General features: G+C 49.4%; 5 protein-coding genes across 5 annotated transcripts; 2 read left to right on the top strand and 3 right to left on the bottom strand.

Moving 5' to 3' along the window:
* The first annotated feature begins 28,242 nt into the window (after window positions 1-28,242).
* Window positions 28,243-32,318, top strand: LOC124579780. Its single transcript, XM_047131252.1, has 4 exons — window positions 28,243-28,893; window positions 29,585-30,966; window positions 31,060-32,079; window positions 32,144-32,318. The coding sequence occupies exons 1-4, from the start codon at window positions 28,243-28,245 to the stop codon at window positions 32,316-32,318; spliced, it is 3,228 nt and encodes a 1,075-aa protein (XP_046987208.1).
* Window positions 32,319-36,502: 4,184 nt separating this feature from the next.
* Window positions 36,503-41,877, bottom strand: LOC124579779. Its single transcript, XM_047131251.1, has 6 exons — window positions 41,844-41,877; window positions 41,321-41,752; window positions 40,781-41,122; window positions 39,000-40,582; window positions 37,241-38,958; window positions 36,503-37,199 (listed from the first exon to the last, which is right to left on the bottom strand). Exons 1-6 carry the CDS (start codon window positions 41,875-41,877, stop codon window positions 36,503-36,505), a joined length of 4,806 nt encoding a protein of 1,601 aa, XP_046987207.1.
* A 6,584-nt stretch (window positions 41,878-48,461) lies between these two features.
* Window positions 48,462-52,394, bottom strand: LOC124579778. Its single transcript, XM_047131250.1, has 6 exons — window positions 52,383-52,394; window positions 51,877-52,269; window positions 51,017-51,772; window positions 49,919-50,974; window positions 49,431-49,823; window positions 48,462-49,247 (listed from the first exon to the last, which is right to left on the bottom strand). The coding sequence occupies exons 1-6, from the start codon at window positions 52,392-52,394 to the stop codon at window positions 48,462-48,464; spliced, it is 3,396 nt and encodes a 1,131-aa protein (XP_046987206.1).
* Window positions 52,395-54,144: 1,750 nt separating this feature from the next.
* Window positions 54,145-54,759, bottom strand: LOC124579777 (DBF4-type zinc finger-containing protein 2 homolog). The gene has a single exon (XM_047131249.1). The coding sequence runs from the start codon at window positions 54,757-54,759 to the stop codon at window positions 54,145-54,147; it is 615 nt and encodes a 204-aa protein (XP_046987205.1).
* A 998-nt stretch (window positions 54,760-55,757) lies between these two features.
* LOC124579782 (collagen alpha-1(IV) chain-like) lies at window positions 55,758-57,577 on the top strand. The gene is made up of 2 exons (XM_047131254.1): window positions 55,758-55,854; window positions 56,193-57,577. The coding sequence occupies exons 1-2, from the start codon at window positions 55,758-55,760 to the stop codon at window positions 57,575-57,577; spliced, it is 1,482 nt and encodes a 493-aa protein (XP_046987210.1).
* Window positions 57,578-71,090: the final 13,513 nt, after the last annotated feature.

Here is a 71,090-nt window from a genome sequence, read left to right as displayed (position 1 = left end):
AACGAAAGCCTCTGAACTAATTACGGTAGTGAGTTTACAAAACATTCAGCTTTACGAAGACAACGGCTATGGAAATTACTCTCGCTTATATAAGTTAATATCATTTTCTAGCGACCAGTATCATGGGTAGTTTCTCTTGGAACGAACGTCGACTTTTGCGATTCGGTTTCTACGTCTGCATACGAGGTTCAGCCGCTGTTTCAGAGCGATAAAACATTATCAATCCCTGTTAACAGGGAGCTCACACAACGTTTGTGAATGCCGACATGATAATTAAGCAGTAACAAGACGAAAAACCTTTTTAGCTCGTCAATTACTATTGCGAAAATATTGAAATGCTTTTATATGCGGACAGTGTTTAATATAGCAGACAATCGTTTGCTACAGGGAGGTGGAACTGTCACGCAAGCACGACGCCACAAGTGATTAGTGGAAGTGAGTAGTATTTTTCATTGAGGATGCGATGCGTAATTTCGATTGGACAGAATGATAAGTTTTGCGAGTTTGTGTGTGGAAGGCCTATCTCTAAATGTGGGTTTAAATGGACAACATACAGTTATGTGTGCCCCACCGACGATGTTTATCGTGTAAAGGTTTATCGTTTACATGTAAAGTTTGATTGGTGGTTGTGCATTTACTATAATATCTCCGTTTTCATTTTCTCCATAAAACCGCCATTGTCAGCGAGCAAGTGATAAACTGCCGACATTGTGGAGCGCCAGCAGCAACAATAGGTCGCTGGGACAGCGACAAAGCTCTGTGGGCTGCTGCAGACGCAGAATTAACGGAAAAATAAACTCAGCTTTATCTTTCTACGATGTGCAAGCGCGATTAAAAGTGCCCAACGTCAGTACCGTGTCATTATGCGAATGCGACGCCGGTTTTACGATTTTGTGTAACCCGTGCTGGCGTTCGAGTGGCGTCCCTTTTGGTAGTCGGTCAGCGACGTGTGTGAAAAAACGCAAACGTAAGCAGTGGCGGTTGGGCGGGATTTTGTCATCCTGCACTGTTACACATTATCAGACATGACCGCAGGCTCAATTCTTCGATAAAATGAAAGTGCTTAAAACCGTAAAATGATGGAATGCTGTGGTAGTGTTTTTTTTCCTTCGAAATACAGCAAGAAATCCGGCATCGGTGACCAGGTTTCGGGAGTCGATATGATAGCGTTTACATGACGAACCAGAAGCGGTTGCGGCAATTCGGTTTATGGAAAGCACATTCGTTAGCCGTGTGTGGAACTGTTAAATAACGTTTATATTTTGTTTGACAGAATGGAAGCGATTATTAACATACCCTTACTTTCTCGAAACGGAAACATAAGAGATTCAAAAATTTTATTTTTACGCTAAACATTCTCCTCCGTTCGACATTTATAATTTACTATAAAAAGGTATCAGAATTTCAGTGTCCATATTATACACAATGGAGCCCGTATACATCTTTTTCGCGCTGTGTATTCCGTTTCACCGGCATATTCCCTATATCAAAGCTCAACACTGGAAGTCGCATGCTGCCATCTGTCGGCCATCGACGACACTGCGTCCTCTGTAACTCCTTTCGCAGTTACCTTCTTCTGCAACACGGGGCGCCATCGCAGCGTATACCGCTGATTCGGGTGCCCTTCCAAGAAATAAAAACAGAACATCCGTACATCGAAATCTCTTGTAGTGGGCAACGAGGGAGGGCTGTAGCCTATATGTATGACAGAAGATAAAATGAGATAACTGTGAGCGGACAAGACCGCCACACCAGAGAAACACGCGGCTGCGGTTCCAAATTCGCCTCCACACAGCACCAGAGAATATCGTATAACGCAGTCAGGAGTCGTAGAATAAATTTCAGACTGTTTTCGTTCTCGAGCGAAACGTTGCTCAGCGCTTTCAAATAAGTAGTAGCATATTAAAACATAAAATAAGTTTATATTTCATATTTCTTTTGAAAAGAATGGAAATAAATACTGTTTTTTTCGTCACATTCCAACACTCCCCGGAAAATCTTTTCTTTTTTCCTGAGAGGAAAAAAAATTGATTTGAATGTGAGGTGCAAGTATATTGCCTACGAAGTGTACTTTTCAACTACTCAAAATAATACGTGGCATTAATTTTTCTTTAGTTGTTCAGTAAAAGGGTACAATTCCTGGCATGGAGAACAAGAGACATAAGCAGTTAGGAGCGGCGCTGGAAGATACATCATCAGAATGGAGAAAGAGCTAAAGTAACAACCGGCGGCAGTCTTCAGAGAATGCGGTCGCGGACCGCGTGTTACGAGCGATCGACTGTCTGGCGGATCTTGAAACGGAAAATCTGAACATCAACAGTAGCGGGAGGCAAAGAGCGGAAAAGTTCTGTTACGTAGGAGGACTACCCAGAAATCTGTGGGCGGCGATATGGCACCGGGTGGACAGATTAAAATCGGCGTAACTGGTCAGTGAGTGGGACACGTTACTTTAATGCATCTTACAACTGGCAGCAGACGCGAAATGACGTCTGCCTTTTGCGTAGAAGATCAAGTTTTGCACGCAAATCATACAGACGTGTTAAGCACCTAATACTACTAGAGATGTACCTTGTAAAGGCGGACCAAGTTTCAGAGGTGCACGCAACTTGTTTGACGCTGGGTTTAGAATGAGGAAATACAGTAAATAACGAACAAGTTCCCGACAAAAATTGTTAATAATCGTGCCGCTCGTACAAAAGTATTGTACAGAGCGTTTAAATTGATTGTATTGATACCGACAAAATATACTGGAGTTCAGAGGTGAGTAAATATGGAAATGCCCGATAAAGAGAAATAAGTGATAAGATATAGTAACACACGTCGTGCGTTGTGTTGGAGATGCGGGTGCCTTGTGACGTCACCCCACACTGTGGGCTGCTGCTGCATCTGTGGACGAGCCTCGGCAGCCGTGGCCGCCATTAAGATTTCACGAATGACTCAGCTGCCACTGCAGCTCGGTGACGGCAGATATCTGTAGCCGAGTCTCAGTATTTTGTGCCAGTTGTTCTTTGTTGGAAAATCGCAGCATTCATTCACACTATGCAGTACTTAACTCGGTTCGCCCTTGTACTAAATATTCAGTTTATACAGTAAAGTATGAATTACATGCAAAGGTAACTGTAAAATCATTCCTCTGTCGGAGAAAGAAATGCTCTGGATAGAGGAATTGTTTCCAGGATGATTGCGTGACAGACGCAAGACTGCTTTCTCGTCTGAGCATTTTGCTAATTCCTTACCTAAAAAAAATACGAGAGTGGTAGTAGAAATAGTCAACTTCGTCATGAATTACAGGCTAGGTTATGTGTAGGTCATAATAAATAGTGTAATTTAGTTGTGTGTAAAATGAAACTTGGCACGGACGATAACTACAGTGAGTTTGTCTGTGGAGGGCCCAACTTAAAACCTGGGTTTCTGTAATTGCAGGTAACTCAATCGCATCACGAAAGTTATCATTCAAAATTGTCATCGCATTAAACTACCAGAAACGTAGTGTTTGATTCCGAGTTGGCTCATTCGTTACTTCTTTCTGTTTTCATTCCTTTAACAGAATCCCAGTTACTCCGAAGAAACTCTGAAAGTTAACTGCCATCATTCCGTGGCGCCAACAGCAACAATCGACCGCTGATGCAGCGACAGAGCTCTGTGGTCTGCGGGAGACGGAGAATTAACGGAAAGATTTAGTCGGCTCCTACATTACTATGATCTGCAATTGCGATTAATGTCCGAATGTAGTTACCACCAGTACAGTGTCACCGTGCGAATCTGGTGCTGGTTTCGTGATTTTGTGGATCGCGTGCTGGCTTTCCAGTGACGTGGCGGAATATAGGCGGACAACCTGGCTGGGTGTCATTCAGTGACGTATGTGTAACGAACGTATGAAGCGACTTATTTAAACATTGCTGTTTGAGCGAGGTTTGCCATCCAGCACCGATATACAGGGCGTCCAGAAACAGTTTGACCAAAAATGCAGGGCGGAAGAGAGCATGAATCATAGGAATGTGTGTATGGCAACTAAGGGTCGTAAATCCATATTTTCAGCGCTACGGGAACGTAATTGAAATCTGACATACTGAGGCCCTTGTTCAAAATGATAGGTATTTTCCAGAAAATGAATACGTAAACAGAACGTTTGCACTAACCAGTCGTCACGACGAGAACAAGATAAATTTCAAGCGTCACAAACACGTGTATCGCATTCAGCTGACCAACGAGACAGTACTTCTTCAGAAATGAGGACAATCACATGCCCATGTTTCTTGTTTGAGTATATTTAAAAAAAGTGACAATGAGTGAAAAATGAGCGACCACTTAATTAACAGGAGTATGTATAGAAAACGTTTTAACTGACCACCGTTTCCATGCTGCCGTAGCGCCTTAAATATTTAACTGCGACCTGTATTCTATACTCAGATTCCTTCGTTTGACACTCTCTTTGTGCCCTACGCTTTTGGTCAAACAATGGCAAAATGTCAGAATGCGTTGGTAGCGATTTGTAACTTTAAAGCTCAGTAGACAGTAACTATGTTAAAGGAAATGTGACTCATATAACGAGGCACTACGGAATTAGACGTGTAATATGTTTTCTGATTACAAAAAGTTCTCTAGTAGAGCGGTAACGGCATAAATGTCGTGACAAGTGTGTCTGTCACGCTATTATGGAGCAACGTATGAGATCCCACAGAATCGGTATTAGTGAAAGCACGCACCGTTGGTCAGTTGCCAAAGCGTTCAAAATTAAACAAAACACCTAACTGCGTCTATGACATTGGAACTAGCATCGTGAATGAAGACGAAATAAATTTATAGTGTCTATGATGTGGAAGTGTGGATTCAGAGACTGATGAATACGGTGGATTTCATTCCTCTATTTTTTTTTTTTTTTTTTTTGTTCGATAAATATCTACGACACTATGGAACCAAGTAGCCACTATTCCTTCTCCTGACCAGAGGCAAACACTATTCTACTTATTAACTGTTTTGACAATACTGAAATGTGGTGAATATTGCTCCTAGCCCTCCATCAAGGTGGGCTAACAGAATCGGATACCTGCCGCGAGTTTCCATGTTTGTACTGAGCAGTCAAGATGAAAGGCGCGACAGAGACGGCGACCACGCGGGACACAACATTGGGATGACCAAAATTTCGGAAACCACTTTTCTGTAGTCATGTTTACATGTTAAACCTTAACCGATTCTACTAGCCGGAACGAACGTCTGCGGTACGTCCCAAGATTCTTATGTATCAGACCCATGGTCTCCGCTGAGCAAACTATCGACGATGAAACAAACTTGGCGGTGTTTCCGTATTGTGAAAGGAAGACGTCAACATGTAATATAGAGTACGAATTTCTTACGGAGGTCAGTGAAAATATAAGATGGAGAAGTGTGAGGAGCAGATCACACGTAAAGGACTGTTCAGAAGTCTTATCCAGGCCCATTAAAGCGTTCGTGGCTGCTTTATTAATAGACCGGAATTACGCTCGTTGTCGAAAGAAATACGAGGCGGGCACTGGTGGAAGCGTTTTGCACCTGAAAAGATTAGGCATTTAGATGTGGGCAGAAGACTTGAAGTAAATTCACATTCCCACCGCTGTACGCAGGGTTAGGGGATGTTTTTGTCACCAGCGACTGTTGCGAGCCGGAGGCTGTGCCACTAAGCGAGAGGCGGCTGTGGTTGTAGGGACACATCCAGCATCGACATCGCAGATGTGGAATGTAGTAGCAGTCCTACTATTTTACTGTCACAAAACGATTTGAGGGTCGCATACAGCTCCGTAAATATGTATATAACCGACAAATCAGAGATTCGGATAGTAGATAATAATTGTATCATAACGAATTTCCCGCAGATGTGCTTGTCCCATACTGGGCAATCATTTAGAAAGAGTACGTAGACATACAAATCGCACTGGCTCGTGGGACAACTTTGCGATGTCGACTATTGAAACACGAGTGATAGCACGTTTAATAAGAGACAATCAAAATACTAACTTTTGTTTTACGTGATAATAAAAAAAAATTTCAAGATTGTTTCAATATATGGCAAGAATATGAAGGACACTACGGCAGAGTTTCGAGATTGGCCGAAGGTACGGAACACGGTTTGTGTCCAAAATTTTGCACAGGCCGGCGTGCAGCGTGTAACGCATTCAGGCACCGTGAACAAAGCTCTTGCGGTATTGGTTCTCGCGACCTGCTCTGCCCAGAAACAGGACAGAAGAATATGGATGAGACAAGTTTTTTGTTTTAATTTTCTACCGCCTTGTCAGTGAATTACTGTTTGACTTGAACGTGTTCTTTGTCCTCACAGGTGCAGCGTGTAAAGGTTCTGGATAGATATATTTTAATCTGTTTCCAGTTACGAATGGAATCTGTCGATACACACCGCGTTTAAATTCCGCATCGGCGCAAAGCAGGTGACATTGTCGACAATTTTTTATACATGTTCACAATCGATGTCTGTTGACAAAATAGACGCTGACACTGCGTATATGATTAAGAATTGGCCGTGACTCAAGACGAATCTTTCTAGCCGCTACAAGTCTTTATAACCTTGAGGCGTAAATACGTAACAACTATTACCACACAAAGCGTGTAATCCGGGTGGGCATAATAAAACAGAATCTCATGCATTAACTGACCCGGATAAAAATGTTTTGACGGTGGTTTTTGACGATTTCTATACGTGTTTTCTGGAAGATTTTCTCACACAACCTCCGCCTCCTCCTCAGAAATTTAGGATACCGTCAGCTGGAGGCAGCTGGAACAGAAGGCCGCCCATGAATGTGCGGACTGCGAAACAGCACTGTCGGGATGCATTAAAAAGGTGCAACTGGCCATCGACTAGGCGTGTGATTCACATGTTGGAACGGACACGCATCTCGTGAATGGCGGGCGACGCGACGTCCTGCTGTGGGTGGATTTCAAGAAAGGTCAGATAACAGCCATCACTCGCGAGAGAGTCGAACTGCCATCAGTGGCAAAGCTCTGTAGGCCGCAGGGGATGGAGAAATATGTTCGGCTTAACTATGTGTAATAATTCGCACGTGTGTTTTGCCAACTATATTGACAGTACTGTTATCGGCGCAAAACCGAGGTAAACAGACTTTTTTATCTCATACAAAGGCTTTACGTATTCTGTCATCAGAGAGGCCGCACAGATCAGATTTCGCAACTGTAGTTTCAACCTGGACAGCGGCTGTACTCCAGAGTAATTCGTCGAATCATTGACGCCCCGACGTGGGGAAACAGCGTCGCAGACATCGACATCTTCCCTGGCAGTACGACGACAATGATACGGTCACCAAAAGAAGAGCGATGGAACTTTATAAAATAATCCCGAACCGCTACTCAAGTTTAACTCGTCAAGAGCACCGACAGCGTCTGACGCAAGAATGGCGTCGCGAGCAACTCCGTTCCCAGTTGTAACGGAATTTTCGGCCCACAGCAGGTTTCGCGGCAATTTATAAACACCACGTCATTTTAATTGTCCGTTTATCTCATACCGAACAGCTATAGAGCGGTGACCGAGAAGGAAATCCAATTACGATGATGAAGTGAAGGCTTTTCTCAACTGTAGTTTAATCGGAAGACCGTAATATTTCTTATCGTGTTTTCTATGGGTTAAGGGAGACAACACTATGCTCTTTCAGTGAATTCCCCTAGTCAATGAAAGTAAAAAACAGAAGATTTACCCAGAGTTGGGAAACCACTTCATCGCCTCACTAGTAAAGACGACCTCATTTCATGGCAGATGTGGTTTGGAAACTGAGTTTCAGCTGTGGGCAAAAGTTTGCTACCGAAACTAACTAGAGACGCTCCTTACTTCCCAAATAAAGCATCGCATACGGCGAGAACTGAATAACAGGCACAGAAGTGAAAGAGAGGAACTCATATCTAATGATTTCATCATTTTTTTCCTTTCTGGTCTCAATATACACCTGCGGCACAACCTGAGCAAAACGCGTGTGACGCTGTGGTCCACGTGTAGGAACGGTCAAGCATAGTCTGTCGGAACAAAGAGGTGCTATCAGTTTCTTAAGACCAGAAGACAAAACAGCTTCATTTGTCACCAATCCTGATTAGACTGAAAGCTGCTACACGTAGCCTCTGGAACCGTACGTGGATAAACTCCAAAGCAGTTTCGATATTTACTTCGAAGCGTCGGTCGGAACGAAAGAAAAGTAGTATGCGTCATTCACAGAAATATTCAGAGTACGTTATAGTGCTACAACGATGAAAAATAATATTACGACAATGTCAAACCTTATTTTCATAAAATAAACAATAACTGACGATATTAAAATTGTAATTATAATTTTATTATTTTAATTCTTGTGCTCAGTGAATCAAAGACTTTCTATTGCACGGAATAAACTAGCATTGTTTGTACTACGAAACTATATATGATTCTTAAGTGAGAACTAATTCTATGTAAGACATTTTGTCTGGGCGGGTTTTGTGCTCGTACTGGTCGGTAGAGAAAGAAAAGTTTCTTAGTCGATGTATGTAATGTGAATGTATAAAGGCTATAAAAGGGAGAGAGAGAGAGAGAGAGAGAGAGAGATAATTCTCGCGGACAATGACCATGTTGTATAAGAAAAGGTAAATACAAGTTATTCAAAACAAATATCTCTAAAGCGTATCGTACTGTGATTTAAAAAGACTGAAAATTGCGGTGTTTAATCTAAACCTGTCCTGCATAACAGCGAAAAACATTTATGTCATCATATATTTTCTTCGTTTGACCACGGTTGTGATTCGCATGTTACTTTTTGTTACGCGACGTGTTAGGAATATTTTCATTATACGCGCAAAAGCGCACACAGCTTTGATCGAACCTGCATCTTTCGGAAACGATAACTCTTAATCAGTACAACGACGCGAATACCGTCTGAATCGCAACCGTGATCACAAAAGTGTTTCCTGGACCTGATTTTTATAAATGTGTAGACTTGAAAGCGAACAATATTGCACCATCGCTGGCTCGCAACAATTGAAAGAAAACAAAACAGGGACTGAACAACTTTAAATTTTAAGGCCGTCATCGTTACGAAATCTGAACGACGTAAGTTAATTAATTAAATATTAACAGGAAGAGAATTATTAAATTTTAAATATTAAATCATAGCAACAATTTAAAGCATTTTAGCATCAGTACGTTTCTTTGCATTAGTAGCTGAGTATCAGATACCATCATATCTATTTAAAAGATAGTGTGTAAATAACATTGCCACCTTTTATAATTATTGTTCTAGCAATTCAACGTGAGACGCTTTCCTATGTAAAGTCAGTGTATTGGAGACATATTAAACATTTTATTAGTACACATTAGTTTTAGCTTAGCAACTGTGCTTGCCGTAATTGGGACACGGTTTTCAAAGATTATCAACATACACAATGCGTGCCATTTTGTAGTGCGGTTTCCTGGTATGGACTTTTCGGACACGTCGGAGAGCGGACACCACACTTCGTACGAGCACCTAGTAATGTTAAATTTCTTCTCTATTCTCATTAGGGCAACTTTCATGCTGATTTGATATGTGGATGGAATGTGTAAGAAATCACAGCACTACTTCGCAGAGGAGGAAGCAAACCACAACGAAAACTCTTTGGCAACAAAGGCTGTGCAATTCGAATGTCGATGCAGAAAATAAAGCGATGGAAATTTGTGCGTTTGGAACATGTAATCCCCGTTTTCCTAACGATCGATTAGATGTACGCCATTTATATGTTTAGATAACATATTAAAGCAGTAGCAGAACAAACAGTACACCATTTAAAAGCTAAAAATTATAGGACAAATCTTTCGCAGTACTTAACGCATCGTCTTAGTGGGAATACTGTAAGGCCGAGTTCTGTCGAAGGCAGGGGCTGCACGTGTGGCGCTGCAGAGTCGGCCGTAATAAACAGGGCGAGTGTGTCCTTCCATGGGTTGAAAGCAGGGATGCGTGTCGGTCGTCAGGTGTAAAACGCTACGAATGGCAAAGATTTTGAGACGACGGGATGTTAATCTCTAACTCGGTATACGGGCGTCCTCCATCAGTAACGTATTCGGTTCTTCACGCTTCATATCTCGATACTGTGTCGCTATCTGTACTGGAGTATGCAGGGACCATAGCCTCTTATTCTGTGTAAATTCGGACATCACAAATGTTAGTTCTTAAGCCATAATGACACACACCACACGTACTCCTGAGGAAACGGCCAGAAAACTGTGTGCTTCCCGCCAGGCCGATATTTGCTCTCCTGTAGAAGCGGCCAGCTAAATGAGCCACAGTCTAACAAGAACAGGAATTCTGTCGTTCGTGAAAATAAAGAATTGTCAGGACAGTGTGTGAAACGTTTGCTGTCGTCCCACCTGACCAAACGCAACAAGGATAGATACCGGATTAGCACTGCGAGTCTTGGGGAAATTAGCTTAACTGAATTGCTACACTCGTGACGCTAATAGGACACGGAGATCCGTCGTTGAAATGAGTGCTTAATACTGCAGCTGTCTTATCCACCTGGTTTCGAACCTCGGCACGGCAAGGATAGATGCATTTGCCGTCTACATGTGTGTGACTATGGCCTAAGGTATGAAACGCTGTGTGTGTGTCCAAAGTTTCACGTGCGCCAACGAGCGCCGTACAACGCAAAAAGGCGCCGTAAATTAAAATAAAGCTTTGGTGGCGTTCGTTCTCGCGTTCGGCGCTGCCCAGACACGACAGAATAATATCGCTGACGCAAGATTTTTTTTTTCCATTTTTATCACCTTTCCAGTAAATTACTTGTTAGTTTCCATACGGTGCTCCTCTTCACATGCGCAGTGTGTTAGGGCCGATGATAGATCTTTTTCCTTATCCGTTACCAGATACGAATGCAGTCTGTAGAAACACAGAAGGACAATAGCTGGACACATTGCCACGAAGTAAGACAGGTTCTCACACTGCGATTATATTCCGCCTCGATGCGAAACAGACGACGCTGTCAACTTGTTTATTAAACCTTCACAATCGATGGGTGGTGACAACATATCTGCTAATCCAGTGTACTTGTTTAAGGTTCCGCCTCCACTCGACAGGAATTTTTCTAGCCATCATACGTCTTCAAAGCCATGGAGTGTAAATAAGTTCCATCCCTTACCGCTACGCATATTCTGCGCCACGTGTGTCATTAAAGTGAGCATAATATAAGTCGCACAAGCGTTAACTGGCTTGGATAGAAAGGTTCTGAAGGTATTTTTTGACGATTTCTATGCGTGTTTTCCGGAAGATTTTCTCACAGAATGGTCTCCTTCTTAGTAGTCTACGATACCATCAGCTGGAGGCAGCTGAGACACAAGACCATCCATGTAGGTGCGGTGTGCGAAAGAGCACACTTCGAATGCATTACAATGTTACAACTGGCAGCGACTAGGGGTGCGATTCACGTGTCGGAATGGACACGCATCTCGCAACTGGACGGCTACGCCAGGCTCTGCTGCTCGTAAATATTAAAAATTAAGTCGCTGTGCCAATTAGGGATTCACTCTCGATCAGATGATGCATATACATTTTTCTCCCGCTTTCGTTTGCTTCAGAAAACCGCCATTACTCGCGGCAGACTTTAAAATTGACATCGTTCTGCGTAGTAGCAGCAACAATCAGTCGCTGAGGCAGCGACAAAGCTCTGTCGGTTGCAGGACGCGGAAGACTAACGGAAAAAGAAATTCATCTTACACATTACTGCTATCTACATTTGTGATTAACGTTTAAATATGCACATAATCGGTACAGTGTAATGACGCGAATCTGATACTGGTTTCGTGATTTTATGTGTCGCGTGCTAGCGTTCCAGTGACGTGGCAGAATATGGGTGGCAGTCACCCAGCGTTCGTAAGAAAAGAAAAATTTAAGATGTTGTGATTCAGCGAAGTTTGCCATCCGGCGTCGTCATACAGGGTGCATAGAAACAATGTGACCAAAAGTGTATCGTGGAAACGCAGCACGAAACACAAAAATTTGAGCAAGTAGGCTTCGCGACTGAATATTTTCGGCGGCACCGGAACGTAATTAAAATTAAAATCCCACACACGACCGTCTTGGCTCCAAATGACTGGTAGTTCACAGAAAATGTATACGTAAACACAGGCTATGTGAACTAACCAACCGCCACCATGAGAACAAGATAAATTTAAAGCGCCACTTACACGTGTATCGCACTTAGCTGACTTAGTAGGGATGAAGAGAATCAGATGTGCATGTCTCATGTTTCAATATGTCTTAAAAAGGTGAAAATGAGTAAGAAGGGAGCCGCCACTTATTGCTATAAGTATGTCATAGCAAATCTTCAAAGTGACCACAGTTGCCATGTTGGTATAGCGCCCGAAATATTCAACTGACACTCGCAATACCGAAATTCCTTCATTTGTTGCTGCCTTCCTGGTCTGCACTTTCGGTCAAATTGTTTTCCCCCACCCTGTTTCTTCTAGACGTGACGCGACAGTAATGGTCGAATTCTCAGCCATCCAATACACTTCGTATATGGTAGAAAGTGCTAAATACAGCAAAATGACGGAATGCGTGACGAGCGATTTATAACTTTGAAGTTCAGTACACAGTGACTACGTAAAAGCACATGTGATACATTTAACCAAATCGTTACGAAGCAAGATTTAAATACGTTTCCTGATTAGAATGGGCAATGATTTCTGAAGAGTATGTAGATACACAAATCGTGCCAATCTGTGGTACAACTGTGCAATGTCGGTCATTTAAACGCGACGGATAGCACACTTCACAAGAAGAAATAAAAATGATAATCTCGTTTTTCGTAGTAAAAAAAAAAATGCGGTATTTTTTAACGTACAGCAAAAATGTGAAACAGACTACTGTAGAATTTCGAGGAGGAAGACGTGACGGAAACAATGTCAGAATGTTGTCAACAGAGAGGAGATTCGTTTGTCGAGGCGAAGACAATGCCTTAAAAAAGTATTTTTGCGCTTATCGCCCAGAGAGTAAAACACAGTCGAACAGATATCCGCCATTTCCACGTTTTCAAACTGTTTTACACTTACAGTAGAACAAAATTGAGACGCTTTGAAATAGCGAAGAATTTAATTTTTTCAAAAAACCATAATGTGTCAGAGCACTCACTGTATTATTTTAGTGAGGAGAATGTGAGGCCAGCCACACTCCATTACAGAGCTAGCATATGTGGCAGTGCAGAGCCATTCGTAATGAATGAGTCGCGAGTGTGGATGTTATGACGTCACCATAGTGTATCAGCAAGAGACGCCTGCCCTGATCTTTAGATAATAAAGTACTGTCGCAAAGAAACTGCATAGATACTCACTAAGCTCTTGATAGTACGAGACACAATATGAACAACTTTCTCTTTTCCATCATCATTGTCATCAGGACAATCATAACACTCTCTTAATATGTGGCCGGAATATGTAAAGGGCCACAGCCCCACTTCGCAATGGAAAATGCTGTAATAAGGAAAACATGTCACCAGTCAGCTAGTAGAAACACGGGTAAGGCGAGAAAAATAATTTGTAAGGTGCAGAGTTGCAAAAGGTTACATATACACGACTAAATGTTTTTATGGCGTTTTAAAGCTAGAGCCAAACAAAGAGTGCGCCCTTGACATTCCCTAAGTTCCTAAACAGACGGAATTTTTCGAGTGCTAATTTTATTTTCTTAGTGTGGCCAATAACAGAGTAAGCTGTGTAGGTTCCAGAATACATGTAAACTCTCGTAAGTAGCTACCTTTCCAGGTACGCAAATTCGTCTCCGATGCCGGTTTGACGGCGATGAGTTTTCTGCACTGGTAATGATGCATTTGCTTGCCGACGACCACAAGCACATACGAAAACAGTTAAGATATTACGAAAAGTGAATACATTTAAGATGAGTAATGCGAAAAAGCAGTTACTAGTAACTGTAAATATTGGCTGTGGTGTTGTACGCAATAATAGTTACGTTACTTATATTCACGTAAAACCGAGCCCCATCACTTGTGTGGAAAGACAGGCCGCAGAGAGGAGAATGTACAGCAGCAACTTGTAGCCGCACGGCGGCTGTTGCCGTAGCATCGACAGATGACAGAGGAGTCTCAAGACTCGTTTACGTTTTAAGCACGGGGGAAGCAGCGTCGCAGACGTCGACACCTCGTTTGGCAGCACGGCTGGTGTCAGCTGGTCCAGGAAGAGGCGGTGGAGACATTCATCCGAACCTCGATTTGTTACTCACGTCTAAGCCGGCCAAGAACGCCGGAAGTGTGTGTCAGAAGAATGTCGTTGCGACACACTCCGTCCACAGTCGTAACGGAATTTTCGGCGCAGTGCTGTTTTACTGGCATTTCATAAATATCTCGTCTTTGAAACTGTTACTTTATGTATTGCTGAAGAACTGAAAACCCTTGAACTAAGAAGAATGCAATTAACAGTTGACGAAACATTTAGCTATGGAAAGAGAACGGTTACGGAAATTACTGTCGCTTTTATCAATAAGTACAGTTTTCTAGAGGCGAATACGATAGTTAACTCATGTTCGGATGAACGACGAGTTTTGTGATTCGGTTTACACATGTGCTGTTTGATGACAATAAATCATCATCTCTCCGTGTGAACAAACCGGTGGTCGACGCTCACGTAACATATGTGAATACTGACGTGATAATTAAGAGGACCAAAGGTGACAGCTTTGAGTATCTCCTAAATTACTATTGCGGAAATATTGAAGTGCTTCTACATCGGACAGAATGTGTAATAGAGCTCACAACCGGTTATTGTAGTGAGGTGGAAGTGTTATGAAGACATTACGCCACAAGTGATTAGTGGAAGTCAGTGGCATTTTTCATCTAAGAATACGATGCGTAATTTCGTTTGGACATAACGGTAACTTTTGCGACATTGTGCGTGGAAGGCCCAACTCTGAATGTGGATTTATGCAATAACGGTTATGTGTGCCCCATTGTCGTAATTTTTGGCTTAAGGCTTTGCTCGCCTATAACTTCGCTAAACGTTACGTTTGACTGGTGGTTTTGCAATTATTTTCATTTTCCTCCGTTTTCATTTACTTCATAAAATCGACATTAGTATCTAGAAAGTTCAACTGCCGACGTTGCGGAAGGCTAGCACCAACAATCAATGGCTGGGGCACTGACAAAGCTCTGTGGGCTGCAGAAGAGGGAGAATCAACAGAAAAATACATTGGGCTTCTACGTTACTAAGATCTGCAAGCATAATTAAAAAAGTTCAAAGTCAATACAATGTCAGTATTTGGCGATTTCGTGTAACCAGTGCTGGTATTCGAGTGACGTGGCGGAACATGGGGGGACGACCCGTTTGGAAGTCATCCAGAGACGTATGTGCCACGTATGTGAAAAAAGGCGTAACTTAAGCAGTGCTGTTTAAGCGAGATTTTGTCATCGTGCACCGTCATTCATGCCAGAGATGAGCCGACTTGAGCGCTGACCGCATTCCCAGGAGTTCAATACTTACTTAGTCTCTGATAAAATGATTGTGCTACAAACGGTAAAATGATGGAATGTGGTGGTAGTGTGTTTTAGCCTTAAATACAGTAAAAAATCCGTAACCGGTAACCGCATTTCGAAAACCGATATGATAGTGTTTAAATGACGAACCACAAGCGGTGGTGGAAGATCGGTTTGTGAAAAACACACTCGGTAGACATACGTAGAACTGCTAAGGAATGTTTTACTTTTTGTTTCACGCAATGAAAGTAAATATTAACATACCTTTCCTGTTACAAAACGGAAACACAGAGAAGCAAAGATTTTATTTTTACGCTTAACATTTCTCCCGCTTTCGATATTTACAATTCTCAACAAAAGGCTATCAGAATTTTCGTGTGCACTATTATATACAATGTCGGTGATCGCCGCGTGTCACAAGATGCCCAGTAGACATGTTACTCTTTTCCGCGCTGTTTCTTTCTTTTTAGCGTCTTATTGTTTATATCACTGCCGGACACTGCAAGTCGCCTACTGCCATCTGTCGACCAACGGCTGCACTGCGTCCTCCGAAACTCCTTTCGCAGTCAACGTCTTCTGCCACGCGAGGCGCCAATAGAACGTCTTTCCATATCGCTAGTTCGGCGCGAATCACGCATTTTCGTGAAATGAATAAAAAAAATAGAAATCTGTTTTTGTGTGCGTGGAGAGAAGGCTGCGGTCTTTTAGCATGAAAGGAGGTAACACGAAATATGAAATAACTGTGAGCGAACAAGACTGCCACGTCACAGAGACAGGCGGCTGCGATTTCAAATCCGTCAGCACACAGCGCCAGAGAGTATCGCATAACGCAGTCTGGCGGTGTGGAATAAACTTTTGATTGCCTTCGTACGACCGTAGCGATGGCTAGCGCTTTCAAATAAATTTGTATTACAGATATGGGATAAGTTGATTTTTTTGTACTGCCTTTGTAGAGAATGGAAATAAATAGATCCCTTTTTTCGTCACAGCTTTCAACACTAGACAGAACGTTTTTTCTCGTCCGAGGTAAACTCTGAATTGAATATCGGGTTCGAGGCTACTCGCTAAGAACTGTTACTTCCATCAGTTTAAAATAATAGTCTACGTTGCATTAATTTTTATTTAGCTCTTCGGAATGCAGATAACCATTCATGGCATGGAGTAACAAGAGGCATCAGTCATTACAACCAACGCTGGAAGAAAGGTTATGTGACTGGAAAAGGAGCTAAGTTCACAATCGGCGGCAGACTGCAAAGAAAGCGGTCGTGAAACACGGACTGGGAGCGACTGTCATTTGGCAAACCTTGAAACGGAAAGTCTAAAATACATAAACTGGGTATAAAGGCCGTGCACGTTCTGTAATAATCTGTGGACGGCGAAACAGCTCACTCTGGACAGATTACAATGGCGTAACTGATCAGAGACTACTGGGCGCGCACGTTGCAATCGGCAGTATATGCGGGGATGAGCTATGGGCGGAGTTTCGGACATACGTTCGCCGCTTCAAGTAGGGAGAGATTCCGACGCGTATCTTAAACAGAGATAAGGATTGACGTCTGTCTTTTTCGTAGAAAATTAAGTTCTGCGTGTAAATTACAAAGACATGTTATGTACCTAATACTTCTAGAGATGTACCTGGTAAAAAGGTCCAAGTTTCGAAGGTACGCGTGATTTGCTTGACGCTAATTGAGCGTAGAAAGAGGAAATGGGGTAACTAGCAAATAAGCTATTGATAAAAATTGAATGAAAAATTGTTAATAGTAATGCCCCTCGTAGGGGAGTATTATACAGCACGTTTCATTTGTTTATACCGATCACAAAAAAAAAACTTACTAACGTTTCAGGTATGAGCAAATAGTGAATTGATCAAATGTAGCGAAACACGTTGTGGGTGGTCAACCGAGACAGGGGTGCCGTGTGACGTCACACCTCAGTGCGGGCTGCTGTGCGGTTGCTACGGCTGTAGACGCGCCTCAGCCGCTGTGGTCACGGCCAAGGCTTCATGAACCACTCGGCTGCAACGGTAGCTCTGTGTTGCCACTATTCTACAGCCAAATCTCGGCACTGACTGGTTGTTTGTTGTTGTTGCCACCAAAATTGCAGCAATTATTCACACTGTGCAGTATGTAATTCGGTTGGCCCTCTTACTAAATATTGAGTTCATAAAGTTACAGATGAATTCCATACAGAAGTAATCACATAATCATTCCTATGCCGCAACAGAAAATGCTCTGACTGTAGAAATTGTATCCTGGATGATTGCATGCTAAACGCAAAACTGCTATTTTGCTCGTTCTTTACCTAAGAAAGATACGATAGTAGTAATACAAACAGACAACTTCGACATGAGTTATGGCCTCAGTTCAGCTCATAAGAAGTAGTCAGAATCAGTTGTCTGTAAAATGAGAAGTGGCAAGGACGAAAACTTTACTCAGTTTGTCCATCGAGGGTATATTGCAGATTCCTGTGATAGCTCTCAGTTCCACTGCGTAGTTTATTGTTTAAAATTGTCATAGCATTAAACCACCAGGATCGTTGAGTTTGACTACTAGTTGCCGCTTTCGTTACTTCTTTCCATTTTCATTTATATCGTAGAATCCCTTATACTTGGAGGCTATTTGAATTTAACTGCCACCATTCCGTGGCGGCAACAGCAACAATCGACCGCTGATGCAGCGATAGAGCTCTGTGGGTCGCACAGTACGGGAAACGGTCGGAGAAACGAGACGAGACATATTCATTGCTGCTTTCTGCAATTGTGATTAATATCGAAAGTAGCACACGTTTAATACAATAGCTTTACAAGAATGTGATGCATGTATCGTAATCAAAGTCTTAACTGTATTGTTCGCCGAAACTTTCAAAAATGGCCATTCTACGTGAATCTATTGTGAAACGAATCAAAATTATATACACCTCTTAACCGAGCCAGTCAATTTACTTCCTCGCATCGTCAGTCAGGATGACCGTGTGTAAATAGTGTCTTTGCATTAAGCATTTAGAAGATGTTCACTACAACAACAACTTGCAATGTCATTTTACTTAGGAAATTTATACTATCTCAGCGAAGAAGAAGTGAATGATGTCGATGTGTGTAGGTTACCTAGCCCCATAAACTGAGTAGCTGTGACGTAAAGTCTTTATGTTATCTCGTTATATGCATACGACAGAGTAACGAATCTGCCCCTTGGATGGGACAGTGTACTGATACGAATTGTTAAGCTCTGTCTGTGGAAGCACATAATCGCTTTTAGTTTCTCCTGACCAGAGACTACTTTCATTCTACTTACTAACAGTGACAACAATATCGGAAGGTGGTAAATGTTTCCCATTTTCCTTAATGTAGGTGAGCGACAAGAATAAAATACTTGCTGTAAGTTACACAATGGCGATATCGAGACATTAGTATGAACCATGCAACAGAATTCTTTGCGGAGGTTTCAAACACATGGTGGCATTACACTAGGCCCTGAATCACAGCTATCGAACTGATTCGGTCAATTTAAGAGTTTCACATGTGTGTCTGTGCACGATTTTCGCTGCATGCTTACTAAGATTGCAAGGGGGGACGGGAATGGTTACCTCATCCAAACCAAGCGACAGAGGTAGATACGTATGTGACACTTATCCATAGCTTTCATACTGACTGCATGCGATGAAAGAGTTGAATTTATGAAATGTGATACATTATGAATCCATAAACAGCATAGGGAGCTCCCTAAAAGCAAGTACCTTGAAAGACTTTATGTATGAGCCAAACATTGATATTATTCTAGTTACAGAAGTAAAGGATACTGCACTACACGTTGTATTGGGATATAGCGCTGTAATTAATGCTGGAACTGGAGATGAATTAGAGACCGTGATACTCGCGAAAGAGGGCATAATAGTGGATCACGTTGAAAACTCACATGTAATACAGTTGTAGCTTGTACTGTTTACAACACCTGGCTATTTAATATATATGTTCAACCTGGTAGCAGTAAACTACGTAAACGAGCAGAGTTCCTTTAATTACAAAATTGTCCCTCTCTTCAGATTTCATTAAGGTAATATCATTTTGGCAGAAGATATGAAAGGCATTCTACGTCCAAGAGGTCAATCTCCTAATAGGAACTCTTCTATTGAATTATAAAACGTAAGACAAGAGTACCATTAAATTAACACGTAGAGCATAAAACAGCGACATGGCTGGGTTTACATTAATTATTAACTGCTTGGAAGGTCGCTCGTACAGGCTACACCTGTGGAACAGAGACCAACGTGCTGCACACAGAAGTGTGGCGCAGCAGCTGCACTGAGCACGCTGCACTCGCGTGCACAGCTGATGTGGAGCGACAGGGCGCCCACCACACCAGAAGTCATGACGGAACCTCAACCCTGCACACCTACTGCCAGATGCCGAATGCTGCGACCGTTCCCGCAAAAATATGCAGGAATGGGAAGGTAACTTCACATCCTATATTTCTTTCCTCAGTTTGTGGACAATATGCACGAAAGTAAACTGTCTCCAGAAGGTGTGCTGCCTTTGGGATATGTGCTGTCCTTTGGAGGAGGGCTGTATTTAGGAAATGTGCTGTCTTTGCAAGGTGTCCTGCATTTGCAATGTGTGCAGCCTCCACAAGGTGTGCTGCCTTTGCAAGGCAGTTGTTCTTTGCAAGGTGTTCTCCTTTGCAAGATTTTGTGCCATTGCATTCTGTCCTGTCTTCGCAAGGTGTGCTACTTTCGTGAGGTGTGCTGCCTTTGCAAGCTGTTCTGCCTTGACACAGTGTGTAACCTTCGCAAGGTTTTCTGCCTCTACTATCAGAAGTTGTGCTACCTTCACAAAATGTGCTGGCTTCTCAAGGAGTGCTGCTTCACAAGAAATGCTGCATTAGCTAGGTGTGTTGCCTTCACAATATGTGCTGCCTTTGCAAGGTTACCTTGCGGAAGCTGCATATCTGGTGAAGGTAGTCAACCTCTCGAAAGTAGCAAACCTTGCGAAGGTAGCACAGCATGCAAAGGAAGAAGACCATGTGAAGAAATAAGACACTGCAAAGGCAGTACATATTGTGAAGGAGGGCCAACTTGTGAAGGCAGCACACCTTGTGAAGCCAGTACACTGTATAAATGCAGCATACCGTATGAAGGCAGCACACATTGTGAATAAGCCGGCCGCGGTGGCCGACAGGTTCTAGGCGCTTCAGTCAGGACCTGCGCAACTGCTATGGTCGCTGGTTCGAATCCTGCCTCGGGCATGGATGTGTGTGATGTCCTTAGTTTGGTTAGGTTTCAGTAGTTCGAAGTTCTAGGTGACTGATGACCTCAGATGTTAAGTCCCATAGTGCTCAGAGCCATTTGAACCACATTGCGAAGACAGAATCACTTGTGAAGGCTGCAAACATTGCAAAGGCAGCACACATTGTGAACATAGCACACTTTGCTAAGGCAGCATACCTTGTGAAAGCTGCACAGATTGCGAATGCTGCACACCTTGAAATCACTGCAAGCATTGCAAATACTACAAATTTTATGAAGGATGCACACCTTGTAAAGGCTGCATACCCTGCAAAAGCAGCACATGCTGCAAAGGCGGCACACAATGAAAATGCAACACATGTTCAAATGCAGCACAGACTGCAAAGAGGCACATGCAGCAAAGGAAGCACATGCTGCAAAGGCAGCACATGCTGCAAAGGCAGCACACATTGAGAAGCCTGAAACACACTGGAAAGGCAGCACAAACTGGAAAAGCAGCATATACTGGAAAGGAAGAACACAGTGGAAAGGCGCAGACATTGGTAAGGCATCACAAACTGGATAGGCAACACTCACTGGAAACACAGAACACACTGCGGAGCCACATCACTTGAAAACCACACACAATGTGAGGCAGCACACGCTGCGACTGCAGCCTTACCAGTGTGTGATGCCTTTTCAGTACGTGGTGCCTTTCTAGTGTGTGGTGCCTTTCCAATGTGGTTCAAAATGGCTCTGAGCACTATGGGACTTAACATCTATGGTCATCAGCCCCTAGAACTTAGAACTACTTAAACCTAACTAACCTAAGGACAGCACACAACACCCAGTCATCACGAGGCAGAGAAAATCCCTGACCCCGCCAGGAATCGAACCCGAGCGTGGGAAATGAGAACGCTACCACACGACCACGAGCTGCGGACTCCAGCGTGGTGCTTTCCACTATGTGTGCTTCTCCAGTGTTGCTGCATATTAAATGTGTGCTTCCTTTCCGATGTGTGCTGCCTTCCCAATATGTGCTGCCTTCCCAATGTGTGCTGTCTTTAAAATATGAGGTGACTTTCCAATGTGTGTTGCCTTTCTAATATGTGCTACCCTTGCAACATGTGCTGTCATGGCAGTATGTTCTGCCATTGCAGCGTGCTGCTGCCACAGCAGTGTGTGCTGCTATTGCAGTGTGTTCTGCCGTTGCAGCATGTGCTCCTTTCCAATTTGTGCTGCCTACCATTGTGTGTGGATTTCTAGTGTGCACCGCTTTTCTAGTGACTGCTGCCTATCCAGTTTGTGATGCATTTCCATTGAGTGCTGCCTTTCCAGTGTGTGCTGCATCTCCAGTGAGTGCTGCCTGTCCAGTTTGTGATGCATTCCAGTGTCTGCTGCCTTTATAGTGTGTGTTGCATATCCAAAGTGTGCTGCCTTTATAGTGTGTGTGTTACATATCCAGGTTGTGATGCATATCCAGGGTGTGCTGCCTTTCTAGGGTGTGTTGCCCTTCCAGGGTGTGCTGCCTTTCCAGGTTGTGCTGCCTTTCCAGGGTGTGCTGCCTTTCTGGGGTATGCTGGCTTTCCAGAGTATGCTGCCTTTCCATGGTGAGCTGCCTTCCCAGTGTGTGTGATTTGCTGTGTGTGCGGCCTTTCAAGTGTGTATTGCTTTCCGATGTATGTGCAAGCATGTGCTGCCTTTGCAGTGTGTATTACCTTTCCAGCATGTGCTACCTTTCCTGCATATCCTGCCAATGTAGCGCATGCTGACATTACCACATGTGCTGCCATAGGACCACATGCTGCCATAGCAGCGAGTGTGGCTATAGAGGCATGTGCTGTTATAGAGGGAGGTGCATGCTGCCTTTGCAGCATTTGCTGAATTCCCAATGTATGCTGCCTTTTCAGCGAGTGCTGGCTATGCTGTGTGTACTGCCATTGCACCAGGTGCTGCCTTATCATCATGTGCTTCACAGCATGTGCAGTGTTTGCAGGGCCTGCTGCCTTTGCAGTGTGTCCTGCCTTTGCAGTGCATGTTTTCTTTGCAGTGCCTACTACCTTTGCAGCGTGTGCTGCATTTAAAGTGCAGGCTGCCTTTGACATGCATGGTGCCTTTCCTTTGTCTTCTGCTTTTCTAGTGTTTCCGGCCTTTCAGTGTGTGCTGCCTATCCACATTGTGACACTTTACAGTGTGTTGTTATTTCATTGTATGCTTGCTTCCCAGTGCATGCTGGGTTTCAGTGTGCAGTACCTTGCCATTGTGTGACGCCTTTCCGATATGTGCTGAATTTTCAGTTTGTGCTGCCTTTTTAAGCATGGGCTGCCTTTGCAGTGTGTGCTGCCTAGTATTGTGTGCCGCCTTTGTAGCATGTGCTGCCTTTGTAGTGTGTGCTGCCATTGCAGCATGTGCTGCTGTTGCAGCGTTTGCACCCTTTACATGGTGTGCAGTCTTTGTAGCATATGCAGCCTTTGTAGCATATGCAGCCATTGCAGCATGTGCTGCCTTTGCAGCTTGTGCTGCCATTCCATTGTGTGCTTGTTTTATAGTGCATATTGCCTTTACAGTGTGTGCTGCCTGCCGCCTTTCCAAGACAGCAAAGACAGTACGATTTCCAAAGGCAGTACACCGTGTGAAGATAGCACACCTTGTGTAGACAGCACGACTTGCAAAGATGGCACACCTTGCGAAGACAGCATGTCTTGCCAAGACAACATGTCATGGCAACACAGCACGACTTGCATACGCAGCACACCTTGTAAAAGCAGTATGACTTACAAAATCAGCTGACCTTGAGGGGACAGCTCAACTTGAGGGGACAGCTCAACTTGAGAGGACAGCTCAACTTGGGAGGACAGCACAACTTGTGAGGACAGCACAACTTGCGAGGACAGCACAACTTGCGAGGACAGCACGGCTTGCAAGGACAGCACGGCTTCTGAGGACAGAATGGCTTCCGAGGTAAGCACGGCTTGCGAGGACAGCACGGCTTGCGAGGACAGCACGGCTTGCGAGGACAGCTCAACTTGAGAGGACAGCTCAACTTGAGAGGACAGCTCAACTTGAGAGGACAGCTCAACTTGAGAGGACAGCTCAACTTGACAGCTCAACTTGAGAGGACAGCTCAACTTAAGAGGGCTGCTCAACTTGAGAGGGCAGCTCAACTTGAGACGACAGCACAGCTTGCGAGGACAGCACAGCTTGCGCGGACAGCACAGCTTGCGAGGACAGCACAGCTTGCGAGGACAGCAAAGCTTGCGAGGACAGCACGGCTTGCGAGGACAGCACGGCTTGCGAGGACAGCACAGCTTGCGAGGACAGCACAGCTTGCGAGGACAGCACAGCTTGCAAGGACAGCACAGCTTGCGAGGCCAGCAAGGCTTGCGAGGACAGCACAGCTTACGAGGACAGCTCTACTTGAGAGGACAGCTCAACTTGAGAGGACAGCTCAACTTGAGAGGACAGCGCAACTTTAGAGGACAGCTCAACTTGAATGGACAGCTCAACTTGAGAGGACAGCTCAACTTGAGTGGACAGCTCAACTTGAGAGGACAGCACTACTTGTGAGGACAGCTCAACTTGAGAGGACAGCTCAACTTGAGAGGACAGCTCAACTTGAGAGGGCAATTCAACTTGAGAGGGCAGCTTAGCTTAAGAGGACTGCTCAACTTGAGAGGACACCACTACTTGAGAGGAAAGCACAACTTTCGAGGACAGCAAAGCTTGCGAGGACAGCACAGCTTGCAAGGACAGCACGGCTTGCGAGGACAGCATGTCCTGCGTGGACAGCACGGCTTGCGAGGACAGCACAGCTTGCGAGGACAGCTCAATATGAGAGAACAACTCAACTTGAGAGGACAGCTCAACTTGAGAGGACAGCTCAATTTGAGAGGACAGTCCAACTGAAGAGGACAGTTCAACTTTAAAGGACAGCACAACTTGCGAGGACAGCACAACTTGCGAGGAGAGCAAAGCTTGCGATGACAGTACGGCTTGCGAGGACAGCACGGCTTGCGTGGACAGCACGGCTTCCGACGACAGCATGGCTTGCGAGGACAGCATGGCTTGCGAGGACAGCACGTCTTGCGAGGACAGCACGGCTTGCGAGGACAGCACGGCTTGCGAGGACAGCACAGGTTGCGAGGACAGCACAGCTTGCGAGGACAGCACAGCTTGCGAGGACAGCACAGCTTGCGAGGACAGCACAGCTTGCGAGGACAGCACGGCTTGTGAGGACAGCTCAACTTGAGAGGACAGCTCAACTTGAGAGGACAGCTCAACTTGTGAGGACAGCTCAACTTGAGAGGACAGCTCACCTTGAGAGGACAGCTCAACTTGAGAGGACAGCTCAACTTGAGAGGACAGCTCATCTAGAGAGGACAGCTCATCTAGAGAGGACAGCTCAACTTCAGAGGACAGCTCAACTTGAAGGAGAGCTCAACTTGAGAGGACATCTCAATTTGAGAGGTCAGCTCAACTTGAGAGGACAGCTCAACTTTAGAGGACAGCTCAACTTCAAAGGACAGCTCAAGTTGAGAGGACAGCTCTACTAGAGAGGGCAGCTCAACTTGAGAGGACAGCACGGCTTGCGAGAACAGCACAGCTTGCGAGGACAGCACAGCTTGCGAGGACAGCATTACTTGAGAGGACAGCTCAACTTGAGAGGACAGCTCAACTTTGGAGGACAGCTCAACATAAGAGGGCAGCTCAACTTGAGAGGGCAGCTCAACTTGAGAGGGCAGCTCAACTTGAGAGGGCAGCTCAACTTGTGAGGACAGCTGAACTTGAGAGGGCAGCACAACTTGCGATGACTGCACAACTTGCGAGAACAGCAAAGGTCGCGAGGACAGCAAAGCTCGCGAGGACAGCAAAGCTCGTGAGGACAGAAAAGATCGCAAGGACAGCACGGCTCGCGAGGACAGCACGGCTTGCGAGGACAGCACGGCTTGCGAGGACAGCATGGCTTGCGAGGACAGCACGGCTCACGAGGACAGCACGGTTTGCAAGGACAGCACGGCTTGCGAGGACAGTACGGCTTGCGAGGACAGCACAGCTTGCGAGGTCAGCACAGCTTGCGAAGACAGCACAGGTTGCGAGGACAGCACAGCTGCGAGGACAGCTCAACTTGAGAGGACAGCTCAACTTGAGAGGACAGCTCAACTTGAGAGGACAGCTCAACTTGAGAGGACGGCTCAACTTGAGAGGACAACTGAACTTGAGAGGACAGCTCATCTAGAGAGGACAGCTCATCTAGAGAAGACAGCTCAACTTGAGAGGACAGCTCAACTTGAGAGGACAGCTCAACTTGAGAGGACAGCTCAACTTGAGAGGACAGCTCAACTAGAGATGACAGCTCAACCAGAGAGGACAGCTCAACATGATAGGACAGCTCAACTTGAGAGGACAGCTCAACTTGAGAGGACAGCTCAACTAGAGAGGACAGCTCAACTAGAGAGGACAGCTCAACTTGAGAGGTCAGCTCAACTTGAATGGACAGCTCAACTAGAGAGGACAGCTCAACTTGAGAGGACAGCTCAACTTGAGAGGACAGCTCAACTTGAGAGGACAGCTCAACTTGAGAGGACAGCACAACCTGAGAGGACAGCACAACTTGAGAGGACAGCTCAACTTGAGAGGGCAGCTCAACTTGAGAGGACAGCTCAACTTGAGAGGACAGCACAACTTGAGAGGAAAGCACAACATGCGAGGACAGCAAAGCTTGCGAAGACAGCACGGCTGGCGAGGACAGCACGGCTTGCGAGGACAGCAAGGCTTGCGATGACAGCTAAGCTTGCAAGGACAGTACAGCTTGCGAGGACAGCGCAGCTTGCGATGACAGCACAGCTTGCGAGGACAGCACAGCTAGCGAGGACAGCACAGCTTGCGAGGACAGCACAGCTTGCGAGGACAGCACAGCTTGCGAGGACAGCACAGCTTGCGAGGACAGCACAGCTTGCGAGGACAGCACAGCTTACAAAGACGGCACAGCTTGTGAGGACAGCACAGCTTGCGAGGACAGCACAGCTTGCGAGGACAACACAGGTTGCGGGGACAGCACAGCTTGCGTGGACAGCACAGGTTGCGAGTACAGCACAGCTTGCGAGGACAGCAGGGCTTGCTAGGACAGCACAGCTTGCGTGGACAGCACAGCTTGAGAGGACAGCAAAGCTTGCGAGGACAGGACAGCTTGCGAGGACAGCACAGCTTGCGAGGATGGCTCAGATTGCGAGGACGGCACAGCTTGCGAGGACGGCACAGCTTGCAAGGACATCACAGCTTGCGAGGACAGCTCAACTTGAGAGGACAGCTCAACTTGAGAGGACAGCTCAACTTGAGAGGACAGCTCAACTTCAGAGGACAGCAAAGCTTGAGAGGACTGCTCAACTTGAGAGGGCTGCTCAGCTTCAGAGGGCAGCTCAACTTGAGAGGGCAGCTCAACTTGAGAGGGCAGCTCAACTTGAGAGGGCAGCTCAACTTGAGTGTACAGCTCAACTTGAGAGGAAATCTCAACCTGAGAGGACACCTCAACCTGAGAGGACAGCTGAACTTGAGAGGACAGCACAACTTACGAGGACAGGAAAGCTTGTGAGGACAGCAAAGCTTGTGAGGACAGCAAAGCTTGTGAGGACAGCACGGCTTGCAAGTACAGCAAGGCGTGCGTGGACAGCACGGCTTCCGAGGACAGCACGGCTTGCAAGGACAGCACGGCTTGCAAGGACAGCACGGCTTGCGAGGACAGCACGGCTTGCGAGGACAGCATGGCTTGCGAGGACAGCACGGCTCGCGAGGACAGCACGGTATGCGAGGACAGCACGGCTTTCGAGGACAGTACGGCTTGCGAGGACAGCACGGCTTGCGAGGACAGCACAGCTTGCGAAGACAGCACAGCTTGCGAGGACAGCACAGCTTGCGAGGACAGCTCAACTTGAGGAGACAGCTCAACTTGAGAGGACAGCTCAACTTGAGAGGACAGCTCAACTTGAGAGGACAGCTCAACTTGAGAGGACAACTGAACTTGAGAGGACAGCTCATCTAGAGAGGACAGCTCATCTAGAGAAGACAGCTCAACTTGAGAGGACAGCTCAACTTGAGAGGACAGCTCAACTTGAGAGGACAGCTCAACTAGAGATGACAGCTCAACTAGAGAGGACAGCTCAACATGATAGGACAGCTCAACTTGAGAGGACAGGTCAACTTGAGAGGACAGCTCAACTAGAGAGGACAGCTCAACTTGAGAGGTCAGCTCAACTTGAGAGGACAGCTCAACTTGAGAGGACAGCTCAACTTGAGAGGACAGCTCAACTTGAGAGGACAGCTCAACTTGAGAGGACAGCTCAACTTGAGAGGACAGCACAACCTGAGAGGACAGCACAACTTGAGAGGACAGCTCAACTTGAGAGGGCAGCTCAACTTGAGAGGACAGCTCAACTTGAGAGGACAGCCCAACTTGAGAGGACAGCACTACTTGAGAGGAAAGCACAACATGCGAGGACAGCATAGCTTGCGAAGACAGCACGGCTGGCGAGGACAGCACGGCTTGCGAAGACAGCAAGGCTTGCGATGACAGCACAGCTTGCGAGGACAGTACAGCTTGCGAGGACAGCGCAGCTTGCGAGGACAGCACAGCTTGTGAGGACAGCACAGCTAACGAGGACAGCACAGCTTGCGAGGACAGCACAGCTTGCGAGGACAGCACAGCTTGCGAGGACAGCACAGCTTGCAAGGACGGCACAGCTTGCGAGGACGGCACAGCCCTCAAAGACGGCACAGCTTGCGAGGACAGCACAGCTTGCGAGGACAGCACAACTTGCAAGGACAACACAGGTTGCGGGGACAGCACAGGTTGCGTGGACAGCACAGGTTGCGAGGACAGCACTGCTTGCGAGGACAGCAAGGCTTGCGAGGACAGCACAGCTTGCGAGGACAGCACAGCTTGCGAGGACAGCACGTCTTGCGAAGACAGCACAGCTTGCGAGGACAGCACAGCTTGCGAGGATGGCTCAGCTTGCGAGGACGGCACAGCTTGCGAGGACGGCACAGCTTGCAAGGACATCACAGCTTGCGAGGACAGCTCAACTTGAGAGGACAGCTCAACTTGAGAGGACAGCTCAACTTGAGAGGACAGCTCAAATTCAGACGACAGCAAAACTTGAGAGGACTGCTCAACTTGAGAGGGCTGCTCAGCTTAAGAGGGCAGCTCAACTTGAGAGGGCAGCTCAACTTTAGAGGGCAGCTCAACTTGAGTGTACAGCTCAACTTGAGAGGAAATCTCAACCTGAGAGGACACCTTAACCTGAGAGCTCAACTTGAGAGCACAGCACAACTTACAAGGACAGGAAAGCTTGCGAGGACAGCAAAGCTTGTGAGTACAGCAAAGCTTGTGAGGACAGCACGGCTTGCGAGGACAGCAAAGCTTGCAAGGGCAGCACGGCTTGCGAGGACAGCACAGCTTGCGAGGAGAGCACAGCTTGCGAGGACAGCACAGCTTGGGAGGGCAGCACAGCTTTCGAGGACAGCACAGCTTGCGATGACAGCACAACTTTTGAGGATAGCACAGCTTTCGAGGACAGCTCAACTTGAGAGGACAGCTCAACTTGAGAGGACAGCTCAACTTGAGCGGACAGCTCAACTTGAGAGGACAGCTCAACTTGACAGGACAGCTTAAATTGAGAGGACAGCTCAACTTGAGAGGGCAGCTTAACTTGACAGGACAGCTCATCTAGAGAGGACAGCTCATCTAGAGAGGACAGCTCAACATCAGAGGACAGCTAAACTTGAAGGAGAGGTCAACTTGAGAGGACATCTCAACTTGAGAGGACAGTTCAACTTGAGAGGACAGCTTAACTTGAGAGGACAGCTGAACTTTAGAGGACAGCTCAACTTGAGAGGACAGCTCATCTAGAGAAGGCAGCTCATCTTGAGAGGACAGCTCAACTTGAGGGGACAGCTCAACTTGAGAGGGCAGCTCAACTTGAGAGGGCAGCTCAACTTGAGAGGGCAGCTCAACTTGAGATGGCAGCTCAACTTGAGAGGGCAGCTCAACGGTAGAGGACAGCTCAACTTGAGAGGACAGCTCAACTTGAGAGGACAGCTCAACTTGAGAGGACAGCTCAACTTGAGAGGACAGCTCAACTTGAGAGGACAGCTCAACTTGAGAGGACAGCTCAACTTGAGAGGACAGCACAACCTGAGAGGACAGCACAACTTGAGAGGACAGCACAACTTGGGAGGGCAGCTCAACTTGAGAGGACAGCTGAACTTGAGAGGTCAGCCAAACTTGAGAGGACAGCTCTACTTGAGAGGAAAGCACAACATGCGAGGACAGCACAGCTTGCGAGGACGGCACAGCTTGCGAGGACGGCACAGCTTACAAAGACGGCACAGCTTGCGAGGACAGCACAGCTTGCGAGGACAGCACAGCTTGCGAGGACAGCACAGGTTGCGGGGACAACACAGCTTGCGAGGACAGCACAGGTTGCGAGGACAGCACAGCTTGCGAGGAGAGAACGGCTTGCGAGGACAGCACAGCTTGCGAGGACAGCACAGCTTGCGAGGACAGCATAGCTTGCGAAGACAGGACAGCTTGCGAGGACAGCACAGCTTGCGAGGACGGCACAGCTTGCAAGGACATCACAGCTTGCGAGGACAGCTCAACTTGAGAGGACAGCTCAACTTGAGAGGACAGCTCAACTTGAGAGGACAGCTCAAATTCAGAGGACAGCAAAACTTGAGAGGACTGCTCAACTTGAGAGGGCTGCTCAGCTTAAGAGGGCAGCTCAACTTGAGAGGGCAGCTCAACTTGAGAGGGCAGCTCAACTTGAGTGTACAGCTCAACTTGAGAGGAAATCTCAACCTGAGAGGACACCTCAACCTGAGAGCTCAACTTGAGAGCACAGCACAACTTACGAGGACAGGAAAGCTTGCGAGGACAGCAAAGCTTGTGAGGACAGCAAAGCTTGTGAGGACAGCACAGCTTGCGAGGACAGCAAGGCTTGCGTGGACAGCACGGCTTCCGAGGACAGCACGGCTTGCAAGGACAGCACGGCTTGTGAGGACAGCACACCTTGCGAGGACAGCAAAGCTTGCAAGGACAGCACGGCTTGCGAGGACAGCACAGCTTGCGAGGAGAGCACAGCTTGCGAGGACAGCACAGCTTGGGAGGGCAGCACAGCTTTCGAGGACAGCACAGCTTGCGATGACAGCACAACTTTTGAGGACAGCACGGCTTTCGAGGACAGCTCAACTTGAGAGGACAGCTCAACTTGAGAGGACAGCTCAACTTGAGCGGACAGCTCAACTTGAGAGGACAGCTCAACTTGACAGGACAGCTTAAATTGAGAGGACAGCTCAACTTGAGAGGGCAGCTCAACTTGACAGGACAGCTCATCTAGAGAGGACAGCTCATCTAGAGAGGCCAGCTCAACATCAGAGGACAGCTAAACTTGAAGGAGAGGTCAACTTGAGAGGACATCTCAACTTGAGAGGACAGTTCAACTTGAGAGGACAGCTTAACTTGAGAGGGCAGCTCAACGTGAGTGTACAGCTCAACTTGAGAGGAAATCGACACCTGATAGGACACCTCAACCTGAGAGGACAGCTCAACTTGAGAGGACAGTCCAACTGTAGAGGACAGCTCAACTGTGGAGGACAGCTCAACTTGAGAGGACAGCTCAACTTGAGAGGACAGCTCAACTTGAGAGGACAGCTCAACTTGAGAGGACAGCTCAACTTGAGAGGACAGCACAACCTGAGAGGACAGCACAACTTGAGAGGACAGCACAACTTGAGAGGGCAGCTCAACTTGAGAGGACAGCTGAACTTGAGAGGTCAGCCAAACTTGAGAGGACAGTTCTACTTGAGAGGAAAGCACTACATGCGAGGACAGCACAGCTTGCGAGGACGGCACAGCTTGCGAGGACGGCACAGCTTACAAAGACGGCACAGCTTGCGAGGACAGCACAGCTTGCGAGGACAGCACAGCTTGCGAGGACAGCACAGGTTGCGGGGGCAACACAGCTTGCGAGGACAGCACAGGTTGCGAGGACAGCACAGCTTGCGAGGACAGAACGGCTTGCGAGCACAGCACAGCTTGCGAGGACAGCACAGCTTGCGAGGACAGCATAGCTTGCGAAGACAGGACAGCTTGCGAGGACAGCACAGCTTGCGAGGACGGCTCAGCTTGCGAGGACGGCACAGCTTGCGAGGACGGCACAGCTTGCAAGGACATCACAGCTTGCGAGGACAGCTCAACTTGAGAGGACGGCTCAACTTGAGAGGACAGCTCAACTTTGGAGGACAGCTCAACATAAGAGGGCATCTCAACTTGAGAGGGCAGCTCAACTTGAGAGGGCAGCTCAACTTGAGAGGGCAGCTCAACTTAAGAGGGCAGCTCTACTTGTGAGGACAACTGAACTTGAGAGGGCAGCACAACTTGCGAGGACTGCACAACTTGCGAGTACAGCAAAGGTCGCGAGGACAGCAAAGCTCGCGAGGACAGCAAAGCTCGCGAGGACAGCAAAGCTCGCAAGGGCAGCACGGCTCGCGAGGACAGCACGGCTTGCGAGGACAGCACAGCTTGCGAGGACGGCACGGCTTGCGAGGACAGCACGGCTTGCGAGGACAGCACGGCTCGTTAGGACAGCACGGTATGCGAGGACAGCACGGCTTGCGAGGACAGCACGGCTTGCGAGGACAGCACAGCTTGCGAAGACAGCACAGCTTGCGAGGACAGCACAGCTTGCGAGGACAGCACAGCTTGCGAGGACAGCTCAACTTGAGAGGACAGCTCAACTTGAGAGGACAGCTCAACTTGAGAGGACAGCGCAACTTGAGAGGACAGCTCAACTTGAGAGGACAACTGAACTTGAGAGGACAGCTCATCTAGAGAGGACAGCTCATCTAGAGAAGACAGCTCAACTTGAGAGGACAGCTCAACTTGAGAGGACAGCTCAACTTGAGAGGACAGTTCAACTTGAGAGGACAGCTCAACTAGAGATGACAGCTCAACTAGAGAGAACAGCTCAACATGATAGGACAGCTCAACTTGAGAGGACAGCTCAACTTGAGAGGACAGCTCAACTAGAGAGGACAGCTCAACTTGAGAGGTCAGCTCAACTTGAGAGGACAGCTCAACTTGAGAGGACAGCTGAACTTGAGAGGACAGCTCAACTTGAGAGGACAGCTCAACTTGAGAGGACAGCACAACCTGAGAGGACAGCACGTCTTGAGAGGACAGCTCAACTTGAGAGGGCAGCTCAACTTGAGAGGACAGCTCAACTTGAGAGGACAGCTTAACTTGAGAGGACAGCTCAACTTGAGAGGGCAGCTCAACTTGAGAGGACAGCTCATCTAGAGAGGACAGCTCATCTAGAGAGGACAGCTCAACTTGAGAGGACAGCTCAACTTGAGAGGACAGCTCAACCTGAGAGGACAGCTCAACTTGAGAGGGCAGCTCAACTTGAGAGGACAGCTCAACTTGAGAGGACAGCCCAACTTGAGAGGACAGCCCAACTTGAGAGGACAGCCATACTTGAGAGGAAAGCACAACATGCGAGGACAGCAAAGCTTGCGAAGACAGCACGGCTGGCGAGAACAGCACGGCTTGCGAGGACAGCAAGGCTTGCGATGACAGCACAGCTTGCGAGGACAGTACAGCTTGCGAGGACAGCGCAGCTTGCGAGGACAGCACAGCTTGCGAATACAGCACAGCTAGCGAGGACAGCACAGCTTGCGAGGACAGCACAGCTTGCGAGGACAGCACAGCTTGCGAGGACAGCACAGCTTGCGAGGACGGCACAGCTTGCGAGGACGGCACAGCTTACAAAGACGGCTCAGCTTGCGAGGACAGCAAAGCTTGCGAAGACAGCACGGCTGGCGAGAACAGCACGGCTTGCGAGGCCAGCAAGGCTTGCGATGACAGCACAGCTTGCGAGGACAGTACAGCTTGCGAGGACAGCGCAGCTTGCGAGGACAGCACAGCTTGCGAATACAGCACAGCTAGCGAGGACAGCACAGCTTGCGAGGACAGCACAGCTTGCGAGGGCAGCACAGCTTGCGAGGACAGCACAGCTTGTGAGGACAGCACTGCTTGCGAGGACAGCACTGCTTGCGAGGACAGCTCAACTTGAGAGGACAGCTCAACTTGTGAGGACAGCTCAACGTGAGACAACAGCTCAACAAGAGAGGACAGCTCAACTAGAGAGGACAGCTCAACTAGAGAGGACAGCCTAACTTTAGAGGACAGCTCAACTTGAGAGGACAGCTCAACTTGAGAGGACAGCTCAACTTGAGAGGACAGCTCAACTTGAGAAGCTCAACTTGAGAGGGCAGCTCAACTTCAGAGGGCAGCTCAATTTGAGAGGGCAGCTCAACTTGAGAGGACAGTTCAACTGGAGAGGACAGCTCAACTTGACAGGACAGCTTAAATTGATAGGACAGCTCAACTTGAGAGGGCAGCTCAACTTGAGAGGACAGCTCATCTAGAGAGGACAGCTCATCTAGAGAGGACAGCTCAACATCAGAGGACAGCTAAACTTGAAGTAGAGGTCAACTTGAGAGGACATCTCAACTTGAGAGGACAGTTCAACTTGAGAGGACAGCTTAACTTGAGAGGGCAGCTCAACTTGAGAGGGCAGCTCAACTTGAGATGGCAGCTCAACTTGGGATGGCAGCTCAACTTGAGAGGGCAGCTCAACTTGAGTGTACAGCTCAACTTGAGAGGAAATCTCAACCTGATAGGACACCTCAACCTGAGAGGACAGCTCAACTTGAGAGGACAGTCCAACTGTAGAGGACAGCTCAACTGTAGAGGACAGCTCAACTTGAGACGACAGCTCAACTTGGGAGGACAGCACAACTTGCAAGGACAGCAAAGCTTGCGAGGACAGCAAAGCTTGTGAGGACAGCAAAGCTTGTGAGGACAGCATGGCTTGTGAGGACAGCAAAGCTTGTGAGGACAGCACGGCTTGCGAGGACAGCAAGGCTTGCGTGGACAGCACGGCTTCCGAGGACAGCACGGCTTGCAAGGACAGCACGGCTTGTGAGGACAGCACACCTTGCGAGGACAGCAAAGCTTGCAAGGACAGCACGGCTTGCGAGGACAGCACAGCTTGCGAGGAGAGCACAGCTTGCGAGGACAGCACAGCTTGGGAGGGCAGCACAGCTCTCGAGGACAGCACAGCTTGCGATGACAGCACAACTTTTGAGGACAGCATGGCTTTCGAGGACAGCTCAACTTGAGAGGACAGCTCAACTTGAGAGGACAGCTCAACTTGAGTGGACAGCTCAACTTGAGAGGACAGCTCAACTTGACAGGACAGCTTAAATTGAGAGGACAGCTCAACTTGAGAGGGCAGCTCAACTTGACAGGACAGCTCATCTAGAGAGGACAGCTCATCTAGAGAGGCCAGCTCAACATCAGAGGACAGCTAAACTTGAAGGAGAGGTCAACTTGAGAGGACATCTCAACTTGAGAGGACAGTTCAACTTGAGAGGACAGCTTAACTTGAGAGGACAGCTGAACTTTAGAGGACAGCTCAACTTGAGAGGACAGCTAGTCTAGAGAAGGCCGCTCATCTTGAGAGGACAGCTCAACTTGAGGGGACAGCTCAACTTGAGAGGGCAGCTCAACTTGAGAGGGCAGCTCAACTTGAGGGGGCAGCTCAACTTGAGATGGCAGCTCAACTTGAGAGGGCAGCTCAACTAGAGAGGGCAGCTCAACGTGAGTGTACAGCTCAACTTGAGAGGAAATCGACACCTGATAGGACACCTCAACCTGAGAGGACAGCTCAACTTGAGAGGACAGTCCAACTGTAGAGGACAGCTCAACTGTAGAGGACAGCTCAACTTGAGAGGACAGCTCAACTTGAGAGGACAGCTCAACTTGAGAGGACAGCTCAACTTGAGAGGACAGCTCAACTTGAGAGGACAGCACAACCTGAGAGGACAGCACAACTTGAGAGGATAGCACAACTTGAGAGGGCAGCTCAACTTGAGAGGACAGCTGAACTTGAGAGGTCAGCCAAACTTGAGAGGACAGTTCTACTTGAGAGGAAAGCACTACATGCGAGGACAGCACAGCTTGCAAGGACGGCACAGCTTGTGAGGACGGCACAGCTTACAAAGACGGCACAGCTTGCGAGGACAGCACAGCTTGCGAGGACAGCACAGCTTGCGAGGACAGCACAGGTTGCGGGGACAACACAGCTTGCGAGGACAGCACAGGTTGCGAGGACAGCACAGCTTGCGAGGACAGAACGGCTTGCGAGGACAGCACAGCTTGCGAGGACAGCACAGCTTGCGAGGACAGCATAGCTTGCGAAGACAGGACAGCTTGCGAGGACAGCACAGCTTGCGAGGACGGCTCAGCTTGCGAGGACGGCACAGCTTGCGAGGACGGCACAGCTTGCAAGGACATCACAGCTTGCGAGGACAGCTCAACTTGAGAGGACAGCTCAACTTGAGAGGACAGCTCAACTTTGGAGGACAGCTCAACATAAGAGGGCAGCTCAACTTGAGAGGGCAGCTCAACTTGAGATGGCAGCTCAACTTGAGAGGGCAGCTCAACTTAAGAGGGCAGCTCTACTTGTGAGGACAACTGAACTTGAGAGGGCAGCACAACTTGCGAGGACTGCACAACTTGCGAGTACAGCAAAGGTCACGAGGACAGCAAAGCTCGCGAGGACAGCAAAGCTCGCGAGGACAGCAAAGCTCGCAAGGGCAGCACGGCTCGCGAGGACAGCACGGCTTGTGAGGACAGCACAGCTTGCGAGGACGGCACGGCTTGCGAGGACAGCACGGCTTGCGAGGACAGCACGGCTCGTTAGGACAGCACGGTATGCGAGGACAGCACGGCTTGCGAGGACAGCACGGCTTGCGAGGACAGCACAGCTTGCGAAGACAGCACAGCTTGCGAGGACAGCACAGCTTGCGAGGACAGCACAGCTTGCGAGGACAGCTCAACTTGAGAGGACAGCTCAACTTGAGAGGACAGCTCAACTTGAGAGGACAGCGCAACTTGAGAGGACAGCTGAACTTGAGAGGACAACTGAACTTGAGAGGACAGCTCATCTAGAGAGGACAGCTCATCTAGAGAAGACAGCTCAACTTGAGAGGACGGCTCAACTTGAGAGGACAGCTCAACTTGAGAGGACAGCTCAACTTGAGAGGACAGCACAACCTGAGAGGACAGCACGTCTTGAGAGGACAGCTCAACTTGAGAGTGCAGCTCAACTTGAGAGGACAGCTCAACTTGAGAGGACAGCCCAACTTGAGAGGACAGCACCACTTGAGAGGAAAGCACAACATGCGAGGACAGCAAAGCTTGTGAAGACAGCACGGCTGGCGAGGACAGCACAGCTTGCGAGGACAGCACAGCTTGCGAGGACAGCACAGCTTGCGAGGACAGCACAGCTTGCGAGGACAGCACAGCTTGCGAGGACGGCACAGCTTGCGAGGACGGCACAGCTTCCAAAGACGGCACAGCTTGCGAGGACACCAAGCTTGCGAGGACAGCACAGCTTGCGAGGACAACACAGGTTGCGGGGACAGCACAGCTTGCGTGGACAGCACAGGTTGCGAGGACAGCACAGCTTGCGAGGACAGCACGGCTTGCGAGGACAGCACAGCTTGCGAGGACAGCACAGCTTGCGAGGACAGCATAGCTTGTGAGGACAGGACAGCTTGCGAGGACAGCACAGCTTGCGAGGAGGGCTCAGCTTGCGAGGACGGCACAGCTTGCGAGGACAGCACAGCTTGCAAGGACATCACAGCTTGCAAGGACAGCTCAACTTGAGAGGACAGCTCAACTTGAGAGGACAGCTCAACTTGAGAGGACAGCTCAACTTCAGAGGACAGCAAAACTTGAGAGGACTGCTCAACTTGAGAGGGCTGCTCAGCTTCAGAGGGCAGCTCAATTTGAGAGGGCAGCTCAACTTGAGAGGGCAGCTCAACTTGAGAGGGCAGCTCAACTTGAGTGTACAGCTCAACTTGAGAGGAAATCTCAACCTGAGAGGACACCTCAACCTGAGAGGACAGCTCAACTTGAGAGGACAGCGCAACTTGAGAGGACAGCTCAACTTGAGAGGACAACTGAACTTGAGAGGACAGCTCATCTAGAGAGGACAGCTCATCTAGAGAAGACAGCTCAACTTGAGAGGACAGCTCAACTTGAGAGGACAGCTCAACTTGAGAGGACAGCTCAACTTGAGAGGACAGCTCAACTAGAGATGACAGCTCAACTAGAGAGAACAACTCAACATGATAGGACAGCTCAACTTGAGAGGACAGCTCAACTTGAGAGGACAGCTCAACTAGAGAGGACAGCTCAACTTGAGAGGTCAGCTCAACTTGAGAGGACAGCTCAACTTGAGAGGACAGCTGAACTTGAGAGGATTGCTCAACTTGAGAGGACAGCTCAACTTGAGAGGACAGCACAACCTTAGAGGACAGCACGTCTTGAGAGGACAGCTCAACTTGAGAGGGCAGCTCAACTTGAGAGGACAGCTCAACTTGAGAGGACAGCCCAACTTGAGAGGACAGCACCACTTGAGAGGAAAGCACAACATGCGAGGACAGCAAAGCTTGCGAAGACAGCACGGCTGGCGAGGACAGCACGGCTTGCGAGGACAGCACAGCTTGCGAGGACAGCACGGCTGGCGAGGACAGCACGGCTTGCGAGGACAGCACAGCTTGCGAGGACAGCACAGCTTGCGAGGACAGCACAAATTGCGAGGACAGCACGGCTTGCGAGGACAGCACAGCTTGCGAGGACAGCACAGCTTGTGAGGACAGCAAAGCTTGTGAGGACAGCACGGCTTGTGAGGACAGCAAGGCTTGCGTGGACAGCACGGCTTCCGAGGACAGCACGGCTTGCAAGGACAGCACGGCTTGTGAGGACAGCATACCTTGCGAGGACAGCACGGCTTGCAAGGACAGCACGGCTTGTGAGGACAGCACAGCTTGCGAGGAGAGCACAGCTTGCGAGGACAGCACAGCTTGGGAGGACAGCACAGCTTTCGAGGACAGCACAGCTTGCGATGACAGCACAACTTGCGAGGACAGCACGGCTTTTGAGGACAGCTCAACTTGAGAGGACAGCTCAACTTGAGAGGACAGCTCAACTTGAGAGGACAGCTCAACTTGAGAGGACAGCTCAACTTGACAGGACAGCTTAAATTGAGAGGACAGCTCAACTTGAGAGGGCAGCTCAACTTGAGAGGACAGCTCATCTAGAGAGGACAGCTCATCTAGAGAGGACAGCTCAACATCAGAGGACAGCTAAACTTGAAGGAGAGGTCAACTTGAGAGGACATCTCAACTTGAGAGGACAGTTCAACTTGAGAGGACAGCTTAACTTGAGAGGGCAGCTCAACTTGAGAGGGCAGCTCAACTTGACATGGCAGCTCAACTTGAGATGGCAGCTCAACTTGAGAGGGCAGCTCAACTTGAGCGTACAGCTCAACTTGAGAGGAAATCTCAACCTGATAGGACACCTCAACCTGAGAGGACAGCTCAACTTGAGAGGACAGTCCAACTGTAGAGGACAGCTCAACTGTAGAGGACAGCTCAACTTGAGAGGACAGCTCAACTTGAGAGGACAGCACAACTTGCGAGGACAGCAAAGCTTGCGAGGACAGCAAAGCTTGTGAGGACAGCAAAGCTTGTGAGGACAGCATGGCTTGTGAGGACAGCAAAGCTTGCGTGTACAGCACGGCTTCCGAGGACAGCACGGCTTGCGAGGACAGCAAGACTTGCGAGGACAGCACATCTTGTGAGGACAGCACGTCTTGCAAGGACAGCACGGCTTGCGAGGACAGCACAGCTTGCGAGGAGAGCACAGCTTGCGAGGACAGCACAAATTGGGAGAACAGCACAGCTTTCGAGGACAGCACAGCTTGCGATGACAGCACAACTTGCGAAGAGACCATGGCTTGGGAGGACAGCTCAACTTGAGAGGACAGCTCAACTTGAGAGGACAGCTCAACTTGAGAGGACAGCTCAACTAGAGAGGACAGCTCAACATGATAGGACAGCTCAACTTGAGAGGACAGCTCAACTTGAGAGGACGGCTCAACTAGAGAGGAAAGCTCAACTTGAGAGGTCAGCTCAACTTGAGAGGACAGCTCAACTTGAGAGGACAGCTCAACTTGAGAGGACAGCTCAACTTGAGAGGACAGCTCAACTTGAGAGGACAGCTCAACTTGAGAGGACAGCCCAACTTGAGAGGACAGCCCAACTTGAGAGGACAGCACTACTTGAGAGGAACGCACAACATGCGAGGACAGCAAAGCTTGCGAAGACAGCACGGCTGGCGAGAACAGCACGGCTTGCGAGGACAGCAAGGCTTGCGATGACAGCACAGCTTGCGAGGACAGTACAGCTTGCGAGGGCAGCGCAGCGTGCGAGGACAGCACAGCTTGCGAATACAGCACAGCTAGCGAGGACAGCACAGCTTGCGAGGACAGCACGGCTTGTGAGGACAGCACAGCTTGCGAGGACAGCACAGCTTGCGAGGACAGCATAGCTTGCGAAGACAGGACAGCTTGCGAGGACAGCACAGCTTGCGAGGACGGCTCAGCTTGCGAGGACGGCACAGCTTGCGAGGACGGCACAGCTTGCAAGGACATCACAGCTTGCGAGGACAGCTCAACTTGAGAGGACAGCTCAACTTGAGAGGACAGCTTATCTTGAGAGGACAGCTCAACTTCAGAGGACAGCTCAACTTGAGAGGACAGCTCAACTTGAGAGGGCTGCTCAGCTTCAGAGGGCAGCTCAACTTGAGAGGGCAGCTCAACTTGAGAGGGTAGCTCAACTTGAGAGGGCAGCTCAACTTGAGTGTACAGCTCTACTTGAGAGGAAATCTCAACCTGAGAGGACACCTCAACCTGAGAGGACAGCTCAACTTGAGAGCACAGCACAACTTGAGAGGACAGCACAACTTACGAGGACAGGAAAGCTTGCGAGGACAGCAAAGCTTGTGAGGACAGCAAAGCTTGTGAGGACAGCACGGCTTGCGAGGACAGCAAGGCTTGCGTGGACAGCACGGCTTCCGAGGACAGCACGGCTTGTGAGGACAGCACGGCTTATGAGGACAGCACACCTTGCGAGGACAGCACGGCTTGCAAGGACAGCACGGCTTGCGAGGACGGCACAGCTTGCAAGGACATCACAGCTTGCGAGGACAGCTCAACTTGAGAGGACAGCTCAACTTGAGAGGACAGCTTATCTTGAGAGGACAGCTCAACTTCAGAGGACAGCTCAACTTGAGAGGACAGCTCAACTTGAGAGGGCTGCTCAGCTTCAGAGGGCAGCTCAACTTGAGAGGGCAGCTCAACTTGAGAGGGTAGCTCAACTTGAGAGGGCAGCTCAACTTGAGTGTACAGCTCTACTTGAGAGGAAATCTCAACCTGAGAGGACACCTCAACCTGAGAGGACAGCTCAACTTGAGAGGACAGCACAACTTGAGAGGACAGCACAACTTACGAGGACAGGAAAGCTTGCGAGGACAGCAAAGCTTGTGAGGACAGCAAAGCTTGTGAGGACAGCACGGCTTGCGAGGACAGCAAGGCTTGCGTGGACAGCACGGCTTCCGAGGACAGCACGGCTTGTGAGGACAGCACGGCTTATGAGGACAGCACACCTTGCGAGGACAGCACGGCTTGCAAGGACAGCACGGCTTGCGAGGACTGCACAGCTTGCGAGGAGAGCACAGCTTGCGAAGACAGCACAGCTTGGGAGGACAGCACAGCTTTCGAGGACAGCACAGCTTGCGATGACAGCACAACTTGCGAGGACAACACGGCTTTCGAGGACAGCTCAACTTGAGAGGACAGCTCAACTTGAGAGGACAGCTCAACTTGAGAGGACAGCTCAACTTGAGAGGACAGCTCAACTTGAGAGGACAGCTCAACTTGAGAGGACAGCTCAACTTGAGAGGACAGCTCAACTTGAGAGGACAGCTTAACTTGAGAGGACAGCTCAACTTGAGAGGGCAGCTCAACTTGAGAGGACAGCTCATCTAGAGAGGACAGCTCATCTGGAGAGGACAGCTCAACTTGAGAGGACAGCTCAACTTGAGAGGACAGCACAACCTGAGAGGACAGCTCAACTTGAGAGGGCAGCTCAACTTGAGAGGACAGCTCAACTTGAGAGGACAGCCCAACTTGAGAGGACAGCCCAAATTGAGAGGACAGCCATACTTGAGAGGAAAGCACAACATGCGAGGACAGCAAAGCTTGCGAAGACAGCACGGCTGGCGAGAACAGCACGGCTTGCGAGGACAGCAAGGCTTGCGATGACAGCACAGCTTGCGAGGACAGTACAGCTTGCGAGGACAGCGCAGCTTGCGAGGACAGCACAGCTTGCGAATACAGCACAGCTAGCGAGGACAGCACAGCTTGCGAGGACAGCACAGCTTGCGAGGACAGCACAGCTTGCAAGGACAGCACAGCTTGCGAGGACGGCACAGCTTGCGAGGACGGCACAGCTTACAAAGACGGCTCAGCTTGTGAGGACAGCAAAGCTTGCGAAGACAGCACGGCTGGCGAGAACAGCACGGCTTGCGAGGCCAGCAAGGCTTGCGATGACAACACAGCTTGCGAGGACAGTACAGCTTGCGAGGACAGCGCAGCTTGCGAGGACAGCACAGCTTGCGAATACAGCACAGCTAGCGAGGACAGCACAGCTTGCGAGGACAGCACAGCTTGCGAGGACAGCACAGCTTGCGAGGACAGCACAGCTTGTGAGGACAGCACTGCTTGCGAGGACAGCACTGCTTGCGAGGACAGCTCAACTTGAGAGGACAGCTCAACTTGTGAGGACAGCTCAACGTGAGACAACAGCTCAACTAGAGAGGACAGCTCAACTAGAGAGGACAGCTCAACTAGAGAGGACAGCCTAACTTTAGAGGACAGCTCAACTTGAGAGGACAGCTCAACTTGAGAGGACAGCTCAACTTGAGAGGACAGCTCAACTTGAGAAGCTCAACTTGAGAGGGCAGCTCAACTTCAGAGGGCAGCTCAATTTGAGAGGGCAGCTCAACTTGAGAGGACAGTTCAACTGGAGAGGACAGCTCAACTTGACAGGACAGCTTAAATTGAGAGGACAGCTCAACTTGAGAGGGCAGCTCAACTTGAGAGGACAGCTCATCTAGAGAGGACAGCTCATCTAGAGAGGACAGCTCAACATCAGAGGACAGCTAAACTTGAAGTAGAGGTCAACTTGAGAGGACAGCTCAACTTGAGAGGACAGCTCAACTTGAGAGGACAGCTCAACTTGAGAGGACAGCTCAACTTGAGAGGACAGCACAACCTGAGAGGACAGCTCAACTTAAGAGGGCAGCTCAACTTGAGAGGACAGCTCAACTTGAGAGGACAGCTCAACTTGAGAGGACAGCTGAACTTGAGAGGACAGCTCAACTTGAGAGGACAGCTCAACTTGAGAGGACAGCTCAACTTGAGAGGACAGCTCAACTTGAGTGGACAGCACAACCTGAGAGGACAGCACGACTTGAGAGGACAGCTCAACTTGAGAGAGCTGCTCAGCTTCAGAGGGCAGCTCAATTTGAGAGGGCAGCTCAACTTGAGAGGGCAGCTCAACTTGAGAGGGCAGCTCAACTTGAGTGTACAGCTCGACTTGAGAGGAAATCTCAACCTGACAGGACACCTCAACATGAGAGGACAGCTCAACTTGAGAGGACAGCACAACTTACGAGGACAGGAAAGCTTGCGAGGACAGCAAAGCTTGTGAGGACAGCGAAGCTTGTGAGGACAGCACGGCTTGCGAGGACAGCAAGGCTTGCGTGGACAGCACGGCTTCCGAGGACAGCACGGCTTGCAAGGACAGCACGGCTTTTGAGGACAGCACACCTTGCGAGGACAGCACGGCTTGCGAGGACAGCACGGCTTGTGAGGACAGCACGGCTTGCGAGGAGAGCACAGCTTGCGAGGACAGCACAGCTTGGGAGGACAGCACAGCTTTCGAGGACAGCACAGCTTGCGATGACAGCACAACTTGAAAGGACAGCACGGCTTTCGAGGACAGCTCAACTTGAGAGGACAGCTCAACTTGAGAGGACAGCTCAACTTGAGAGGACAGCTCAACTGGAGAGGACAGCTCAACTTGACAGGACAGCTTTAATTGAGAGGACAGCTCAACTTGAGAGGGCAGCTCAACTTGAGAGGACAGCTCATCTAGAGAGGACAGCTCATCTAGAGAGGACAGCTCAACATCAGAGGACAGCTAAACATGAAGGAGAGGTCAATTTAAGAGGACATCTCAACTTGAGAGGATAGTTCAACTTAAGAGGACAGCTTAACTTAAGAGGGCAGCTCAACTTGAGAGGGCAGCTCAACTTGAGATGGCAGCTCAACTTGAGATGGCAGCTCAACTTGAGAGGGCAGCTCAACTTGAGTGTACAGCTCAACTTGAGAGGAAATCTCAACCTGATAGGACACCTCAACCTGAGAGGACAGCTCAACTTGAGAGGACAGTCCAACTGTAGAGGACAGCTCAACTGTAGAGGACAGCTCAACTTGAGAGGACACCTCAACTTGAGAGGACAGCACAACTTGCGAGGACAGCAAAGCTTGCGAGGACAGCAAAGCTTGTGAGGACAGCAAAGCTTTTGAGGACAGCATGGCTTGCGAGGACAGCATGGCTTGCGAGGACAGCACGGCTTGCGAGGACAGCACAGCTTGCGAGGACAGCACGTCTTGCAAGGACAGCACGGCTTGCGAGGACAGCACAGCTTGCGAGGAGAGCACGGCTTGCGAGGACAGCACAAATTGGGAGAACAGCACAGCTTTCGAGGACAGCATTGCTTGCGATGACAGCACAACTTGCGAGGAGAGCACGGCTTGCGAGGACAGCTCAAATTGAGAGGACAGCTCAATTTGAGAGGACAGCTCAACATGATAGGACAGCTCAACTAGAGAGGACAGCTCAACATGATAGGACAGCTCAACTTGAAAGGACAGCTCAACTTGAGAGGACAGCTCAACTAGAGAGGAAAGCTCAACTTGAGAGGTCAGCTCAACTTAAGAGGACAGCGCAACTTGAGAGGACAGCTCAACTTGAGAGGACAGCTCAACTTGAGAGGACAGCACAACTTGAGAGGACAGCACAACCTGAGAGGACAGCTCAACTTGAGAGGGCAGCTCAACTTGAGAGGACAGCTCAACTTGAGAGGACAGCCCAACTTGAGAGGACAGCACTACTTGAGAGGAAAGCACAACATGCGAGGACAGCAAAGCTTGCGAAGACAGCACGGCTGGCGAGAACAGCACGGCTTGCAAGGACAGCAAGGCTTGCCAGGACAGCACAGCTTGCGAGGACAGCACAGCTTGCGAGGACAGCACAGCTTGCGAGGACAGCACAGCTTGCGAGCTCAGCACAGCTTGTGAGGACAGCACAGCTTGCGAGGACAGCACAGCTTGCCAGGACAGCACAGATTGCGAGGACAGCACAGCTTGCGAGGACATTACAGCTTGCGAGGACAGCACAGCTTGCGAGGACAGCACAGCTTGCGATGACAGCACAGCTTGCGAGGACAGCACAGCTTGCGAGGACAGCACAGCTTGCGAGGACAGCACAGCTTGCGAGGTCAGCACACCTTGCGAGGGCAGCACACCTTGCGAGGACAGCACAGCTTGCGAGGACAGCACAGCTTGCGAGGAGAGCACAGCTTGCGAGGACAGCTCAGCTTGCGAGGTCAGCACAGCTTGCAAGGACAGCACAGCTTGCGAGGACAGCAAAGCTTGCGAGGACGGCACAGCTTGCGAGGACGGCACAGCTTACAAAGACGGCACAGCTTGCGAGGACAGCACAGCTTGCGAGGACAGCACAGCTTGCGAGGACAACACAGGTTGCGGGGACAGCACAGATTGCGTGGACAGCACGAGTTGCGAGGACAGCACAGGTTGCGAGGACAGCTCAGCTTGCGAGGTCAGCACAGCTTGCGAAGACAGCACAGCTTGCGAGGACGGCTCAGCTTGCGAGGACAGCACAGCTTGCGAGGACGGCACAGCTTGCAAGGACATCACAGCTTGCGAGGACAGCTCAACTTGAGAGGACAGCTCAACTTGAGAGGACAGCCCAACTTGAGAGGACAGCCCAACTTGAGAGGACAGCACTACTTGAGAAGAAAGCACAACATACGAGGACAGCAAAGCTTGCGAAGACAGCACGGCTGGCGAGAACAGCACGGCTTGCGAGGACAGCAAGGCTTGCGATGACAGCACAGCTTGCGAGGACAGCAGAGGTTGCGAGGACGGCACAGCTTGTGAGGACGGCACAGCTTGCGAGGATGGCACAGCTTACAAAGACGGTACAGCTTGCGAGGACAGCACAGCTTGCGAGGACAGCACAGCTTGCGAGGACAGCACAGCTTGCGAGGACAGCACAGCTTGCGAGGTCAGCACAGCTTGCGAGGACAGCACACCTTGCGAGGACAGCACAGCTTGTGAGGACAACACAGCTTGCGAGGAGAGCACAGCTTGCGAGGACAGCTCAGCTTGCGAGGATGGCTCAGCTTGTGAGGACGGCACAGCTTGCGAGGACGGCACAGCTTGCAAGGACTTCACAGCTTGCGAGGACAGCTCAACTTGAGATGACAGCTCAACTTGGGAGGACAGCTCAACTTCAGAGGACAGCAAAACTTGAGAGGACTGCTCAACTTGAGAGGGCTGCTCAGCTTCAGAGGGCAGCTCAACTTGAGAGGGCAGCTCAACTTGAGAGGGCAGCTCAACTTGAGAGGGCAGCTCAACTTGAGAGGGCAGCTCAACTAGAGAAGGCAGCTCAACTTGAGACGACAGCTCAACTTGAGAGGACAGCTCAACTAGAGATGACAGCTCAACTAGAGAGGACAGCTCAACATGATAGGGCAGCTCAACTTGAGAGGACGGCTCAACTTGAGAGGACAGCTCAACTAGAGAGGAGAGCTCATTTTGAGAGGTCAGCTCAACTTGAGAGGACAGCTCAACTTGAGAGGACAGCTCAACTTGAGAGGACAGCTTAACTTGAGAGGACAGCTCAACTTGACAGGACAGCTCAACTTGAGAGGACAGCTCAACTTGAGAGGACAGCACAACCTGGGAGGACAGCACAACTTGAGAGGACAGCTCAACTTGAGAGGAAAGCACAACATGCGAGGACAGCAAAGCTTGCGAAGACAGCACAGCTTGCGAGGACAGCACAGCTTGCGAGGTCAGCACACCTTGCGAGGGCAGCACACCTTGCGAGGACAGCACAGCTTGCGAGGACAGCACAGCTTGCGAGGAGAGCACAGCTTGCGAGGACAGCTCAGCTTGCGAGGTCAGCACAGCTTGCAAGGACAGCACAGCTTGCGAGGACAGCACAGCTTGCGAGGACGGCACAGCTTGCGAGGACGGCACAGCTTACAAAGACGGCACAGCTTGCGAGGACAGCACAGCTTGCGAGGTCAGCACAGCTTGCGAGGACAACACAGGTTGCGGGGACAGCACAGCTTGCGTGGACAGCACGGGTTGCGAGGACAGCACAGGTTGCGAGGACAGCTCAGCTTGTGAGGTCAGCACAGCTTGCGAGGACAGCACAGCTTGCGAGGACGGCTCAGCTTGCGAGGACAGCACAGCTTGCGAGGACAGCACAGCTTGCAAGGACATCACAGCTTGCGAGGACAGCTCAACTTGAGAGGACAGCTCAACTTGAGAGGACAGCCCAACTTGAGAGGACAGCCCAACTTGAGAGGACAGCACTACTTGAGAAGAAAGCACAACATACGAGGACAGCAAAGCTTGCGAAGACAGCACGGCTGGCGAGAACAGCACGGCTTGCGAGGACAGCAAGGCTTGCGATGACAGCACAGCTTGCGAGGACAGCAGAGCTTGCGAGGACGGCACAGCTTGCGAGGACGGCACAGCTTGCGAGGATGGCACAGCTTACAAAGACGGTACAGCTTGCGAGGACAGCACAGCTTGCGAGGACAGCACAGCTTGCGAGTACAGCACAGCTTGCGAGGACAGCACAGCTTGCGAGGTCAGCACAGCTTGCGAGGATAGCACACCTTGCGAGGACAGCACAGCTTGCGAGGACAACACAGCTTGCGAGGAGAGCACAGCTTGCGAGGACAGCTCAGCTTGCGAGGTCAGCACAGCTTGCGATGACAGCACAGCTTGCGAGGACGGCACAGCTTGCGAGGACGGCACAGCTTGCGAGGATGGCACAGCTTACAAAGACGGTACAGCTTGCGAGGACAGCACAGCTTGCGAGGACAGCACAGCTTGCGAGGACAACACAGGTTGCGGGGACAACACAGCTTGCGTGGACAGCACAGGTTGCGAGGACAGCACAGCTTGCGAGGACAGCACGGCTTGCGAGGACAGCACAGCTAGCAAGGACAGCACAGCTTGCGAGGACAGCATAGCTTGCGAGGACAGGACAGCGTGCGAGGACAGCACAGCTTGCGAGGATGGCTCAGCTTGTGAGGACGGCACAGCTTGCGAGGACGGCACAGCTTGCAAGGACATCACAGCTTGCGAGGACAGCTCAACTTGAGATGACAGCTCAACTTGAGAGGACAGCTCAACTTCAGAGGACAGGAAAACTTGAGAGGACTGCTCAACTTGAGAGGGCTGCTCAGCTTCAGAGGGCAGCTCAACTTGAGAGGGCAGCTCAACTTGAGAGGGCAGCTCAACTTGAGAGGGCAGCTCAACTTGAGTGTACAGCTCAACTTGAGAGGAAATCTCAACCTGAGAGGACACCTCAACCTGAGAGGACAGCTCAACTTGAGAGGACAGCACAACTTACGAGGACAGGAAAGCTTGTGAGGACAGCAAAGCTTGTGAGGACAGCAAAACTTGTGAGGACAGCATGGCTTGCGAGGACAGCAAAGCTTGCGTGGACAGCACGGCTTCCGAGGACAGCACCGCTTGCGAGGACAGCACGGCTTGCGAGGACAGCACAGCTTGCGAGGACAGCACGGCTTGCAAGGACAGCACGGCTTGCAAGGACAGCACGGCTTGTGAGGACAGCACAACTTGCGAGGACAGCACGGCTTTCGAGGACAGCTCAACTTGAGAGGACAGCTCATCTTGAGAGGACAGCTCAACTTGAGAGGACAGCTCAACTTGAGAGGACAGCTCAACTTGACAGGGCAGCTTAAATTGAGAGAACAGCTCAACTTGAGAGGGCAGCTCAACTTGAGAGGGCAGCTCAGCTTGAGAGGGCAGCTCAACTAGAGAAGGCAGCTCATCTTGAGAGGACAGCTCAACTTGAGGGGACAGCTCAACTTGAGAGGGCAGCTCAACTTGAGAGGGCAGCTCAACTTGAGAGGACAGTTCAAGTTGAGAGGACAGCTTAACTTGAGAGGACAGCTCAACTTGAGAGGACAGCTCAACTTGAGAGGACAGCTCAACTTGAGAGGAGAGCTCAACTAGAGAAGGCAGCTCATCTTGAGAGGACAGCTCAACTTGAGGGGACAGCTCAACTTGAGAGGGCAGCTCAACTTGAGAGGGCAGCTCAACTTGAGAGGGCAGCTCAACTTGAGAGGACAGCTCAACTTGAGAGGACAGCTCAACTAGAGAAGGCAGCTAATCTTGAGAGGACAGCTCAACTTGAGGGGACAGCTCATCTTGAGAGGACAGCAAAGCTTGCGAGGACAGCAAAGCTTGTGAGGACAGCAAAACTTGTGAGGACAGCACGGCTTGCAAGGACAGCAAAGCTTGCGTGGACAGCACGGCTTCCGAGGACAGCACGGCTTGCGATTACAGCACGGCTTGCGAGGACAGCACAGCTTGCGAGGACAGCACGGCTTGCAAGGACAGCACGGCTTGCGAGGACAGCACAGCTTGCGAGGAGAGCACAGCTTGCGAGGACAGCACAAATTGGGAGGACAGCACAGCTTTCGAGGACAGCACAGCTTGCGATGACAGCACAACGTGCGAGGACAGCACGGCTTGCGAGGACAGCTCAACTTGAGAGGACAGCTCAAGTTGAGAGGACAGCTCAACTAGAGGTGACAGCTCAACTAGAGAGGTCAGCTCAACATGATAGGACAGCTCAACTTGAGAGGACAGCTCAACTTGAGAGGGCAGCTCAACTTGAGAGGACAGCTCATCTAGAGAGGACAGCTCATCTAGAGGGGACAGCTCAACATCAGATGACAGCTCAACTTGAAGGAGAGGTCAACTTGAGAGGACATCTCAACTTGAGAGGACAGCTCTACTTGAGAGAACAACTTAACTTGAGAGGACAACTCAACTTGAGAGGACAGCTCAACTTGAGAGGTCGGCTCAACTTGAGAGGGCAGCTCAACTTGAGAGGGCAGCTCAACTAGAGAAGGCAGCTCATCTTGAGAGGACAGCTCAACTTGAGGGGACAGCTCAACTTGAGAGGGCAGCTCAACTTGAGAGGGCAGCTCAACTTGAGAGGACAGTTCAAGTTGAGAGGACAGCTTAACTTGAGAGGACAGCTCAACTTGAGAGGACAGCACAACTTGCGAAGGCAGCACAACTTGTGAGGACAGCAAAGCTTGCGAGGACAGCAAAGCTTGTGAGGACAGCAAAGCTTGTGAGGACAGCACAGCTTGCGAGGACAGCACAGCTTGCGAGGACAGCACAGCTTGCGAGGACAGCACAGCTTGCGAGAACAGCACAGCTTGCGAGCTCAGCACAGCTTGCGAGGACAGCACAGCTTGCAAGGACAGCACAGCTTGCGAGGACAGCTCAGCTTGCGAGGACAGCACAGCTTGCGAGGACAGCACAGCTTGCGAGGACAGCACAGCTTGCGAGGACAGCACAGCTTGCGAGGACAGCACAGCTTGCGAGGACAGCACAGCTTGCGAGGACAGCACAGCTTGCGAGGACAGCACAGCTTGCGAGGACAGCACAGCTTGCGAGGACAGCACACCTTGCGAGGACAGCACAGCTTGCGAGGACAGCACAGCTTGCGAGGACAACACAGCTTGTGAGGACAGCACAGCTTGCGAGGACAGCACAGCTTGCGAGGACAGCACAGCTTGCGAGGACAGCACAGCTTGTGAGGACAGCACTGCTTGCGAGGACAGCTCAACTTGAGAGGACAGCTCAACTTGTGAGGACAGCTCAACGTGAGAGAACAGCTCAACTAGAGAGGACAGCTCAACTCGAGAGGACAGCTCAACTAGTGAGGACAACTGAACTTGAGAGGACAGCTCATCTAGAGAAGACAGCTCATCTAGAGAAGACAGCTCAACTTGAGAGGACAGCTCAACTTGAGAGGACAGCTCAACTTGAGAGGACAGCTCAACTAGAGATGACAGCTCAACATGATAGGACAGCTAAACTTGAGAGGACAGCTCAACTTGAGAGGACAGCTCAACTTGAGAGGACAGCTCAACTAGAGAGGACAGCTCAACTTGAGAGGTCAGCTCAACTTGAGAGGACAGCTCAACTTGAGAGGACAGCTCAACTTGAGAGGACAGCTCAACTTGAGAGGACAGCTCAACTTGAGAGGACAGCTCAACTTGAGAGGACAGCACAACCTGAGAGGACAGCACAACTTGAGAGGACAGCTCAACTTGAGAGGGCAGCTCAACTTGAGAGGACAGCTCAACTTGAGAGGACAGCCCAACTTGAGAGGACAGCACTACTTGAGAGGAAAGCACAACATGCGAGGACAGCAAAGCTTGCGAAGACAGCACGGCTGGAGAGGACAGCAGGGCTTGCGAGGACAGCAAGGCTTGCGATGACAGCACAGCTTGCGAGGACAGTACAGCTTGCGAGGGCAGCGCACCTTGCGAGGACAGCACAGCTTGCGAGGACAGCACAGCTAACGAGGACAGCACAGCTTGCGAGGACAGCACAGCTTGCGAGGACAGCACAGGTTGCGGGGACAGCACAGCTTGCGTGGACAGCACAGCTTGCGTGGACAGCACAGCTTGCGAGGACAGCGTAGCTTGCGAGGACAGGACAGCTTGCGAGGACAGCACAGCTTGCGAGGATGGCTCAGCTTGCGAGGACGGCACAGCTTGCGAGGACGGCACAGCTTGCAAGGACATCAGAGCTTGCGAGGACAGTTCAACGTGAGAGGACAGCTCTACTTGAGAGGACAGCTCAACTTGAGAGGACACCTCAACCTGAGAGGACAGCTCAACTTGAGAGGACAGCACAACTTTCGAGGACAGGAAAGCTTGCGAGGACAGCAAAGCTTGTGAGGACAGCAAAGCTTGTGAGGACAGACGGCTTGCGAGGACAGCAAGGCTTGCGTGGACAGCAAGGCTTGCGTGGACAGCACGGCTTCCGAGGACAGCACGGCCTGCGAGGACAGCACGGCTTGTGAGGACAGCACACCTTGCGAGGACAGCACGGCTTGCAGGGACAGTACGGCTTGCGAGGACAGCACAGCTTGCGAGGAGAGCACAGCTTGCGAGGACAGCACAGCTTGCGAGGACAGCACAGCTTGGGAGGACAGCACAGCTTTCGAGGACAGCACAGCTTGCGATGACAGCACAACTTGCGAGGACAGCACGGCTTTCGAGGACAGCTCAACTTGAGAGGACAGCTCATCTTGAGAGGACAGCTCAACTTGAGAGGACAGCTCAACTTGAGAGGACAGCTCAACTTGACAGGACAGCTTAAATTGAGAGGACAGCTCAACTTGAGAGGGCAGCTCATCTAGAGAGGACAGCTCATCTAGAGAGGACAGCTCAACATCGGAGGACAGCTAAACTTGAAGGAGAGGTCAACTTGAGAGGACATCTCAACTTGAGGGGACAGCTCAACTTGAGAGGACAGCACAACCTGAGAGGACAGCACAACCTGAGAGGACAGCACAACTTGAGAGGACAGCTCAACTTGAGAGGACAGCTCAACTTGAGAGGACAGCCCAACTTGAGAGGACAGCACTACTTGAGAGGAAAGCACAACATGCGAGGACAGCAAAGCTTGCGAAGACAGCACGGCTGGCGAGAACAACACGGCTTGCGAGGACAGCAAGGCTTTCGATGACAGCACAGCTTGCGAGGACAGTACAGCTTGCGAGGACAGCGCAGCTTGCGAGGACAGCACAGCTTGCGAATACAGCACAGCTAGCGAGGACAACACAGCTTGCGAGGACAGCACAGCTTGCGAGGACAGCACAGCTTGTGAGGACAGCACAGCTTGCGAGGACAGCACAGCTTGCGAGGACGGCACAGCTTGCGAGGACGGCACAGCTTACAAAGACGGCACAGCTTGCGAGGACAGCACAGCTTGCGAGGACAGCACAGGTTGCGAAGACAGGACAGCTTGCGAGGACAGCACAGATTGCGAGGACAGTTCAACGTGAGAGGACAGCTCTACTTGAGAGGACAGCTCAACTTGAGAGGACAGCTCAACTTCAGAGGACAGCAAAACTTGAGAGGACTGCTCAACTTGAGAGGGGTGCTCAGCTTCAGAGGGCAGCTCAACTTGAGAGGGCAGCTCAACTTGAGAGGGCAGCTCAACTTGAGAGGGCAGCTCAACTTGAGTGTACAGCTCAACTTGAGAGGAAATCTGAACCTGAGAGGACACCTCAACCTGAGAGGACAGCTCAACTTGAGAGGACAGCACAACTTACGAGGACAGGAAAGCTTGCGAGGACAGCAAAGCTTGTGAGGACAGCAAAGCTTGTGAGGACAGCACGGCTTGCGAGGACAGCAAGGCTTGCGTGGACAGCAAGGCTTGCGTGGACAGCACGGCTTCCGAGGACAGCACGGCCTGCGAGGACAGCACGGCTTGTGAGGACAGCACACCTTGCGAGGACAGCACGGCTTGCAGGGACAGTACAGCTTGCAAGGACAGCACAGCTTGCGAGGAGAGCACAGCTTGCGAGGACAGCACAGCTTGCGAGGACAGCACAGCTTGGGAGGACAGCACAGCTTTCGAGGACAGCACAGCTTGCGATGACAGCACAACTTGCGAGGACAGCACGGCTTTCGAGGACAGCTCAACTTGAGAGGACAGCTCATCTTGAGAGGACAGCTCAACTTGAGAGGACAGCTCAACTTGAGAGGATAGCTCAACTTGACAGGACAGCTTAAATTGAGAGGACAGCTCAACTTGAGAGGGCAGCTCATCTAGAGTGGACAGCTCATCTAGAGAGGACAGCTCAACATCGGAGGACAGCTAAACTTGAAGGAGAGGTCAACTTGAGAGGACATCTCAACTTGAGGGGACAGCTCAACTTGAGAGGACAGCACAACCTGAGAGGACAGCACAACCTGAGAGGACAGCACAACTTGAGAGGACAGCTCAACTTGAGAGGACAGCTCAACTTGAGAGGACAGCCCAACTTGAGAGGACAGCACTACTTGAGAGGAAAGCACAACATGCGAGGACAGCAAAGCTTGCGAAGACAGCACGGCTGGCGAGAACAACACGGCTTGCGAGGACAGCAAGGCTTTCGATGACAGCACAGCTTGCGAGGACAGTACAGCTTGCGAGGACAGCGCAGCTTGCGAGGACAGCACAGCTTGCGAATACAGCACAGCTAGCGAGGACAACACAGCTTGCGAGGACAGCACAGCTTGCGAGGACAGCACAGCTTGCGAGGACAGCACAGCTTGCGAGGACAGCACAGCTTGCGAGGACGGCACAGCTTGCGAGGACGGCACAGCTTACAAAGACGGCACAGCTTGCGAGGACAGCACAGCTTGCGAGGACAGCACAGGTTGCGAGGACAGCACAGCTTGCGAGGACAGCACAGCTTGCGAGGACAGCATAGCTTGCGAAGACAGGACAGCTTGCGAGGACAGCACTCCTTGCGAAGGCTGCACTCCTTGCAAAGGCTGGACTCCTTGCAAAGGCTGCACACCTTGCGAAGGCTGCACTCCTTGCGAAGGCTGCACTCCTTGCGAAGGCTGCACTCCTTGCGAAGGCTGCACTCCTTGCAAAGGCTGCACTCCTCGTGAAGGCTGCACGCCTTGCGAAGGCAGCACTCCGAGAAAAGGGTGCACTCCAAGCGAAGACTGCACTCCGAGCGAAGGTTGCACTCCGAGCGAAGGTTGCACTCCGAGCGAAGGTTGCACTCTGAGCGAGGATTGTACTCCGTGCGAAGGTTGCACTCCGAGCAACGGTTGCACTCCATCCAAAGGCTGCACTCCATGCGAGAACTGCATTTCATTCGAAGGCTGCACCCCGTGCATATGCTGCATCCTGTGCAAAGAATGGACTCTGTGCAAAGGCTGTGCTCCTTACGTTGGCTGCACTTCTTGCGAACGCTGCACTCCGTGCGAAGGCTGCACACAGTGCGAAGGCTGCACTCCATGCGAAGGCTGCACTCCATGCGAAGGCTGCACTCCATGCGAAGGCTGCACTCCATGCGAAGGCTGCACTCCATGCGAAGGCTACACTCCATGCGAAGGCTACACTCCATGCGAAGGCTACACTCCATGCGAAGGCTACACTCCATGCGAAGGCTACACTCCATGCGAAGGCTACACTCCATGCGAAGGCTACACTCCATGCGAAGGCTACACTCCATGCAAAGGCTACACTCCATGCAAAGGCTACACTCCATGCAAAGGCTACACTCCATGCAAAGGCTACACTCCATGCAAAGGCTACACTCCATGCAAAGGCTACACTCCATGCAATGGCTACACTCCATGCAATGGCTACACTCCATGCAAAGGCTACACTCCATGCAATGGCTACACTCCATGCAAAGGCTACACTCCATGCGAAGGCTACACTCCATGCGAAGGCTACACTCTGTTCGAGGGCTGCACTCTGTTCGAGGGCTGCACTCTGTGTGAAACCTGCTGCACTGCATGCAAAGACTGAACTCTGTGCGAAGGGTGTACTCCGTGTGGAGGCTACATTTTCTGCGAAATGTGTACTCCTAGTGACGGCTGCACTCCATGCAGAGACTACACTCCATGTGGAGGCTGCACTCATTGTGAAGGTTGCAGTCATTGAGAAGGCTACAGTCATTGAAAGTCTCACTCTTTGCAAGGGCTGCACTCCTTAAAAATTCTGCACACCTTGCAAAGTCTTTACACACTGTTATTACTGCATAGTCTGATTTCATCACTCCTATTAAGTGAGAAGATCTTTGTGGACGTCATGCAGTGTAAGGACTGCAAACCATGTCCAAGCATCATGACGTGTAGGCAGTACACCTTGTGCGATAACTCTCTTAATGAAATAATCCCAGATTGTGAGGAAGTTAATTTAAGAAAGAGACATGTTGCTACAGGTAGAGGAGCATACATTCTGATATCAGTCGCACTTGTCAGCGCACCTCACAGCTCACCATGAAAGGGAAGCACAGCTACCAGGGGCAACACACATTCGAAAGACAGTACAGATTGTGAGAGACTACACTGATGGGAGATGGCACATACTATGAGGAAGTGACTCTATTGAAGGACAGAACGTGAAGCGTGGACACCACTCCTTTTGAGGGTAGCATCCCTACTGAGGACAGCGCATTATGTGAGGACAGAACATCTTGGGATGGTAGAACCACACAATGTGAGCTCAGCTTGCTCTGCAAGGTGGGCTTCTCATGCTTTGTATGTGAGTACAGCACAGCTTGCAAGGATGGCACACCTCGCAAAGACGGCACACCAAGCGAGGACGGCACACCAAGCGAGGACGGCACACCAAGCGAGGACGGCACACCAAGTGAGGACGGCACACCAAGCGAGGACGGCACACCTTGCGAGGACGGCACACCTTGCGAGGACGGCACACCTTGCGAGGACGGCACACCAAGCGAGGACGGCACACCAAGCGAGGACGGCACACCAAGCGAGGACGGCACACCAAGCGAGGACGGCACACCAAGCGAGGACGGCACACCAAGCGAGGACGGCACACCAAGCCAGGACGGCACACCAAGCGAGGACGGCACACCAAGTGAGGACGGCACACCAAGCGAGGACGGCACACCAAGCGAGGACGGCACACCAAGCGAGGACGGCACACCAAGCGGAGACGGCACACCAAGCGAGGACGGCACACCAAGCGAGGACGGCACACCAAGCGAGGACGGCACACCAAGCGAGGACGGCACACCAAGCGAGGACGGCACACCAAGCGAGGACAGCACACCAAGCAAGGACGGCACACCAAGCGAGGACGGCACACCAAGCGAGGACGGCACACCAAGCGAGGACGGCACACCAAGCGAGGACGGCACACCAAGCGAGGACGGCACACCAAGCGAGGACGGCACACCAAGCGAGGACGGCACACCATTCGAGGACGGCACACCATTCGAGGACGGCACACCATTCGAGGACGGCACACCATTCGAGGACGGCACACCATTCGAGGACGGCACACCATTCGAGGACGGCACACCATTCGAGGACGGCACACCATTCGAGGACGGCACACCATTCGAGGACGGCACACCATTCGAGGACGGCACACCATTCGAGGACGGCACACCATTCGAGGACGGCACACCATTAGAGGACGGCACACCATTCGAGGACGGCACACCATTCGAGGACGGCACACCATTCGAGGATGGCACACCATTCGAGGACGGCACACCATTCGAGGACGGCACACCATTCGAGGACGGCACACCATTCGAGGACGGCACTCCATTCGAGGACGGCACACCATTCGAGGACGGCACTCCATTCGAGGACGGCACACCATTCGAGGACGGCACACCATTCGAGGACGGCACACCATTCGAGGACAGCACACCATTCGAGGACAGCACACCATTCAAGGATGGCACACCATTCGAGGATGGCACACCATTCGAAGATGGCACACCATGTGAGGATGGCACACCATGTGAGGATGGCACACCATGCAGGGACAGCACACCTCACAAGCACTGCACACTTAGTGAAGACTGCACACCTGTGAAGTTAGGATGCCTTGTGAAGACAGCTCGCCCTGCAAAGACACCTTCAGAACACAAGACACCAATAAAATTGCACACCTACTGAGTACATCAAGTGTTAAGAAGATGGCAGATATGCAGGGGACAGCTCACTTTAGGCAGTCCGCACACCTTAAAGGGAGAGCACATGTTGGAATGAGAGGACATTTTATAAGGGAGGCTTACCCCATGAGGAGAGAATGCCTTGTAATGTTAGTACACTGTGTGGGGATAGGACAATATATGAAGATGGCATATTTTGTGAAAAATTATGTGTTCCAATGACTGCATGCCTTCTGATTGCTGCACTCATTATGAGGTTAGCACATGTTGGCAGTACAGCTCACCATGTGGGGGGCAGAATAATTTTCATGGACAGCACAACCAGTGAGGACAGCTCACCTTGCACAGAATGCACACCCCTTGCAAGGACAAAACAGCCTGCAAGGAAAGGACATCTTTCAAGGACAACACACCTTGTGCAGCAGCATACTTTTTGAGGACGGCGTATCTTATGAGAACAGCAAATATTTTCAGGACCATTAAAGAAGCGAGGACAGAACACCATATTAAGGTACAACATGTTGGGAGGAAAAACACATTTTCTGATAAGTGCATATTGTGCCATGCCATTCCTGCTCACCTTATGATGAGTGCAAAATCTGTGAGGACAGTACAGCTTACATTGACGGCACAGATATTGACACCGGCAATCCTCACAATGACAGAACATGTAGTTAGTGTATCTGACCTTGTGAACACAGCATACTTTTTGATGACAGCACAGTACACATTGCAAGGACAGCACACCTTGCGTGGGAAGCACACCTTGCGGGGACAGCACAATTTGTGGGGACAGCGCAATTTGCGAGGACAGCACAACTTGTGAGGACAGCACAAGTTGACAGTACTGCACAAGTTGCGAGTACAGCACAACTTGCGAGGACAGCACAGCTTGAAAGGATAGCACAGCTTGAGAGGACAGCACAGCTTGCGAGGACAGCACAGGTTGCAAGGACAGCACAGCTTGCGAGGACAACAAACTTTTTGATTAACCTAGTGGATGCCATAACTCTAGTACGTTCAGTAACTGTTTCATTTGCAGCAACCTTAATGTATATAGTAACACTTGCATGTACAGATACACTAAAATGAATAGGAAGAACTTCACATTCAGCGGTTTTACCTGATAGAACATGAATAGTGTGTGCTGCAACTCTTGCATGCACAGTATCTCTAATGTACAGAGTAAGTGTTGGGTAAGCAGTCACTTCTCCATGCAAGGTAACTCTTGCAAGTTGAGTAACAGATGCTTTTGCAATCCTCACAATGACAGAACACGTAGTTAGTGTATGTGACCTTGTGAACACAGCATACTTTGAGGACAGCACAGCACACATTGCAAGGACAGCACACCTTGCGAGGGAAGCACACCTTGTGGGGACAGTAAAAGTTGCGAGGACAACACAGCTTGTGAGGACAGCACAGCTTGCGAGGACAGCACAGCTTGCGAGGACAGCACAGCTTGCGAGGACAGCTCAACTTGAGAGGACAGCACAACTTGAGAGGACAGCACAGCTTGCGAGGACAGCACAGCTTGCGAGGACAGCTCAACTTGAGAGGATAGCTCAACTTGAGTGGATAGCTTAACTTGAGAGGATAGCTCAACTTGAGAGGATAGCTCAACTTGAGAGGATAGCTCAACTTGAGAGGATAGCTCAACTTGAGAGGGTAGCTCAACTTGAGAGGATAGCTCAACTTGAGAGGATAGCTCAACTTGAGAGGACAGCACAACTTGAGAGGACAGCACAACTTGCAAGGATAGTAGACCTTGTGATTAACCTTGTAGTGCCATGACATGAATAGTGTGTTCTGCAACTCTTGCATGTACAGTATCTCAAATGTGCAGAGTAAGTTTTGCGTAAGCAGTCACTCCTCCATGCAAGGTATCTCTTGCAAGTTCAGTAACAGATGCTTTTGCAGCTGAGTTGTGTGTATTAACCACAGAACTTGAATAGACTGCTTTGCATGCTGTAATGCGGAAAAAAAGAGATGGGAAGGAGAAAAAGCAGTATGTAGAAAGAAGGGAGGGAGGAAGGGAGTGTATGAGGAAAGTATGTTTGAGAGAGTTGAAGAGGATAGTAATATGGGGAAGGATGAGAGGAGGAGAAGGAAGCCATGGTGAGAAGAGGGAGGATGTATCGGGCAAAGAGGAAACGACGGAGAGAAATAAGGAAGGAACGAAAGTAACAGGTAATATAAGTATAAAGTGAATGGAGGAGGATAGAGAAAAATATATATAAATATATATATATACACAGTGTGTAGATGGTATGTTTACTACAATTGAGAACACACGAAAACGCTGTACAGGCAGTGAAGTGGAGACTCAAAAGGTGAAAACAAGTACTAAGTCTAAGGTGAGGCAAGAAGGAAGAACTTCCACAACAGTAGGCGCTACTGAATAATAAAGTGGGGAAACCAAAGTGTAGAATGGTAGTCGAGCCACATGGTGGCTAGAATAAAAGACACTCGTCGTTGTGGTGTCTAATATCAGTCATGCTGTCTGTCAAGACAACAACAGGAATGGACAGATCAAACAGGTGCATCGAAATTCCTGACGACTGGAGCATTACAATAATCAGTACCATAAGCTGTGCTGTGTGGCGCCAATTAACAAGTTGTCAGACGACAATCGAAGGCAAGATATCCACCGTAATACAAAAGATGAGAGACAGACGTACCAGTACTGCTAGACATGCCTAATGCCGCATAAATCCACGCTGCCACTTGTGCCGCCCATTCACTTAACGTAGTGTTACAGATGAAGTACCTGCCGAAAACACGGAGGGATTTCTATAGACTGTAACTATAAAAAAAAAAGGAAAGTGTGAAGAGCGTGGGACACAGGGCAGACGATACATTGTACGCCAAGGACGGAATGTGATGTGTTGGCAAATGTGCCAACACCTTGTAGATAGAGGAGGCCGAAATGCAGGCTATCTAACGCAGACGGGTGTGAATTCTGGAACAGGATAAGTATTGAATGGTAATAAGAAAAGTATGCAGCTCCTCGAATACTTAACTTTATTCCATCCTTGTGGTACATCGCTCTTGATAATACAAATAAGACTATCTTCAGATACGGTTAATGGCGCCTTGCTATGTCGTAGTCATGGACTTAGCTGAAGGCTATTCTAACTGTCTCTCGGCAAATGAGAGAAAGGCTTCGTAAGTGTAGTCGCTAGCAAAGTCATCGTACAACTGGGGCGAGTGCTATTCCGTATCTCGAGACCTGCCTTGTGGTGGCGCTCGGTCTGCGATCACACAGTGGCGACACGCGGGTCCGACATGTACTAAATGGACAGCGGCCGATTTAAAGTACCAACTAGCAAGTGTGGTGTCTGGCGGTGACACCACAGAATGCGTCGGAAAGCGCGGTCCAGTATTGCGATAGGGGGTGTGGTGGGGGGGGGGGGGGGTTATGGGGCACAAAATGCGGCCCGTCATTCGTCGGAATTCGCAACTCGCGGCCGATATCCCGTGGTGCGAATCCAGGGATGAGCACAGCCTCTCACAGTCGCCTGGAGGCGTCATAAAATCCATGTTCAGCTATTTGCTTCCAGGCTGCACTTCCTGAGTTAGCAGGCTTCAATATAACATTGTTGCAACCCTAGCTTCCTGACTGAGAAAGCAAAACAGAAATTTCCAGATCACACACACACACACACACACAAATCGTCGCAATTGGGCTGCACTAAAATAATTGCAGCATTACATAATATTTAAACCACAACCAGTGCTGTGTGGCAGCAGTGAAAGGGTGTCTAGAAGGAAAGCCAGGGGGAAAAAAAAAATACGCGCCGTCAGAGGCGGGGTGGCACGCCTGCTAATACAATTAACAGCGATAATTTTAGTAGCTGTTTGGGGGCTGGTGTGTCTGATGGCTTCGCAGTGCACGAACTGCTTCCTTACTTGCTTCCCAACTTAACAAGCAAGGTCGCAAACAGGTTATTTCAACAGGCGCATTTGTATCGCCTGTGTGGTTTGTGGGGGAGGGAGGCATGAGTGCGGTGCGCAGCCTGTGGGCAGCATGCATTATGTCCTGTCCCCCTCCCTAGCCGCCCGACTTAGCAAGCGACTTTGCAATGCGACTCCGCTGCGCTCCGCTTGCTCCCAGTTACGTTATAAGGCGGCCACTCCGCACAAATGACAGCGAGACACTTGCGAACTCCGAACGGGTCGAATATCGGCGGGCGGAATATATCCTGCGTCAAAGCAGACTACACCACTTCACTTACGGCATGATACTTTGACACCGCCAACTAGATACGACCTTACTGTCCCACGCAAAAACGCACTCAAAGACGCAAATACAAACCGAAAAACGGATCACACAAACTCGCGCAAAAGCTACGTTTTCGTCTTATGTAGTTACAAATTAAACACTTTCCGTTACTCTCCTTTCATTCCACTGTGGAAACTAGTATTTTTTTACGTCGCCAAACGGTCCTATATCAAAGCAAACTACACTTACTGGGACAGGCGGGGCGGCGCGGCGCGGCGCGTCTCTTCTCATCGTCTCAAAATACGCTGCATAAACGTCCGTAACTCCTCGATGCCCTCACTTCAAATCTTAAAACTTTGACACCGCCAAGCGACCACCGACCTCAGTACGTCATACAAATTTCACCTCGATACGACCTTACTGTCCCTGAGAAAAACGCACTCAAAGACGCAAATACAAACCGAAAAACGGATTACACAAACTCGCGCAAAAGCTACTTTTTCGTCTGATGTACTTGCAAATTAAACACTTTCCGATACTCTCCTTTCATTCTACTGTGGAAACTAGTATTTTTTTACGTCCCCACACGGTCCTATATCAAAGCAAACTACGCTCACTGGGCCAGGCGGCGCGGCGCGTCTCTTCTCATCGTCTCAAAATACGCTGCATAAACGTCCGTAACTCCTCGATGCCCTCACTTCAAATCTTAAAACTTTGACACCGCCAAGCGACCACCGACCTCAGTACGTCATACAAATTTCACCTCGATACGACCTTACTGTCCCTGAGAAAAACGCACTCAAAGACGCAAATACAAACCGAAAAACGGATTACACAAACTCGCGCAAAAGCTACTTTTTCGTCTGATGTACTTGCAAATTAAACACTTTCCGATACTCTCCTTTCATTCTACTGTGGAAACTAGTATTTTTTTACGTCCCCACACGGTCCTATATCAAAGCAAACTACGCTCACTGGGCCAGGCGGCGCGGCGCGTCTCTTCTCATCGTCTCAAAATACGCTGCATAAACGTCCGTAACTCCTCGATGCCCTCACTTCAAATCTTAAAACTTTGACACCGCCAAGCGACCACCGACCTCAGTACGTCATACAAATTTCACCTCGATACGACCTTACTGTCCCTGAGAAAAACGCACTCAAAGACGCAAATACAAACCGAAAAACGGATTACACAAACTCGCGCAAAAGCTACTTTTTCGTCTGATGTACTTGCAAATTAAACACTTTCCGATACTCTCCTTTCATTCTACTGTGGAAACTAGTATTTTTTTACGTCCCCACACGGTCCTATATCAAAGCAAACTACGCTCACTGGGCCAGGCGGCGCGGCGCGTCTCTTCTCATCGTCTCAAAATACGCTGCATAAACGTCCGTAACTCCTCGATGCCCTCACTTCAAATCTTAAAACTTTGACACCGCCAAGCGACCACCGACCTCAGTACGTCATACAAATTTCACCTCGATACGACCTTACTGTCCCTGAGAAAAACGCACTCAAAGACGCAAATACAAACCGAAAAACGGATTACACAAACTCGCGCAAAAGCTACTTTTTCGTCTGATGTACTTGCAAATTAAACACTTTCCGATACTCTCCTTTCATTCTACTGTGGAAACTAGTATTTTTTTACGTCCCCACACGGTCCTATATCAAAGCAAACTACGCTCACTGGGCCAGGCGGCGCGGCGCGTCTCTTCTCATCGTCTCAAAATACGCTGCATAAACGTCCGTAACTCCTCGATGCCCTCACTTCAAATCTTAAAACTTTGACACCGCCAAGCGACCACCGACCTCAGTACGTCATACAAATTTCACCTCGATACGACCTTACTGTCCCTGAGAAAAACGCACTCAAAGACGCAAATACAAACCGAAAAACGGATTACACAAACTCGCGCAAAAGCTACTTTTTCGTCTGATGTACTTGCAAATTAAACACTTTCCGATACTCTCCTTTCATTCTACTGTGGAAACTAGTATTTTTTTACGTCCCCACACGGTCCTATATCAAAGCAAACTACGCTCACTGGGCCAGGCGGCGCGGCGCGTCTCTTCTCATCGTCTCAAAATACGCTGCATAAACGTCCGTAACTCCTCGATGCCCTCACTTCAAATCTTAAAACTTTGACACCGCCAAGCGACCACCGACCTCAGTACGTCATACAAATTTCACCTCGATACGACCTTACTGTCCCTGAGAAAAACGCACTCAAAGACGCAAATACAAACCGAAAAACGGATTACACAAACTCGCGCAAAAGCTACTTTTTCGTCTGATGTACTTGCAAATTAAACACTTTCCGATACTCTCCTTTCATTCTACTGTGGAAACTAGTATTTTTTTACGTCCCCACACGGTCCTATATCAAAGCAAACTACGCTCACTGGGCCAGGCGGCGCGGCGCGTCTCTTCTCATCGTCTCAAAATACGCTGCATAAACGTCCGTAACTCCTCGATGCCCTCACTTCAAATCTTAAAACTTTGACACCGCCAAGCGACCACCGACCTCAGTACGTCATACAAATTTCACCTCGATACGACCTTACTGTCCCTGAGAAAAACGCACTCAAAGACGCAAATACAAACCGAAAAACGGATTACACAAACTCGCGCAAAAGCTACTTTTTCGTCTGATGTACTTGCAAATTAAACACTTTCCGATACTCTCCTTTCATTCTACTGTGGAAACTAGTATTTTTTTACGTCCCCACACGGTCCTATATCAAAGCAAACTACGCTCACTGGGCCAGGCGGCGCGGCGCGTCTCTTCTCATCGTCTCAAAATACGCTGCATAAACGTCCGTAACTCCTCGATGCCCTCACTTCAAATCTTAAAACTTTGACACCGCCAAGCGACCACCGACCTCAGTACGTCATACAAATTTCACCTCGATACGACCTTACTGTCCCTGAGAAAAACGCACTCAAAGACGCAAATACAAACCGAAAAACGGATTACACAAACTCGCGCAAAAGCTACTTTTTCGTCTGATGTACTTGCAAATTAAACACTTTCCGATACTCTCCTTTCATTCTACTGTGGAAACTAGTATTTTTTTACGTCCCCACACGGTCCTATATCAAAGCAAACTACGCTCACTGGGCCAGGCGGCGCGGCGCGTCTCTTCTCATCGTCTCAAAATACGCTGCATAAACGTCCGTAACTCCTCGATGCCCTCACTTCAAATCTTAAAACTTTGACACCGCCAAGCGACCACCGACCTCAGTACGTCATACAAATTTCACCTCGATACGACCTTACTGTCCCTGAGAAAAACGCACTCAAAGACGCAAATACAAACCGAAAAACGGATTACACAAACTCGCGCAAAAGCTACTTTTTCGTCTGATGTACTTGCAAATTAAACACTTTCCGATACTCTCCTTTCATTCTACTGTGGAAACTAGTATTTTTTTACGTCCCCACACGGTCCTATATCAAAGCAAACTACGCTCACTGGGCCAGGCGGCGCGGCGCGTCTCTTCTCATCGTCTCAAAATACGCTGCATAAACGTCCGTAACTCCTCGATGCCCTCACTTCAAATCTTAAAACTTTGACACCGCCAAGCGACCACCGACCTCAGTACGTCATACAAATTTCACCTCGATACGACCTTACTGTCCCTGAGAAAAACGCACTCAAAGACGCAAATACAAACCGAAAAACGGATTACACAAACTCGCGCAAAAGCTACTTTTTCGTCTGATGTACTTGCAAATTAAACACTTTCCGATACTCTCCTTTCATTCTACTGTGGAAACTAGTATTTTTTTACGTCCCCACACGGTCCTATATCAAAGCAAACTACGCTCACTGGGCCAGGCGGCGCGGCGCGTCTCTTCTCATCGTCTCAAAATACGCTGCATAAACGTCCGTAACTCCTCGATGCCCTCACTTCAAATCTTAAAACTTTGACACCGCCAAGCGACCACCGACCTCAGTACGTCATACAAATTTCACCTCGATACGACCTTACTGTCCCTGAGAAAAACGCACTCAAAGACGCAAATACAAACCGAAAAACGGATTACACAAACTCGCGCAAAAGCTACTTTTTCGTCTGATGTACTTGCAAATTAAACACTTTCCGATACTCTCCTTTCATTCTACTGTGGAAACTAGTATTTTTTTACGTCCCCACACGGTCCTATATCAAAGCAAACTACGCTCACTGGGCCAGGCGGCGCGGCGCGTCTCTTCTCATCGTCTCAAAATACGCTGCATAAACGTCCGTAACTCCTCGATGCCCTCACTTCAAATCTTAAAACTTTGACACCGCCAAGCGACCACCGACCTCAGTACGTCATACAAATTTCACCTCGATACGACCTTACTGTCCCTGAGAAAAACGCACTCAAAGACGCAAATACAAACCGAAAAACGGATTACACAAACTCGCGCAAAAGCTACTTTTTCGTCTGATGTACTTGCAAATTAAACACTTTCCGATACTCTCCTTTCATTCTACTGTGGAAACTAGTATTTTTTTACGTCCCCACACGGTCCTATATCAAAGCAAACTACGCTCACTGGGCCAGGCGGCGCGGCGCGTCTCTTCTCATCGTCTCAAAATACGCTGCATAAACGTCCGTAACTCCTCGATGCCCTCACTTCAAATCTTAAAACTTTGACACCGCCAAGCGACCACCGACCTCAGTACGTCATACAAATTTCACCTCGATACGACCTTACTGTCCCTGAGAAAAACGCACTCAAAGACGCAAATACAAACCGAAAAACGGATTACACAAACTCGCGCAAAAGCTACTTTTTCGTCTGATGTACTTGCAAATTAAACACTTTCCGATACTCTCCTTTCATTCTACTGTGGAAACTAGTATTTTTTTACGTCCCCACACGGTCCTATATCAAAGCAAACTACGCTCACTGGGCCAGGCGGCGCGGCGCGTCTCTTCTCATCGTCTCAAAATACGCTGCATAAACGTCCGTAACTCCTCGATGCCCTCACTTCAAATCTTAAAACTTTGACACCGCCAAGCGACCACCGACCTCAGTACGTCATACAAATTTCACCTCGATACGACCTTACTGTCCCTGAGAAAAACGCACTCAAAGACGCAAATACAAACCGAAAAACGGATTACACAAACTCGCGCAAAAGCTACTTTTTCGTCTGATGTACTTGCAAATTAAACACTTTCCGATACTCTCCTTTCATTCTACTGTGGAAACTAGTATTTTTTTACGTCCCCACACGGTCCTATATCAAAGCAAACTACGCTCACTGGGCCAGGCGGCGCGGCGCGTCTCTTCTCATCGTCTCAAAATACGCTGCATAAACGTCCGTAACTCCTCGATGCCCTCACTTCAAATCTTAAAACTTTGACACCGCCAAGCGACCACCGACCTCAGTACGTCATACAAATTTCACCTCGATACGACCTTACTGTCCCTGAGAAAAACGCACTCAAAGACGCAAATACAAACCGAAAAACGGATTACACAAACTCGCGCAAAAGCTACTTTTTCGTCTGATGTACTTGCAAATTAAACACTTTCCGATACTCTCCTTTCATTCTACTGTGGAAACTAGTATTTTTTTACGTCCCCACACGGTCCTATATCAAAGCAAACTACGCTCACTGGGCCAGGCGGCGCGGCGCGTCTCTTCTCATCGTCTCAAAATACGCTGCATAAACGTCCGTAACTCCTCGATGCCCTCACTTCAAATCTTAAAACTTTGACACCGCCAAGCGACCACCGACCTCAGTACGTCATACAAATTTCACCTCGATACGACCTTACTGTCCCTGAGAAAAACGCACTCAAAGACGCAAATACAAACCGAAAAACGGATTACACAAACTCGCGCAAAAGCTACTTTTTCGTCTGATGTACTTGCAAATTAAACACTTTCCGATACTCTCCTTTCATTCTACTGTGGAAACTAGTATTTTTTTACGTCCCCACACGGTCCTATATCAAAGCAAACTACGCTCACTGGGCCAGGCGGCGCGGCGCGTCTCTTCTCATCGTCTCAAAATACGCTGCATAAACGTCCGTAACTCCTCGATGCCCTCACTTCAAATCTTAAAACTTTGACACCGCCAAGCGACCACCGACCTCAGTACGTCATACAAATTTCACCTCGATACGACCTTACTGTCCCTGAGAAAAACGCACTCAAAGACGCAAATACAAACCGAAAAACGGATTACACAAACTCGCGCAAAAGCTACTTTTTCGTCTGATGTACTTGCAAATTAAACACTTTCCGATACTCTCCTTTCATTCTACTGTGGAAACTAGTATTTTTTTACGTCCCCACACGGTCCTATATCAAAGCAAACTACGCTCACTGGGCCAGGCGGCGCGGCGCGTCTCTTCTCATCGTCTCAAAATACGCTGCATAAACGTCCGTAACTCCTCGATGCCCTCACTTCAAATCTTAAAACTTTGACACCGCCAAGCGACCACCGACCTCAGTACGTCATACAAATTTCACCTCGATACGACCTTACTGTCCCTGAGAAAAACGCACTCAAAGACGCAAATACAAACCGAAAAACGGATTACACAAACTCGCGCAAAAGCTACTTTTTCGTCTGATGTACTTGCAAATTAAACACTTTCCGATACTCTCCTTTCATTCTACTGTGGAAACTAGTATTTTTTTACGTCCCCACACGGTCCTATATCAAAGCAAACTACGCTCACTGGGCCAGGCGGCGCGGCGCGTCTCTTCTCATCGTCTCAAAATACGCTGCATAAACGTCCGTAACTCCTCGATGCCCTCACTTCAAATCTTAAAACTTTGACACCGCCAAGCGACCACCGACCTCAGTACGTCATACAAATTTCACCTCGATACGACCTTACTGTCCCTGAGAAAAACGCACTCAAAGACGCAAATACAAACCGAAAAACGGATTACACAAACTCGCGCAAAAGCTACTTTTTCGTCTGATGTACTTGCAAATTAAACACTTTCCGATACTCTCCTTTCATTCTACTGTGGAAACTAGTATTTTTTTACGTCCCCACACGGTCCTATATCAAAGCAAACTACGCTCACTGGGCCAGGCGGCGCGGCGCGTCTCTTCTCATCGTCTCAAAATACGCTGCATAAACGTCCGTAACTCCTCGATGCCCTCACTTCAAATCTTAAAACTTTGACACCGCCAAGCGACCACCGACCTCAGTACGTCATACAAATTTCACCTCGATACGACCTTACTGTCCCTGAGAAAAACGCACTCAAAGACGCAAATACAAACCGAAAAACGGATTACACAAACTCGCGCAAAAGCTACTTTTTCGTCTGATGTACTTGCAAATTAAACACTTTCCGATACTCTCCTTTCATTCTACTGTGGAAACTAGTATTTTTTTACGTCCCCACACGGTCCTATATCAAAGCAAACTACGCTCACTGGGCCAGGCGGCGCGGCGCGTCTCTTCTCATCGTCTCAAAATACGCTGCATAAACGTCCGTAACTCCTCGATGCCCTCACTTCAAATCTTAAAACTTTGACACCGCCAAGCGACCACCGACCTCAGTACGTCATACAAATTTCACCTCGATACGACCTTACTGTCCCTGAGAAAAACGCACTCAAAGACGCAAATACAAACCGAAAAACGGATTACACAAACTCGCGCAAAAGCTACTTTTTCGTCTGATGTACTTGCAAATTAAACACTTTCCGATACTCTCCTTTCATTCTACTGTGGAAACTAGTATTTTTTTACGTCCCCACACGGTCCTATATCAAAGCAAACTACGCTCACTGGGCCAGGCGGCGCGGCGCGTCTCTTCTCATCGTCTCAAAATACGCTGCATAAACGTCCGTAACTCCTCGATGCCCTCACTTCAAATCTTAAAACTTTGACACCGCCAAGCGACCACCGACCTCAGTACGTCATACAAATTTCACCTCGATACGACCTTACTGTCCCTGAGAAAAACGCACTCAAAGACGCAAATACAAACCGAAAAACGGATTACACAAACTCGCGCAAAAGCTACTTTTTCGTCTGATGTACTTGCAAATTAAACACTTTCCGATACTCTCCTTTCATTCTACTGTGGAAACTAGTATTTTTTTACGTCCCCACACGGTCCTATATCAAAGCAAACTACGCTCACTGGGCCAGGCGGCGCGGCGCGTCTCTTCTCATCGTCTCAAAATACGCTGCATAAACGTCCGTAACTCCTCGATGCCCTCACTTCAAATCTTAAAACTTTGACACCGCCAAGCGACCACCGACCTCAGTACGTCATACAAATTTCACCTCGATACGACCTTACTGTCCCTGAGAAAAACGCACTCAAAGACGCAAATACAAACCGAAAAACGGATTACACAAACTCGCGCAAAAGCTACTTTTTCGTCTGATGTACTTGCAAATTAAACACTTTCCGATACTCTCCTTTCATTCTACTGTGGAAACTAGTATTTTTTTACGTCCCCACACGGTCCTATATCAAAGCAAACTACGCTCACTGGGCCAGGCGGCGCGGCGCGTCTCTTCTCATCGTCTCAAAATACGCTGCATAAACGTCCGTAACTCCTCGATGCCCTCACTTCAAATCTTAAAACTTTGACACCGCCAAGCGACCACCGACCTCAGTACGTCATACAAATTTCACCTCGATACGACCTTACTGTCCCTGAGAAAAACGCACTCAAAGACGCAAATACAAACCGAAAAACGGATTACACAAACTCGCGCAAAAGCTACTTTTTCGTCTGATGTACTTGCAAATTAAACACTTTCCGATACTCTCCTTTCATTCTACTGTGGAAACTAGTATTTTTTTACGTCCCCACACGGTCCTATATCAAAGCAAACTACGCTCACTGGGCCAGGCGGCGCGGCGCGTCTCTTCTCATCGTCTCAAAATACGCTGCATAAACGTCCGTAACTCCTCGATGCCCTCACTTCAAATCTTAAAACTTTGACACCGCCAAGCGACCACCGACCTCAGTACGTCATACAAATTTCACCTCGATACGACCTTACTGTCCCTGAGAAAAACGCACTCAAAGACGCAAATACAAACCGAAAAACGGATTACACAAACTCGCGCAAAAGCTACTTTTTCGTCTGATGTACTTGCAAATTAAACACTTTCCGATACTCTCCTTTCATTCTACTGTGGAAACTAGTATTTTTTTACGTCCCCACACGGTCCTATATCAAAGCAAACTACGCTCACTGGGCCAGGCGGCGCGGCGCGTCTCTTCTCATCGTCTCAAAATACGCTGCATAAACGTCCGTAACTCCTCGATGCCCTCACTT

The sequence above is a fragment of the Schistocerca americana genome, unplaced genomic scaffold (genome assembly GCF_021461395.2).
Source record: "Schistocerca americana isolate TAMUIC-IGC-003095 unplaced genomic scaffold, iqSchAmer2.1 HiC_scaffold_312, whole genome shotgun sequence".
Classification (NCBI taxonomy): Eukaryota; Metazoa; Arthropoda; class Insecta; order Orthoptera; family Acrididae; genus Schistocerca; species Schistocerca americana.
The sequence above is the reverse complement of the archived record's forward strand: the minus strand, read 5'-3'. Positions and strand labels throughout refer to the sequence as shown.

What these genes read in the sequence shown, in the direction of transcription:
- LOC124579780 (XM_047131252.1), top strand. Translation starts at nt 28,243, where the DNA reads ATGACAGCACAGCTTGCGAGGACAGTACAGCTTGCGAGGACAGCGCAG. An exon ending in GGGCAGCTCAACTTGAGAGG is followed by an intron (nt 28,894 to 29,584) that starts GCAGCTCAACTT and finishes CAGCTCATCTAG; the next exon opens with AGAAGGCAGCTCATCTTGAG. An exon ending in GAGAGGACAGCTCAACTTGA is followed by an intron (nt 30,967 to 31,059) that starts GCGGACAGCTCA and finishes TCAACTTGACAG; the next exon opens with GACAGCTCATCTAGAGAGGA.
- LOC124579779 (XM_047131251.1), bottom strand. Translation starts at nt 41,877, where the DNA reads ATGGCTGTCCTCTCAATTTGGGCTGTCCTCTCAA. An exon ending in AGCCGTGCTGTCCTCGCAAG is followed by an intron (nt 41,123 to 41,320) that starts GTGTGCTGTCCT and finishes TGTCCTCTCAAG; the next exon opens with TTGAGCTGTCCTCTCAGGTT. An exon ending in AAGTTGAACTGTCCTCTCAA is followed by an intron (nt 38,959 to 38,999) that starts GTTGAGATGTCC and finishes CTTCAAGTTTAG; the next exon opens with CTGTCCTCTGATGTTGAGCT.
- LOC124579778 (XM_047131250.1), bottom strand. An exon ending in TAGTTGAGCTGTCCTCTCAA is followed by an intron (nt 50,975 to 51,016) that starts GTTGAGCTGTCC and finishes TCTCAAGTTTAG; the next exon opens with CTGTCCTATCATGTTGAGCT. An exon ending in CTGTGCTGTCCTCGCAAGCC is followed by an intron (nt 49,248 to 49,430) that starts GTGCTGTAATCG and finishes TCTCAAGATTAG; the next exon opens with CTGCCTTCTCTAGTTGAGCT.
- LOC124579777 (XM_047131249.1), bottom strand. Translation starts at nt 54,759, where the DNA reads ATGGAGTGCAGCCTTTGGATGGAGTGCAACCGTTGCTCGGAGTGCAAC.
- LOC124579782 (XM_047131254.1), top strand. Translation starts at nt 55,758, where the DNA reads ATGACGTGTAGGCAGTACACCTTGTGCGATAACTCTCTTAATGAAATA. An exon ending in AAAGAGACATGTTGCTACAG is followed by an intron (nt 55,855 to 56,192) that starts GTAGAGGAGCAT and finishes AGTACAGCACAG; the next exon opens with CTTGCAAGGATGGCACACCT.